This window comes from Aphelocoma coerulescens, unplaced genomic scaffold (assembly GCF_041296385.1).
Source record: "Aphelocoma coerulescens isolate FSJ_1873_10779 unplaced genomic scaffold, UR_Acoe_1.0 HiC_scaffold_87, whole genome shotgun sequence".
NCBI lineage: Eukaryota > Metazoa > Chordata > Aves > Passeriformes > Corvidae > Aphelocoma > Aphelocoma coerulescens.
The window spans coordinates 948804-1017610 of NW_027184071.1; the positions used below are offsets into that span (position 1 = coordinate 948804).

Consider the following 68807-nt stretch of genomic DNA (forward strand, 5'->3'; position numbering starts at 1 on the left):
TATTGACAGTAAAGAACCCTTGTGGGCCCACTTGAACAATTTCTGGTGTAACACAAATGTCAGCTGGTGAATGTACAACATCTTTTAACACAAACAATATACAGTCTCTCAGACTCTCACAACTCACGACGATTCTCTGGGGTGTCACTGAGTCCATTTGAGTTGCAGTGGTCGTGGTAACCATTTTCCTGGTGGCAGTTTCTTCATTCATTCCCCCATGTGGCCCTGCCAATCCACACAGTCCTGTCAGTGTTTTGGCTGCATCCCATCGGCGGCAGGCGATGTCATTTTCCCTGGGGAGACAGCTCAGGAACCCTGATTAACTGAAGCCAGAGCTCTGCAGTTTTGGGCCAAGTGCCCTGGTTTGCCACACCTGTGACAGACCCAATTAGCATTTCTATTGCCCTGAGATGCTGTTGCATCAGCAGCGGCTGCAATTTCTATTAAGTTTTTCCCCGTTTTTAAATTTGGCTGATGAATTGGCACCAATGTCGTGCAAGCACGAATCATTTGACTTAAGGTCGGTGGAGGTTCGAATGGAAGACCCAAAACCACTCTATTACAAGCATCATTGGCATTAATCTTTGCAATTTGCGTTAGAATATGCTCTCTTGTTTTCGGATCTTCCGCTTGTTTTTCCACTACCAGCCTCAGTTTATCCACAAAATCAATAAATGGCTCATTTTGCAGTTGCCGAATCTCAGTGTAATTCAATTGAGGTGCTAATTTAGGGGGCATCATTAAGAACGCTTGCTGTGCTGCTTGCTTTACAGCATTCAGGAGCGGCTCTGGTGTATTTTGAGCCTGGTTCTGGGGCTTGGCTAATAACCCCTCACTGGTAAGGTGATCCATAGAAACCCCCGCGTTGTTTGGATCCTGCAGTAAAATAAGGAGGATCTCTCCCAGTTGCTTCCTCCAACCTTCTTCCCACATTTGAAACTTGGATGGGGAAAGCAAGCAGGAGAAAATGCTTTTGAGGTCATGTGGCACAATCACTGTACCGGTGAGAGTTATCTTAAGAAGGTTCTTAAAATACTGATTCTCCCTCCCAAATGCTTTCTGGGCTTTGCAAAGCTCTTTCAGCCCTGCAGAATCAAAAGGTTTCCATGTGGGATTACTGCCAGTTCAATCATATGTTACAGGAACAGCAAAGGGATAGGAGGGGGCTGAGGAGACTCCCGGACCTGATTTCAAGATGGTTCCAGTTTCTACCCCGTGGGAACTGGAATGGGGGGCGTGTGGGAGCCAGGAAGTCCTCCACAGGGGGCGGGGTTGGAGGACCAGGAGGCGTGGTCACAGGGTGGGCGGGGATTCCCAACGCAGGGGGCAGTACCCAATGCATGGGAGGAACCCGATGACATCACATCTCGGGGAGGGGATAGGAAAGGGTTGGGGGTAAGAGGGCGAAAGGGCCTGGGGGAAGAACAAGGGGGGGAGGGGTGAACTGTGCCATGTGGTCAGCGCCATTGTTCAGACACGTGGAGTGGGGGGGGACAATGGCAAACAGCATTTAAAACAGTTTTCTGGGCTTACAACTGGGGAAGAGGGCAAGGGATACGGGGTTTGGGAAGAGGTCGAGGCAGCTTGACCAGAGCTACCCCAACAGGGTGGCTGAAAAGAGCGAGAGGGGTCAGAGAGAAGGTAGCAACTCTGTGCCTCTGGGCATATCACCCCATTCAGTTTTTCCAACGAAGGGGAAGTGGGATGAGGAACAGGAGGGGAGGAAGGAGGGATACAGGAAGAACTGCAAGGGGATTTGTGCTTTTCTTTTACTTTCTGATCCATTTTATGCAAGTCCCGAAGCACTAGAACTAGAGGAAAGAATTTTTCTCCAGAGGAGTCCCCTTTTCGCTTTAAATCAGTAATCTTATGCCCCACAGCCTGCCAGAAGGCAGGAGATTTTAAATTTGCTGGAGACACTTGAGGAAGGTAAAAGAAAAGCCAGCGAACAAACTGTTTTAACAGACCCTTTGAAAATTTGAAACCAGTAACTGAAAGGAATTTCACAACTTGGAGAAAAACCTCTCTTTGGGGCTGAGAGAGTTTGGATCCCATCTCTCTTTGGGCACTTCTTCTGCCCACCACCTGAAAAAAGAAAAAAGAAACAAAATATCAGGGACCAGGGATACTCGCACAAGTTTCAGAAATCAGCACAAATTTGTCTGGTCCCACAGTAAAAAGCACAGGTTGGGTTCTCTGAGGCACGCCTGCTCTCCAAAGTCAGTTCAGTGCAGAGTGAGTGGGAGTTAGCAGCCTTCTCTCAGGGCACTGCTCCTAAAACAGAGCAGACTGCTCCGAGAGGCGTTAGCAGTCCAAAGTCGCTTCTTATCGCTGTCCACTGACAGCCACGATGTCGCAGGGATCCACTCGTGTGAGCCCCGTGCTTGGTGCGCCAACCTAACGAAGTTCTTGCTGCTCGGGGCACGAGCTCTGGCGTGCCCCAGGTCAGAGACAGCCCAGCTGCGTTACTTCTGCCCGCCGCGGAAGCGACTTCAGCATCAGGAAAAGAGCTGCTGGCTGAGTTAGCTAGCTGGCTTCTCGGCAGAGGAAACATGGCAGGAGCCGATGGTATCAGCTCACGTTAGCTCGGAGACAAAAGAAGAGAGAGGCTGTTCTGGTCTGGCTCCTAATAGATTTCTTGTTAGAAGTTTCGCAACCCGAACGAGCTGAGAAGGGATGGAATGCGATGGGATCCTCCCTGAGGCTTGTCCGCAGTTTTATAGAGTTTGAAAACTGCGGGGAAAGGGGAAAACAACCAATGAGTTACAAGCCAGGGGGAGGAAACAATTTCACAAGAACCACTGGGGGAAACCGAGGCGGGAGTTATAACAGAGAACCAGTGAACAACCAAGGAACCGAGAATTTTCCCGAACCAGGGGAGGCAGCTTGTACCCGGGCACTGCCCAGGGGGGTGCGGCTTAGGCTTCTGAGCCGCCCATTGACCCATCCTCTGAGTCTGCCTCTTCGGGAAACTCGATCCAGTGGATGGGCTGGTGTAGTGGTTTGGTCCAAATACTCATTCCTGTTTACCTTGTGTGAGGTAAGAATGAGGAGAAACGCAAAGCAGGCACCAAACTTGAAAGAATATAAAGAAATTTATTAACAGACCTAAAAGAGGGAAAAAAAAAATAAAATCATACCACACCTTCAGAACACTTCTCCTCCCCCCCATCTTTCTCCCATCTCCCACTGACAATATAAAAAGACAACCCTTGGGATGTTCAGTCTGTTTACCACTTCCATAATTGTTCAGTCCGTTTAGGAAGAGGAGCCTCTCTTGCCCATGCTATGGAGAAATTAGCACAATGAGACAGCTGCCCGGGTTGGTTCTCTGCTCACATGTGAGTCCCTTCCCCCGACATGCAGCTTTTCCCACAACTGCTTTCGAGGGTCCACTCTTGAATTACTGGGGTACAAATTGAAGGTTGAGCCATTCAGAAACAAAAGTTCTCTTCAGCCATCTCTGGGAGCATTTCATCTCTAAGAACAGAGGCCCTAATCCTTCCCTGGGAGCAAAGGGTCCTCCTCATCTTCATCTCTAGGGCTATCTCTGGGAGCATCTCTAGGAACTGAGGTCTTCTCCTTTTCCATTTGGAGCAAAAGTCCTCATCACTTCCATCTCTCCCTGTTCAAACTTCTCCTCAAATTACAGCTGCTTCAGCATCTGCCTATCTCAGCGCAGGTGCTTTTGCTCACAAGTACAAGTTGAACACTCCACCCCCCCATGCCTTCATGAAATTACAACAGGTACTCTGATACATCATAGCTTTACAACAGAATATCAGCTTTAAGCATCTCGTCTTTCTTCTCCCTCAGGTTTTCAGCTCTTCACAGCACTAAAAGGGTTAATCTCACCTAGGCCTTGCAGCTGGAATTTCGCTTATCGCTGTTGGTCACACGATCTTTTGCCGGACAGCAGGGCAGCTTCAGCTGAATCTTGGCCGCACTGGAGAGGGGGAGCCGGGCTGCTCCGGCTGCCCATAGCAGGGCTGTGGGGGTGTTCCGCGGGTGGAACAGGGCCCACCGGCTCCAGGATGGCTGTGGCGCGGCCCGGCCTGGCCCGAGCAGGGCCTGGGCTGGGCCCGCTGGGCCCCCGCACAGGGCCCACAGCCTCCTGTCCCAGCAGCAGAAACGAGAGAGGGCTCTGCCTGGGGTGTGTCTATTCTTAAGTGTGGATCACAGAGGCCACAATTTTTAGTGGCTTCAAGAATTGTCCGTATTCAAACTGGCCAGCTGATAGGCTCTGTCAGGTCACAGAGGAAGCTGTAAGCACCCCTTTGCAAGAGCATCACTTCTGGGATTATGCTTTGCTAACCCATGACAGCTGGGATTGATTGGCATCACGCTGCCCCAGCCCCGCAGTGGGCTGGGTCACACCAACAATTTCAACTGTTTGTTTCCTTACCTGAGGAAAATCGGATGGATTTCCTGTCTTTTCTTCCAATTACCATTGTTTTCAAGAAGAGGATAAAAAGCTTGATGAGTTTTGTTTAATGGAAGCTGCGCTTAAGGGACCAACAAGAGCTGCAGAGATCCTTCTCATGTAATAATCCTTAGAGATAGTATAGATAGTTAGTATAGCAAAGTCCCTCTTCCAAACTGCCTGTCAAGCTGGTGGGAATCTTCAGAGAAGCAAAACGTGCTTTTGCTGATGTAGTTGCCCCTAACTAGGTCAGCCAATCAAATCAGCTGCCAAGGCAAGCTCTGCTGACTCTTGGAAAAGCTGTGGCTGCTTTGGGGTCTGAGTTTTTTGTTGGTATAGAAAAGTCATCTCTGCCTCTCTGCCAGGGCAGAAATTGCCACTGCAGAGTGGGCTCTGGGAGAGCATTTACAGATGTGAAAGAAGCAGGTGGAGCCTCATGTTTCCTTTTTCTCCAGGCTGAACTCCTGATAGCCACAGGAGGGAGACCAAAGCTGCAGCAGCCCAACCTATTCTCAGTTTTGCTGCGGCACTTCCTGAGCTGCTGCCTGCAGACAAAGGAGGAGCGGCTCTGGTCTGCCAAGGAGCTCCTGCAGGTAAAATGCAAAGGGGCTGCAGGTCAAACAGTGTCCGAGGATGGGCTCCTCCTCCACTGAAGCCCAAGGCATCAGATGAGCCCCCTTCCTCCTCATCTCCACTTCTGGTTCTTTTTAAATGATGATGGTGACAAATCCTAGGCTGGGCTGGGCTGGTAGGAACCTGTAAAGGCCATCTGGTCCAAACAGCCTGCAATGAGCAGTCCCTGCAATGAGGGACAACTTGAAAGAGATCAGGTTGCTCAGAGCCCCTTCCCACCTGACCTGGAATGTTTCCAGGGAAGGGACACTTACCAGCTCTCAGGACAACCTGTGCCACTGTTGCGCTATGTTCCTTAGACCGACTCGGAGTAAATCCCCTTTTCATTTAAAAATATTACCCCTGCCTTTGAAGCACTGAGCTTGGAAAGTCATGGTTCATTGTTCTTGGTTGGTTTTTTTTTCCTTTGGGCAGCATCCATTTGTAACATCAGCCAAGCCTGCGTCCAGCCTGGCACCACTCATTATTTCAGTGAAGAGGTGGAAAGAGAAGAAAAGACTGTGACAATCACATCAGGACTATTTTCTCCATGACCAGCTTAGATGAGGATTGTAGAGTAGGATTGCAGAGTAGGATTGTAGAGAAGGATGGCAAATAATTAAAGTTTCTGAAACCTCAACTCATTTGGAAGATTTCCTTCCTTTTTACCCTGTGAATGAGCTCAACATTTCCTTCTCAATTGTCCGTTGTTCCTTAAAGGTGGAAAGTGACACTTATGGCTTCTTTGGTATGGTTTGTCAGTGGGGCAGGCTCTTCTTCATTCATCCTCTCCAGACCACACTGCCTTTGCAATACGGCACACTGGCCGGTTTTTGCCCAGCCATTGTGCTTGTAGTTGAGGCAGAACGGGCAATGGCATTTGCAGGCAAAAGCAGAGGAGGAGTTGTGCAGCCAAGACATCCTGTGCAGATGTAGGTGTTGAGCTGTGACTCGAGAGCACTGGGGTTCCTGCCACTTGGATTTGTATCCCTAAGTGCAATCTCTTTGGCTCGGGGAGAGTCTTGCTCAGCTGAGAAAGCAGAAAGCTCAGCGAGGGTGCTCTGAAAGGTCTCGTCTGAGGCAGAGCTGTCAGCGAGCGTGAGGTGAGAGCGGCCCGGCCTTGCCCAGGCCGGAGCCCCAGCAGAGCCCACGCAGAGCCCAGAGCAGCCTGAGGCTGGGCAGAGGCAGGCTGGCAGGAGGCCCTTGGAGCTGCAAGAGGCAGCAGCCTGGCACTGGGTGCCTCTTCCTGGGAGCGGGCACATGGTCCCATCTCAGAGCCAAAGCGGCAGCTGGCTGCTGCCGAGGGAAGCGTAGCCGTGCTGGGCACAGCGCAGACTGGTGCCATTGGCCGTCTGGAGGCGGCCCAGGAGGAGAGAAAGGCAAAAGGCAGCCGAGGGCGGGTGCCCCGGCTGAGGATTGCTACTCTTCTGCCGGCTGCCCTGGAAGTCCTGGGAAAGGTTAGCAGTGTGTGCAGCAGCCTGGGCACAGCGGGAGGGAGCCGGGCTGCTCCGCAGGCTCGAGCACGGGGCAGCGTCCTTCAGGCACGGCACTTCTGCCAGGGGCACCGAGGCCAACGGGAGGCAGCGACAGCTCGTCAGGTCAGATCTGCAGGAGCCAGTGCCTCACACAGCTCGGGGAGGAAGCGCCTGCAATCCTGCAGTTCTGCACTGAGTCAGAGCAAAGGTGTGGAATGCAGAGCGTTCTGCAGAAATATTCGGGGCCACCAGGCCAGCCTGCTTTGTGCTCTCCAGGGCACAGCAAGCAGTGCACCATGCAGCTCTGAGTTGCTGGCAGAGAGGTGTTAAAAAGGAACTCACTTTTGGATACAATTAAATGGTAACAAAGTCGTCGAAGCAAAGGAAAACTGCTTATGAGTAACGATTCCGTTGAGCCGGGTGTGTGCCTCCCTCCCCGAGAGCTCAACACACCCCCCCTCTAAGAAAATGGCTGCTTTTTAGACCCTTTCCCAGCCGGGACGGTCCCTGTCCCCTTTCCCAGTGGGTGGGTACTAAGAAACTTAGGTGCTCTCCTGACCACCTTTTTTTCTGTCCCCTCCCCTCTCATCCTACTTCCTTTTTAGTCAGGTCTTCAACCCTGCCCCTCTCCCAGCTCCCAGCAACACCCAGCAATTTAACTAGAACAGCTCCAAACCATAAATCCAACATACATCCAACAATTTTCATTCTTTGACCTAAACCCCTTTTGGCTGCAGCAAAATATTACTTCCTCTCTCAGAGGGAATCGGGGATGTGCCTGAGGCTTGTGCTTGAGTAGTGAACTGATTTGGAAGGGAGCAGAAGGCTTTCAGTAGGCAATTTGTGTTTTCTTTATTACTTTGGGAAAGAAAGATGCAATGTGGCTTCACGCAGCAAAAGCACTTGCAGGGTGCAGTGACGAAATGTTGTGTTCAATTCCCAGGGAAGGAAGGTGTAAATGACCATCAGAGGAGAATTTGAGGAATGGGTGTTACGGGTTCAGGAGGACGCCCATGCCCAGAGAACTGAAGACCCAGTTAGAATTGCAAAGCAAATGAATTTTAGTAGTCACGTTAGCAAGAAATACATACCGGCGCCTGGCTGCTGGAAAAGCCACCGAGCAGGAGAAGGAGATAGAGCATGGCTCCTGAGTGGGAGGGGCAGAAGGGCAGGACTCCTTCAGGGCATCCCCTGGATAAAAATGGCGTGCGTCATGTCGTCCTCTCCCCTCCACCCCAGGAGCACACCTTATATCTCCTCCTCAGGAGTGGCCAGTTTCAACATCATTTCGTCCAGGGCCAACTTACGAGATGAGGTCACATTGGCCCATGATCATACTCCATGCCAACAATGGCTCCATTATGTATTGTTTCTCCTTTCCCAGGATGAGTTCCACCAGGTGACCAATACCTAGTTTCATTTCTAGAAGTTAGTCCCGCTAACTAACAATACAGTCGTCTTCTGCATTATCTTGTCGATGTGCAACACTGCGGACCAAACATGTCAGGCCTCAGATCTGTCTCCTATCCCTGACACATGGGGATGTTCCCCAAATGACCACCAGAGACCCTCAGGACACCCCTACTCTCACATCAAGAACTTCTGACAAGTGGTTTAAATATGTCAAATAGTTTGAAGTCATGTTTAGCCTGTGAGTTTCAGCAAAGTAATGAGTGTGTCTTAGTTCCATGGGTACAAACTAGTAAGTGAGATTGCTGGGTGTGCACGTGTTAGGGAAGTGATTCCCCATGCACCCAGCGCTGAAATCAAGTGACGCCTCCTTTCTAACGCTGAGCTGGCAGCAGGGATGGATCCCTGCTTGGTAACCTTTCATTGTGGTCACTTATATTGAACAGTAAAAAAGGTTGAAATGAAATATTTCAAGCCGTTTCCCCCTGGTTTCCCTTTCCTGGGGGCCAAAGCTCTGTGCCCCAGGTGGCCTGGGTGTGTGCAGAGAAATGCAGCCCCCACAAAGCCCTTGGTTTTCCCACAAGTCATCATCACTCCTTCCCAGGTGCGCCCAGCTCTGGCAGGAGAGAGAGAGCCCACGGCGCAGTGGGCACCGTGCCCTCCCAGCCGGGGCTCTCTGGCACAGAGCAGCAGCAGCGCCAGCACCTTTCAACCCGCTCCTGGCCTTGGCTTCAGCCGGGAGCCAGAAGCCTCTGGAAATCAGCACTGCCAGTTGCATTCCCAGCTTGGAGCAGCTCCTGCGGGTGGGCAAATCCTGCCCGTTCGACTGCTTCCATAGAGGACGAAAGGCAGAGGCAGAGATGTACCTACAGAGGGGACCAGGGCGTGTCCAATAAAAGTGCAAATGTGTGGGGAGATTTGTTAGGAATTATTACAGCTGTTATGCAATTAGTGCCTTCTCTCCTGGATCTGTGCAATGCTTTGGGCCATTTTCTTGGTCTAGTTTCCTTTGCTTTGGTCCCATCTCAGTGTTCACTTGGGGTACAGGCTGCAGGTGCTTGGGGCACTCTTTGAGTACTCTTGGAGCCCTTGAACAACAGGGTTTGGCCCACGAGGGGAGTTTGTGCTGCTTTGTGACAGAGGAGAACTTCCCAGGCTATTGTGTGTTTGCTGCAGGGAAGCTTGGGTTGCTTAGCATCAATTCCCAGACCAACGCAGAGCAGCTGCTTTGTGATGTCAGGGCATGGTTGCCACGTTGTGGTGCTGTCATCAGAAGGTTGCCTTGGTGCACAGAAGGTCTCAGTGTCAGAGCAGCTCTTGGGCTTGCTCAGAGCAGGAGCATCCTCCTGGTTGAGGCCTTGTCAGGGGGCAGCTGCACTCTGACAGGAGCCTTGTTTTTTCTTGTGTTAGAGCACAGTCTGCAAACTTGCACAGCAGGGCTAAAATCATGGAGGCATTTGCTGCTGCAGTTTGCACTGTGTATGGCATTGGTTATTCTGCCTATTACCTGACTAACCTGACACGTGAGTAGAGGTTTTCCCTGGGTGTAACCCAACCTGGCTTGTGTAGGGCTTCCTGCTCTTTCTTAGTAACTGAGTTGATTTTGAAACAAAAAGACCATTAGGATGCCACTGCTTTGGTAAAGCTCCTGTCAACACGTTCAGCTCAAAAGAGGGTGTCTGTAGCCAGGGAGGTGCGGGCAGCATTTGCAAGGGAACGTGCAGGGGTTCCCTTCCCTCCACGGGAGAGTCTGTGGCAGCCGAGTCTGTCATTTCCTCAGGGGGCTGGGTCAAGCAGGACAACTTTGAAAAGGCAGCCTGGGAGGTGTTCTCAGAAGGCCTTCAAAGAACTCTGCAGTTCTGCCTGGAATTCAGGGAAAGCTTCTTTGTTTCTAAATTTTGTCATGAAAAGATTTGACTGTCTAACTCGACCCTTTAATGAGTGCTAAAATAGTGATTCTTTTTGCAATGAAGTGCAAACTCCCAAACAGTGAGTGTCTGCTCCTGAACCCCAGAGCTGCTCCTGGGCTGTTTCCCAGTCAAACTATGACATCTCAGGGGGGTTTGGGGGAAGGTTTTCTGGGCAACGGTTTTCAGTAACTTAATGGAATTAATGCATGCAACTTATTTTTTAAAAAAAGAACCTGAAGGAGAGGATAAAAAAGGCAGCTTTAGCTGTTGGGCAGAAGAGAAATATTGGGTGTTGAAGAACAATTTGCATTTTCTTGATCAAGTTTGTATTCATTTACTGGCAAAAGAGGCCAAAGCCTAGGCACAACCAAGAATATTGTCCTGCTCTCTTGCTGGCTGTGTGGAAGAACTGTGTCTGCTGGAGGGCTGTTGTGAAAAGAAAACCCTCTCTGTTTGGGTGGACTTGTTCTGCGGGATTAACCAGCACAGACGGTTTTTTCACAGCATCTGGTTCATTTTCCCTTCCCACTGCAGGTCACATGATCCGTGTATTCGTCAGTCCTGATCCTGAGGTGAGTGAGACAGGAACTTTTGATGTTCCTGGTGTTTAAGAACTGTGTAGAAATCTGTGAGCTTGGCCTGTGGCAGTAGAGTAAGGAGGCTGAGCTGGGTGGGCAGAAAGAAAATCCATGTTCATGTCTGCAGCAGCAATAGCAAAGGCATCGCTGTGTAATAGCTGCTTTTGCATTTCAGAGCTGTCGCAGAACTAAAAGCCCAGCTTTGCAGAGAGAACGTTGCTTGCTGAGAGTAGCCAGGCTGCAATATCTAATTCAGAGCAATATGCAGTACTGTTGAATTAGCCCATTTTACTTTAGTTGGAGGCACTTGGAATCCCATTGCTATGCAAGGTTATGATTTCTCCTTAGTAGAGCTGGTTGTAGAGCTGAATAGAGATAAGGTTAGAAATGACATGTAACTGCCTGTCCCTCACACTCCTGCCTGTCCACAGAGCCCAGAACCAACCTCAGGCTCTCCTCTGGCTCCCTCTGCTCCTGGAGAAGAGGTTGAAGAGGCTGAAGAGGCTGAAGAGGCTGAAGAGGAGAAAAATGTCCAGAACTCTCCAGCTGTGGTCAGTCATGAATCTGAACGTCGTGAGCCGGTAAGTGGCAGTTCTGGTTGGGGCTGTCTTTAGAGGAAATCAGAGCTGCAAGTTTCTGAGCGGCCAGCACTTGCTGGTGGTGGCCGAGGATGCTGAGTGCTGGAGTCCTGCCAGGACCTAGCGATTCCCCCCAGCCAGTGAGAGCTGGAACACGGCCTTTGAGCTGTCATGTTCAGGCCCCAGCTTGCTGGGATTCCAAGAGGGGCAAACGTGAATCATGAAGGCTCCCCTGTCGCCAGAGGAGGGAGCGCTCCAAAGACACCGCTCTCAGCCTTGCCAGACACGTGGGGGACACGGTGGCCTGGAGAGCCATGTCCCACTGCACAGGCTGGCCAAGTAGCTGCTGGCACAAAAGCTGTTGATGTGAGCACACAAGTGCTTTGGGGTGGTTTGTCCACATGAGCTTCTTGGGTGGGCTGAGCTGGGAGTATTTCAGAGACACACTGGGGATGGGGAGCTGCTGCTTGAAGTCAGGGACTTTGGTGCCTTGGTTGCCAGGTTGTTCTCTGGCCTCTTCAGGCAGAGCAGTGAGGAGCAGAGCTGACAGGGGCTCTGAGTGCGCCTGTGTTTTTGCTTTTGATAAGCTGCAAAGAGATGGTTGTGTTGTCCCCGGACCTGTGTGGGGCCACTCTTCTCCCGTGTGGCAAAAGAAGCAAAGTGCGCAGTTGGGAGCCCTTCTTCCGTGGCAGAAGCCAGAGGCTGCCATGTTTCTGCAGATACTTTCTGTTGTGAAGTCTGTTTTTAAAACTGCATTTGAAAACTGCATTGGAGCCTAGAGTGGGGGCAAAGATGTTGCTCTGAAGTAGGTGGCACTTTCATCTTTTTGTTTGTTGGTTTGTTGGTTTTCTAGGAGGAGACTCCCTGTCTTTTCTTTCTCGGCAAACAAAGGTGCTTTTACTCAACCTTTCCTGGACTTTTCTAGCACTGGACGAGATTCTGCTAGAATTTTAGCTTGCAAGCTGGCGGTTCTGGAAGTTGCAGTATTTTTGCATGAGAACACGTAGTTTGGGGCAAGGAGATTGGTGCAGAAGGAGCTGTTCTGGTGTCCGGCCAGCCAGCAGGGCCTTGCACATCACTCTCAGGTTAACAGCGCCCGTGCCTTTTGGCAGCCCAGGGGAGCAGAATGTGTTGTATTCCAGGTATGGGAATTCAGCAGGAAATCCACACCCTTGCATTCCAGCTGGTCCTCTGAGGTCAGAGGGTCTGGGAGGGGCTCAGCTTCATTTCTGAAGTGCAGCCACTTTAACATCATCAGTCTGGTTGAGTCCAAGAGAAGAACTTGCCCCAGTACAGATGCACAAAGAGTGCAGTTCCCAGTGCAGTGCCCTGGGTCTGATCGCATTCTATAAGGCCCTTCCTGCTCCAGGTTCCCCAAGAGTGTGGTTTATTGAAGCAACAGGAGAGCAAGTTCAGGATTGCTGCTGATCAGGGCACTGGCTACCAAGTGTTGATGTGTGTAGTGAGGGAAAGCATAGCATAGGAAAAGAGAGATGATAACAGTGAGATCGATCTGTCTATCTATCTATCTATCTATCTATCTATTGATCTATCTATCGATCTGTTTATCTAAATGAAACTTCCTGGCTCTGCTCCAAGGCAATTGGAGGTGCAAAGCTCACCTAAAGACATCCTTTCAGGAGAGGAGGAGAGACATGTTCCATCAAGCGATCCCGAGCAGGCAGAGATGTTTCCCCCTCCAGAGATGGTTGTTTTTTCCCCTCAGAGGTGTTTTCCTCCCCCTGTTTATCCGTGAAAGTTTGGTCTGTCCTATGGGTGTGGAGCAATCCCATCCTCTAGGTGGGGTTTGGTGACTCTGGTCAAACATGCATTACAGGACACATGGTTTCCTTCACTGGCATCCTGAGGGGTGTCTAAGTTAATTTGTTAATTGGGCCTTCTGAGGGTCTCTGTTACTGCCGGTCAGAATTCTCAGTTGACAAAAGAGGGAGGACAAGAAACACCTTGGTTCCCCTCCATATACTGAGGTGGCCATAGAGGCCCTCTGACCTCCATTGGAGGCTCTTTGTTCGCATCCTCATCTCCTGAATAATCCAGGATTTGTAACAAGAGTGTAGATGTCAGAAAGGCAGGAATGGCAGTGCAGGCCTGAAGAGAACATGAACTCCAGAAGTGTCTCTCACAAGGAGCAAGCTCCCACAGGAAGCCACCTGCAGAGCCAGGGTGGGGCTGTGGCACAGGGCTGGGTGTCAGTCACTTCTGAAAGACAAGCAGGACACGGCAGAAGAGGAGCGAGGTCCTCAGCAGAGCCTTGAGAAATGCCCCACGTTCCCTGTCAGATGCCTAAGAGTCTGTTGGAGCTTCAGTCCCAGATGGAGCCTGACTGTAGTGCCAGTGTCACTTTGGAATCTGTGCCTCCCCGTGGGCAGAGAAGGACCCGGGAGAGCAGCAGCACATTGCTTTGGGAATGTGCGAGCCCATCAGTCTCTGAGTCCTGCCCCACAAATATTTTATGGGAAGTTGAAAGCCATCTTCTCTTGCTTTCTGCGCAGCTCCTTCTAGAGAAAGAGCATGAGCAGATTGCTCTATCAGAGATGCCTTGCCAGACTCGGCGAGAGCTGTTCCCAGCCCGAGAGCAGCTGCAGCAGCTCAGGCAGCAGGTGGAAGAGGCACAAGAGAATGGCCAGGTGAGCCTGCCTAGCCAGGTGACAGAGTGAAGGGCAGGAACAGGGACATAAAACGGAGCTCTTGGGACTGAGGAGGCCAGGAGTCCCACAGGCACTGAAAGCACAGAGCCTTGTCATCTGCAGAGACCAGTGCTGGGATGGGAGGGTTCCAATGGAAGCAGAGCTGGGTGGGGAAGCAGAAGGGAGGGGCTGAATGAATGTGATTTTGAGGCTGAAAGAGGAAAAAGCTGAGCCTGATGGCAGCTGCCAGTCACTTGCTCTGCATTTGTGTGTACAGAACATCAAGGCAGAGCCACAAGCAGAGCTGCCCGAAGCCAAGAGTGACATCAAGGCAGCAAAGAGGAGGAGCAAGGAGGACATCAGAAGCATCCAAGAGGAGAAGAATCTCCATCAGCACAGGAGCGATCTACAAGAGCAGGTGAGTGTAAGAGCTGAAGCCACTCCACTTGTGAGACATCCTCTCTCTGCTTCTTTGCAGAACATCGACAAAGAGCTGCAGGCAGAGCTGCAGGAAACTGAGGCTAGGATCAAGGCAAGGGAGAAGAGGCTGGATGAAGGACTGAAAATCATCCGAGAGGAAATTAATCTTCTACTCCAAAAGCATGAGGCTCTAGAAAAGCGAGTGAGTGAAACAGAGAGAGCCGCTGCAGTCACCAAACTGGTGGTTTCTGCCCTTCTTGCTTTTCCTCTGCAGAGCAGCAGGCGGGTGGGGTGATGTCTCTGAGTGCCATCCTGCTGTGGTCTCTATCACAGCCACTCTGAAGGACACGTCCTGGGCTGCTGAATCTCAGCTGCTGCCCTGGACAGTGCGACTAGTCCTTTGGCCTTTTGGCCAGCAGTCATCCAAATGGATTCCTGCTGGCCTGTTCCTGCTCTCCTTGTTTCTTGAGGTGTTTTTGCAGGTCAGCTTGGTGACCCTGATGGATCTTGAAACAAGCTGTCTGTATCCCTTGTGAACCTGTTCTTTCCCTTTCCTCACAGTCGCTGACCCACGGCTGACAGGGATAAGCTGTAGTGTCTGACTGCTTTGTTGTGTTTGACTTGAGGTGGAAGTGTTGACATCTCACCTGGCAGCCTGCAAAGACTTCCAGCAAGTGATTGGCCACAAAGAGCCCCAAGGCTGGCGTGGGGCACAGGAACTGTCCCAGCTGGACCTGCTGCAGCTTGAGCCCGTCCCGAAGATGGTGGAGGAAAAGAGGACTCCATGGGAGGAGGTAGAACATTAGAACAAGGAGATGCAAGTGTGTCCATAGCCCTTGGAGGGGGAAAAGAGTGCTTGGGAGGAAGTGGAATAGTCATTGCAGCAGTCATCCTTCAGAAAATCCATGAGAATGTTACAGGAATCTGGCCATGAACTCAAGTAAAATCAGCCTTTGGTTTTGACCCATCCGGTTTGAGAAGTGGACATGCAAAAAAATCCATTTTAAGAGCCCTGCATGTGGCTGACAGCATCTTCCTCTGGGCCTGCATTTGAAATGGGATCCCAGGGCAATCTCTGCGAGCCAGACTTTCTGACACAACCTCATTTCTTGTCTCAGATCTACACAGGCTCTCGCATGGAACCTGCTCCTGCAGCAGCAGCAGCAGCAGCATTGTCTAAAGGAGCCTTTGCACCCCAGCCTGAGAAGTGGAGCCCGGGCAGTTTGCTCAGCTCCAACAGCGACACAGCTTCTTCCCATCAACAGGAGATGGAGGATGACCTCCTGGAGCTACTGAGTACGTCTTGTGTATTTCTTGTGTGAGGGACAGTGTATTGTGTGCATGTGTCAGCATAGCTGTGCCAAATGTTGCTCCGCAGTTTGGTGTCACAGGGACATTTAGGACTCCTCACAGGAAGTGCTGTGCTCCGAGGCAGCGAGGGAGTGCTCTGGGTGTTCCTGCTGCCTCTGAGCACAGCTCAGACTGCCTTGGCTTTGCCTGAGCTTCCCTCTCTGCTGAAGGCAGAAGCAGGGATTGTTCCTGCATCAGCTGTGACCTAGCAAATGATCTAGGCAAGTCCTCTGTGCTAGTGGCCAAACTGAACGGAATATTTGGCTTCCTAAATTCTCCTTAGACTCCTGATTTCTCAGCATTCATCAGAGCAAAAGACCTTCGCAGAAATTGTTTGGTTTTGGGGTTTTGTCTTTTGGTGGGTTTGTAAGGATTTTGGTTGGTGGTTTGTTGTTTTGGGGTTTTTTTGTGTTTGGTTTGGTTTGAGCCTTTTTTTTTTTTTTTTGGTGAAGTTGTTTTTTCTCCATCCTGAAGGAGCTCTTCTTCCTCATGTGTCTTATTGGTGTAATTTTGATGACTGTTACTATTACCACTACTACATCTACAGTTGGTTTTTATGACAATGCAACATTTTTGCCAATGACCACTTCTTTGAAAAAACATCAAGTGACAGCACAAATTGAGAGCAAGAGGTGTTTTCCACATGTCCCCAAAGAAAAAGCAGATACTTTATAACAATCCCTATTTAATATCCTAGTTTCATGCTTATAAGGATGTGTCCAAGAGACACATTGATGTGGCGTGGTCAGGTAAAACTGCACTGCAGGCATTTCTCAGGAGTGAGCCTCCAGCCCATCCACTGTCTATCCCTCAGATCCGTGGCACTTTTTCATCCCTGATTCCCAATCATTCCCGTGACTGTTAGAATGCCACCCGTTGGCCCAAGCCCTGCACAGCTCACTCTCTAGGAAAACACATGAAGCCCTTTGTGATTCTGCAGCACAGCCCATTGAATCTGCTTCCTGCCCATAACAGCTGCCAGTGCTGTGCTCTCAGGTAAGACCTGGGGGGGGCTGAGAACAGAGCCCAGTTGACTCTGTGTCTACCATCACCTGTTGGGACAAGAAGGGCATTGATGTGCACCTCGGTGTGTCTGATCTCAAAGCCAATCCTCTTGTGTCCTGAAAGGGGGCAAGAGCTTGGAACAGGGCTCGGTCTGGCTGTGGCTTCTTCCCAGTGCTTGTCAGTGCTCATCCTTGGGCCTTCCCAGCCCTGCTGTGGTACCTGCCCTGCCCCTGACGGCCGCTGCGACTGCAGAGGCTGGAGCCTTCCTCAGCTGAGAGAGTCCTGCTGCTGCCCGGCCGCTGCAGCACGGAGCTGCCGGGAGGCAGCAGCCCCTCGTCTGGGCCGGCTTCTGCATGGCACGGCCTGGACTCACGAGAGGCTCAGCATCTCCTCTGGGCAGCTGTCCGTGCCACGCCGGCGCCCGAGGAGCACTGCTGTCCTTGCTGCCCGTGGCCGCTGTGCCGAGCTGGGAAGGCGGGGACGTGTGCGGAGCTGAGAGGGCGAGTCCAATGCCAGCGACTGATCCGCGCAGTCAGGGGGAAGACAAGCAGTGTGGTTCTTCACATGGGACACGGGCAAGGGCATCTTTGAACTCAGCCTGCCCATAACGGCTGAGCATCCTGATGCGGAAAGCCCCGTTGGTATTGGTCACAACGTGAGCTGCTCTGGTTTACAAAAAGAAAGGCATTCTTTTGGCAAGATGCCCTCCTCTCCTGCGAATGCATCTCTCTGTGCTTTGTTTCCTCTCAAGAGATCTCTTCAGAGGACTGTAGAAAATCAGTCTCAGTGCTGGCCATCTGTGCTGCAGAGCTGCCTGGCTTGTTGCTGTTGCTGTTGTGGTTCTTGTCGCTGTTGTTGTTGTTACCCAGATGACCACAAAAGGCTCAGAGCCCCAGAGAGTGGGGCTGCCTTTTGTATCTCCTGGAAGGTGGCATGTCTGCTTTCAAGTGAGCATCTTGCACTTTGTTTCCCTCAGGGAAAATGGTGAGCATGGAAAATCCGGTGATGAAATACACTGAACTGGAAAATATCGGCAGCGGGTGAGTCCAACCACAGTTTCTTCTACAAAACCATGGGCCAGCTGTTCTGCTGGTGGAATATCTATCAAGTGTCAAGTCAGGCAAGCTGCAAACATGTTCAGACACTGGGCTTAGATTGGCCCATCTCTCAGTGCTGGTCAGAATTTGTAAGTGTGGTCAGAAGGCATTGTCAAAGACATCTCCACGCTGCCACGGTCTTGCCTGCAGCAAGGAACAGGAGCTGGAAGATCTCCTGTCTCTCAAGTGTGGGACAGCTGTGTGTTAATTTCCTTAGCATTTTTGTATGTCTCAAAATCATCCGGCCACACTAATGAAAGGAGAATCTTGCTTGCCTGAAAGAGCAGCCTAGCCCCTGGTAGCTGTCAGATAACAGTTCTCAGGAACAGTTCTTTCCAAGAGGTTGCTGAAGGAAATACTCGGTGGTCAGGATTAGAACCACACAGTTTAGAAACGGAAACTCAAGATGAAAGAATAAGCTCTCTTTTTGAGCTGAGGCACTAAAGCCCAAAGCTTCAGGAACAGGCCCAGTGCCCATGCACTGGAGAGGAAAATGCATCATGTGCCCTCTGGCAGAGCCCTCATGCCTCCTGCAGGTTTTAGGCACTTAGAGCAGAGATCTCCTGTCCGGGCTGGCTTTCACGCCAAGATCTAAACAGCTTCTCCTTTCTTTGCTGCTGTTTTGTTTCTAGGGGTTTCGGAGAAGTTTGCAGAGCATTCGACAATGCCACAGGAGGAGAGGTAAATGTCAACAGTCCCTGCAGATTCTGCAGCTCTTGAGGGCTTTCCCCTCTGGTGTGAGTTGTGGCTGGAGCTTTGGGTCACCGGGAGAGCTGTGCTGCAAAGGCACAAGAAGCACAGACTGGTGCCAGCCTGCAAAATACATTTGGGACAGTCGTTGTCCTTCTCAGCTGCCAGAAGGAAGGCAAAGAGAGCAGTGGTTCCTTTTGGAGAAGGAAATGCTCACTCACTCTCAGTGGCTAAAACAAAGGTGGTGCCTTAGAGCATCTCACTGCTTTCTTGTGGCTACAGCTTCAGAGTCCTGAATTCTCATTTCTGGCTGCCAGCAAATACATCTGAACCTTACTGGTAGTTCCTTAGCAACCTGCAGTGCTGCACTTGGGAACTGCACGTAGGGAGGGATCTGCAAGGCGTCCCTAAGAGCCCTAAGCCCTGCTTATAGCCCAGGATGTATCCATAGAGTAGCAAGGCTTGGATTACTTCTCTGGATCCCAGGCAGAGCAGCAGAGAGTGTGGGCAGAGCTTTGTGGGTGATAGTTGAGACACCATTGTTACCAAGTGGACAAGGCAAAACGTCAGTGGCCATGTGTCCTGTTTCTGGCCCACAAGGGAGCGGAGAAATGGGCTGTTGGAATGTCAGTTCCTAATTACTCCAGTGTCTAATCACAAGGCACTTTGGCACAGCTCAGCTGTGTCATTCCAAAATCACTCGCTCCATGTGTGTTGTGGTCTCGTGCCACCAACTTCTCAAGGTACTGATTGTCATTGTCATTTTAGGTGGCCATAAAGAAAAGTAGTCTGCAAGGACTGAGGAGGAAGGAAGTAACTGTCAATGAACTCATGATCATGAAGATGAATAGGAATCCCAACCTGGTCAACTATTTAGACAGGTGAGTGGTCGTGGTCTTATCCCATGAATGTTTGTTTACCTACTGCAAGCATGAGAGGTCAAAAACCAACTTTGGTCTGTGGCAGAAAATAGAGCTGTTAATTACTGATCAATTATTATTTCTCTTCTCATCTCCAATGGATGGGAAGAGAGTGCATTTTGTCTGCATTAGTCTTCCCTGGCACACATCGTTTGACAATTCTTCAAAAGCCTGCACCAGTGCTATCTTACTAAGTCAATACCCTCTAAGTTCACTGCCACCACGTTGTCTTGGGGCTTGATTTTTCTCAAGAGTCTTAAATGCTGATGAACCATCCGAGAGAGGATTTCCCTTGGACTGCAGCCCCTCTTTTCCATTGCTGTGCATGCCAGGAAGACTAGATGCTTTTTTTCCATAAACACCATGTGTGACAGCTTTTTATCTGGGCTGTTAGTAAACTGTGTTTTTCACTTGCTGGCCATCTAAGACATCTCCTTTTTCACAGCTGTGCCTTTCTCCTTGACACAGCACAGACCGCAATCACTGCACAGCCTAGAGGGAACGTCTATTCCTTTGAGTCTGTCCTCGTTTCAAAGGGACCTGGAAACAAGAATCAATCGTTGTCTTTTCCAAACAGTGGCGTAGCCATGCACATTCATCTCCATGGCCTCATTTCCTTCTTTCAGCTACCTTGTGGATGATGAAGTCTGGCTGGTGATGGAGTACATGGATGGAGGCACTCTGACTGATGCCATCTATGAGATGTACATATCTGAAGATGAGATGGCAGCCGTCAGTCGGGAGGTCAGGGATCCCACCTGTGCTTCCGAGGGCTTGGGCAGGATTGTCTGGGAAACAGGGGCTGAGAACTGGAGGGATTCCATGTGCCAAACTTTGCTTCTGTGTGGCTGCTATGCTATGGGGAAGCGGGGGAACTGCGTGGCAGTGTGCCTGCACTCCCTGTACTCTGTTCTTGTACTCTTATCTCCTGCTGTTGCATTCTCACTCTGTCTCTTGTATTTGTAGTTGCTGTTCTCCACCTTGCCTCTCTGAATGCTTGCCTGGAGCCTGTCTGCACGGCATTCCTTGCCTGTAAAAGCAAAGGTGCTGGTAGCAGAATTGGAAACTAATGGTAAAAGGGACTCATTTCTCAGAGTCCTCAGCTGAAAAGGGTAATAGTGCACCCAAAATGCTGTTTGCTTCTGAAAGGCGACTCATGTGATACTTCCAAGTCTGTGCTGAGGCCAGCAAGAAAACCTTTGCCATGCAGCCTCCCACCCAAAAGTGAGCCGCTTCACAGCAAAGGGAGGGACTCTTTCTTTCTTGGCAAAGCCTTGCTTGTCCTCTGGATGAAGAAAGCACATCCACTGCAGCAGCAGTCATTCTGGCTGCTTTGCAGAGGACAGTCTAGAACAGCAATTCCCGTTGGCTCTCTCAAAAGCTGACGTGCCTTCCCTTAGAAAGGTAGTGTTGGAGCAGCAAGCTCTTCCTCTCAATGGCTCTGTGTTCTGCCATTGCACTCTATTCCCCTGGAAAGGGAATCTTTTAGAGCTGTTTCCTTTCTTGTGGGCTCAAATCACACCACTCATTTTTATCCTCCTGTCTCTGTTTTCTCTCTCAGTGCCTGCAAGGACTGGATTTTCTTCACTCAAACCATGTCATCCATCGAGATGTGAAGAGCAGCAACATCCTTCTCAGAACTGACGGCTCTGTCAAGCTGGGTTGGTATATTCTTGGCCAGGCAGAGCGTTCCAGGCATGTGGGGTTTGGGGCTGCTTTTGAGTGACTGCCAGTTCCCCCAAAGTGGTGCTGCTGGCAGTGCAGGGACCCCTGCAGCGAGCTGAAGGCACAGTTGCAACGTGCACAGAGGTATGGCGAGGAAAAAGCCGTCCAGAGTGGCACTGGTTTGGGTCTGTGTGTGTCCCTTCCAGAGGGAGGGAGCTACAATCTAAAGGTTCCAGGGAATAAAAGCCACTTCTGGGGGCAGGATTAAAAAATTTAAAAAGCAGCCACTTCCGTGTTTCCTTGGCTAAAGTCCTGAGGAAACAGAGCAGGGACGGATTTCCAGGAGATTCAACAGCGCTTTCTCAGACTTACAGTGGGGAGTTCTTTTGCTTGGTTTCCTAATTGTACAGAACTTTTTTGTTCTCCTCAGCTGATTTTGGCCTCTCTGCTCAGCTCACCCCTGAGCAGAATCTAAGGAGCTCAGTGGTCGGGACGCCTTGGTGGATGGCGCCTGAGGTTGTGCTAGGTCAACCATATGGCCCCAAAGTGGACATATGGTCTCTTGGAATTGTGGGATTCGAAATGGTGGAACGAGAAGCTCCTCACTGGAATGAAAGTCCTACCTCGGTAAGGAGCAAATACTCACTGATCCCTCTGTCTTTTTCACCTATCCTGTGTTCTGTCCTCCATCAGACAAAATCCCATTGCCGTCTGCTGGCACTGCTTCCACCAAGGTCCCCTTCTAAAAATGGCCCTGCAGCACATCAGCATCTGCTGTAGTTTTGGTTGCATCGGTGGGGGAACTCAGGCCCTACCACATGCAAACACTCTCCATTCTCAGGCAACACTTTCCTTTGGGTTTTAAGTTGTTCCAGCTCGTCTGTCTGTGTAGATGTCTCTAATAACACAAAACACACATCTCAGAGCTGGTGTTACATTTCCAGAAAAGAAGGAAAGAAACCCAAACCAACAAAGTTTCTAAAACAGTGGTTTTCTAGAGAAGAACTGCACTCCCTGTACGGTTTCTTGGCACTTGCCTAAAACCTGGGCATGAGGGTGTAAAGGCCACATAGTGTCTTCTGCTTCTTGTGCAGTGTTGCTGAAACACTTAGTGACCATATTTCTGTCATAGCCCAAGCCACGTTCTCCACGTGACCAAGCTGCAGCCTGGTGACACGGAGAGCCTGCCAAAACCTCCCATTTGTTACCTGGCACTTTCTGGGATGGGCACATCTTTAATGCATTGACTTGAGTATCCAGAAAAGCAGAGGGCTACCATAGGGATAGCATTTCTCCTTCTGCTGATTTGACCACGAAAAGTTTTTCTTTTGCCACATCAGAGAAGCTGGAACTTGCAGACTGCTGCGAGACAGAGCTGCAGGTGGCTCCTGTGTGCCCAAACAGGCATTTTCATCCCAATACGTTTCTGCATGCATCTTAACGTGTCTGTGTTGAATGCGAGGTTCCAAATGTTTCTTTCCTTACCTGAGCAATAACTCCCTTTTCTATAATAATACTTGAAAACAGTTAGAGCAAAGTCCCTCTTCCAAACTGCCTGTCAAGCTGGTGGGAATCTTCAGAGAAGCAAAACGTGCTTTTGCTGATGTAGTTGCCCCTAACTAGGTCAGCCAATCAAATCAGCTGCCGAGGCAAGCTCCGCTGGATGCTGGAAAAGCTGTGGCTGCTTTGGGGTTTGGGTTTTTTGTTGGTATAGGAAAGTCATCTCTGCCTCTCTGCCAAGGCAGAAATTGCCACTGCAGAGTTGAGCTTAAACAAGGGGCTCTGGGAGAGCATTTACAGACTTGAAACTGATGCCTGGAGTGGCTACCTAAAACCAGAGACTAGACAAGAATAAGAGAATCAAAATAGGTATTTATTTGAACGGCCTTCAAAGATACAGCCTGGGCAGTCAAAAGGCTACATCCAAGATGGACCCTGGGTCATGAGTTCTTCACAGTTTTGTAAGCTTGGTCCATTTCCATAGCAGGGTTAATTCTCCAATTATGAGCCCAGTAATGATGTAATTAGCCCAAGTTTGCCCCTCTTCAGAGGCTTTGAGTTCACACATTTTGGGCCCTGGGACAATCGGAGTGTCCTTGGAGAGCAAACCTAGAGAGGCTTTGTTATGTCTAACTAGCACGAGAGAACAGTAGCTAACAGGCCACACAAAACTTCCGAGCTACACACTAGGCAGTACAGGACTTGAAAAATAGAAAAGTTAAAACCTAAGGCATCAAAAGAAGCAGGTGGAGTCTTGTGTTTCCTTTTTCTCCAGGCTGAACTCCTGATAGCCACAGGAGGGACCCCACAGCTGCGGCAGCCCAACCTGTTCTCGGCTTCTCTGCGTCACTTCCTGAACTGCTGCCTGCAGACAAACGAGGAGCGGCGCTGGTCTGCCAAGGAGCTCCTGCAGGTAAAATGCAAAGGGGCTGCAGGTCAAACAGTGTCCGAGGATGGGCTCCTCCTCCACTGAAGCCCAAGGCATCAGATGAGCCCCCTTCCTCCTCATCTCCACTCTTGGTGCTTTCCAAATGAAAATGGTGAGGAATCCTGGGCTGGGCTGGCAGGGACCTGTAAAGGCCATCTGATCCATGTGGTGTGCAATGAGCAGGGATATCTTGAAAGAGATCAGGCTGCTCAGAGCCCCTTCCCACCTGACCTGGAATGTTTCCAGGGAAGGGACACTTACCAGCTCTCAGGACAACCTGTGCCACTGTTGCACTATGCTCCTTAGACCTACTCAGAGTAAATCCCCTTTTCATTTAAAAATATTACCCCTGCCTTTGAAGCACTGAGCTTGGAAAGTCATGGTTCATTGTTCTTGGTTGGTTTTTTTCCTTTGGGCAGCATCCATTTGTAACATCAGCCAAGCCTGCATCCAGCCTGGTGCCACTGATCCAGTCACTGAAGAAGTGGAAGGAGGAGGAGAAAAGATTGCAGTGGCAATCCATCCATTCAGGACTATTTTCTCCATGACCAGCTTAGATGAGGATTGTAGAGTAGGATTGTAGAGTAGGATTGCAGAGTAGGATTGCAGAGTAGGATTGTAGAGTAGGATTCTAAATAAATAAAGTTTCTGAAACCCCAACTCATCTGTAAGATTCCTTTCTTTCTCACCTTGTGATTTAGCTCAACTTTTCCTTCTCAATTGTCCGTTGTTTCTTAAAGGTGGAAAGAGACACTTATGGCTTCTTTGGTATGGTTTGTCAGTGGGGCAGGCTCTTCTTCATTCATCCTCTCCAGACCACACTGCCTTTGCAATACGGCACACTGGCCGGTTTTTGTCCAGCCATTGTGCTTGTAGTTGAGGCAGAAAGGGCAATGGCATTTGCAGGCAAAAGCAGAGGAGGAGTTGTGCAGCCAAGACATCCTGTGCAGATGTAGGTGTTGAGCTGTGACTCGAGAGCACTGGGGTTCCTGCCACTTGGATTTGTATCCCTAAGTGCAATCTCTTTGGCTCAGGGAGAGTCTTGCTCAGCTGAGAAAGCAGAAAGCTCAGCGAGGGTGCTCTGAAAGGTCTCGTCTGAGGCAGAGCTGTCAGCGAGCGTGAGGTGAGAGCGGCCCGGCCTTGCCCAGGCTGGAGCCCCAGCAGAGCCCACGCAGAGCCCAGAGCAGCCTGAGGCTGGGCAGAGGCAGGCTGGCAGGAGGCCCTTGGAGCTGCAAGAGGCAGCAGCCTGGCACTGGGTGCCTCTTCCTGGGAGCGGGCACATGGTCCCATCTCAGAGCCAAAGCGGCAGCTGGCTGCTGCCGAGGGAAGCGTAGCCGTGCTGGGCACAGCGCAGACTGGTGCCATTGGCCGTCTGGAGGCGGCCCAGGAGGAGAGAAAGGCAAAAGGCAGCCGAGGGCTGGTGCCCCGGCTGAGGATTGCTACTCTTCTGCCGGCTGCCCTGGAAGTCCTGGGAAAGGTTAGCAGTGTGTGCAGCAGCCTGGGCACAGCGGGAGGGAGCCGGGCTGCTCCGCAGGCTCGAGCACGGGGCAGCGTCCTTCAGGCACGGCACTTCTGCCAGGGGCACTGAGGCCAACGGGAGGCAGCGACAGCTCGTCAGGTCAGATCTGCAGGAGCCAGTGCCTCACACAGCTCGGGGAGGAAGCGCCTGCAATCCTGCAGTTCTGCACTGAGTCAGAGCAAAGGTGTGGAATGCAGAGCGTTCTGCAGAAATATTCGGGACCACCAGGCCAGCCTGCTTTGTGCTCTCCAGGGCACAGCAAGCAGTGCACCATGCAGCTCTGAGTTGCTGGCAGAGAGATGTTAAAAAGGAACTCACTTTTGGATACAATTAAATGGTAACAAAGTCATCGAAGCAAAGGAAAACTGCTTATGAGTAACGATTCCGTTGAGCCGGGTGTGTGCCTCCCTCCCCGAGAGCTCAACACACCCCCCCTCTAAGAAAATGGCTGCTTTTTAGACCCTTTCCCAGCCGGGACGGTCCCTGTCCCCTTTCCCAATGGGTGGGTACTAAGAAACTTAGGTGCTCTCCTGACCACCTTCTTTTCTGTCCCCTCCCCTCTCATCCTACTTCCTTTTTAGTCAGGTCTTCAACCCTGCCCCTCTCCCAGCTCCCAGCAACACCCAGCAATTTAACTAGAACAGCTCCAAACCATAAATCCAACATACATCCAACAATTTTCATTCTTTGACCTAAACCCCTTTTGGCTGCAGCAAAATATTACTTCCTCTCTCAGAGGGAATCGGGGATGTGCCTGAGGCTTGTGCTTGAGTAGTGAACTGATTTGGAAGGGAGCAGAAGGCTTTCAGTAGGCAATTTGTGTTTTCTTTATTACTTTGGGAAAGAAAGATGCAATGTGGCTTCACGCAGCAAAAGCACTTGCAGGGTGCAGTGACGAAATGTTGTGTTCAATTCCCAGGGAAGGAAGGTGTAAATGACCATCAGAGGAGAATTTGAGGAATGGGTGTTACGGGTTCAGGAGGACGCCCATGCCCAGAGAACTCAAGACACAGTCAGAATTGCAGAGCAAATGAATTTTAGTAGTCACGTTAGCAAGAAATACATACCGGCGCCTGGCTGCTGGAAAAGCCACCGAGCAGGAGAAGGAGATAGAGCATGGTTCCTGAGTGGGAGGGGCAGAAGGGCAGGACTCCTTCAGGGCATCCCCTGGATAAAAATGGCGTGCGTCATGTCGTCCTCTCCCCTCCACCCCAGGAGCACACCTTATATCTCCTCCTCAGGAGTGGCCAGTTTCAACATCATTTCGTCCAGGGCCAGCTTACGAGATGAGGTCACATTGGCCCATGATCATACTCCATGCCAACAATGGCTCCATTATGTATTGTTTCTCCTTTCCCAGGATGAGTTCCACCAGGTGACCGATACCTAGTTTCATTTCTAGAAGTTAGTCCCGCTAACTAACAATACAGTCGTCTTCTGCATTATCTTGTCGATGTGCAACACTGCGGACCAAACATGTCAGGCCTCAGATCTGTCTCCTATCCCTGACACATGGGGATGTTCCCCAAATGACCACCAGAGACCCTCAGGACACCCCTACTCTCACATCAAGAACTTCTGACAAGTGGTTTAAATATGTCAAATAGTTTGAAGTCATGTTTAGCCTGTGAGTTTCAGCAAAGTAATGAGTGTGTCTTAGTTCCATGGGTACAAACTAGTAAGTGAGATTGCTGGGTGTGCACGTGTTAGGGAAGTGATTCCCCATGCACCCAGCGCTGAAATCAAGTGACGCCTCCTTTCTAACGCTGAGCTGGCAGCAGGGATGGATCCCTGCTTGGTAACCTTTCATTGTGGTCACTTATATTGAACAGTAAAAAAGGTTGAAATGAAATATTTCAAGCCGTTTCCCCCTGGTTTCCCTTTCCTGGGGGCCAAAGCTCTGTGCCCCAGGTGGCCTGGGTGTCTGCAGAGAAATGCAGCCCCCACAAAGCCCTTGGTTTTCCCACAAGTCATCATCACTCCTTCCCAGGTGCGCCCAGCTCTGGCAGGAGAGAGAGAGCCCACGGCGCAGTGGGCACCGTGCCCTCCCAGCCGGGGCTCTCTGGCACAGAGCAGCAGCAGCGCCAGCACCTTTCAACCCGCTCCTGGCCTTGGCTTCAGCCGGGAGCCAGAAGCCTCTGGAAATCAGCACTGCCAGTTGCATTCCCAGCTTGGAGCAGCTCCTGCGGGTGGGCAAATCCTGCCCGTTCGACTGCTTCCATAGAGGACGAAAGGCAGAGGCAGAGATGTACCTACAGAGGGGACCAGGGCGTGTCCAATAAAAGTGCAAATGTGTGGGGAGATTTGTTAGGAATTATTACAGCTGTCATGCAACTAGTGCCTTCTCTCCTGGATCTGTGCAATGCTTTGGGCCATTTTCTTGGTCTAGTTTCCTTTGCTTTGGTCCCATCTCAGTGTTCACTTGGGGTACAGGCTGTAGGTGCTTGGGGCACTCTTTGAGTTACTCTTGGAGCCCTTGAACAACAGGGTTTGGCCCACGAGGGGACTTTGTGCTGCTTTGTGACAGAGGAGAACTTCCCAGGCTATTGTGTGTTTGCTGCAGGGAAGCTTGGGTTGCTTAGCATCAATTCCCAGACCAACGCAGAGCAGCTGCTTTGTGATGTCAGGGCATGGTTGCCACGTTGTGGTGCTGTCATCAGAAGGTTGCCTTGGTGCACAGAAGGTCTCAGTGTCAGAGCAGCTCTTGGGCTTGCTCAGAGCAGGAGCATCCTCCTGGTTGAGGCCTTGTCAGGGGGCAGCTGCACTCTGACAGGAGCCTTGTTTTTTCTTGTGTTAGAGCACAGTCTGCAAACTTGCACAGCAGGGCTAAAATCATGGAGGCATTTGCTGCTGCAGTTTGCACTGTGTATGGCATTGGTTATTCTGCCTATTACCTGACTAACCTGACACGTGAGTAGAGGTTTTCCCTGGGTGTAACCCAACCTGGCTTGTGTAGGGCTTCCTGCTCTTTCTTAGTAACTGAGTTGATTTTGAAACAAAAAGACCATTAGGATGCCACTGCTTTGGTAAAGCTCCTGTCAACACGTTCAGCTCAAAAGAGGGTGTCTGTAGCCAGGGAGGTGCGGGCAGCATTTGCAAGGGAACGTGCAGGGGTTCCCTTCCCTCCACGGGAGAGTCTGTGGCAGCCGAGTCTGTCATTTCCTCAGGGGGCTGGGTCAAGCAGGACAACTTTGAAAAGGCAGCCTGGGAGGTGTTCTCAGAAGGCCTTCAAAGAACTCTGCAGTTCTGCCTGGAATTCAGGGAAAGCTTCTTTGTTTCTAAATTTTGTCATGAAAAGATTTGACTGTCTAACTCGACCCTTTAATGAGTGCTAAAATAGCGATTCTTTTTGCAATGAAGTGCAAACTCCCAAACAGTGAGTGTCTGCTCCTGAACCCCAGAGCTGCTCCTGGGCTGTTTCCCAGTCAAACTATGACATCTCAGGGGGGTTTGGGGGAAGGTTTTCTGGGCAACGGTTTTCAGTAACTTAATGGAATTAATGCATGCAACTTATTTTTTAAAAAAAGAACCTGAAGGAGAGGATAAAAAAGGCAGCTTTAGCTGTTGGGCAGAAGAGAAATATTGGGTGTTGAAGAACAATTTGCATTTTCTTGATCAAGTTTGTATTCATTTACTGGCAAAAGAGGCCAAAGCCTAGGCACAACCAAGAATATTGTCCTGCTCTCTTGCTGGCTGTGTGGAAGAACTGTGTCTGCTGGAGGGCTGTTGTGAAAAGAAAACCCTCTCTGTTTGGGTGGACTTGTTCTGCGGGATTAACCAGCACAGACGGTTTTTTCACAGCATCTGGTTCATTTTCCCTTCCCACTGCAGGTCACATGATCCGTGTATTCGTCAGTCCTGATCCTGAGGTGAGTGAGACAGGAACTTTTGATGTTCCTGGTGTTTAAGAACTGTGTAGAAATCTGTGAGCTTGGCCTGTGGCAGTAGAGTAAGGAGGCTGAGCTGGGTGGGCAGAAAGAAAATCCATGTTCATGTCTGCAGCAGCAATAGCAAAGGCATCGCTGTGTAATAGCTGCTTTTGCATTTCAGAGCTGTCGCAGAACTAAAAGCCCAGCTTTGCAGAGAGAACGTTGCTTGCTGAGAGTAGCCAGGCTGCAATATCTAATTCAGAGCAATATGCAGTACTGTTGAATTAGCCCATTTTACTTTAGTTGGAGGCACTTGGAATCCCATTGCTATGCAAGGTTATGATTTCTCCTTAGTAGAGCTGGTTGTAGAGCTGAATAGAGATAAGGTTAGAAATGACATGTAACTGCCTGTCCCTCACACTCCTGCCTGTCCACAGAGCCCAGAACCAACCTCAGGCTCTCCTCTGGCTCCCTCTGCTCCTGGAGAAGAGGTTGAAGAGGCTGAAGAGGCTGAAGAGGCTGAAGAGGAGAAAAATGTCCAGAACTCTCCAGCTGTGGTCAGTCATGAATCTGAACGTCGTGAGCCGGTAAGTGGCAGTTCTGGTTGGGGCTGTCTTTAGAGGAAATCAGAGCTGCAAGTTTCTGAGCGGCCAGCACTTGCTGGTGGTGGCCGAGGATGCTGAGTGCTGGAGTCCTGCCAGGACCTAGCGATTCCCCCCAGCCAGTGAGAGCTGGAACACGGCCTTTGAGCTGTCATGTTCAGGCCCCAGCTTGCTGGGATTCCAAGAGGGGCAAACGTGAATCATGAAGGCTCCCCTGTCGCCAGAGGAGGGAGCGCTCCAAAGACACCGCTCTCAGCCTTGCCAGACACGTGGGGGACACGGTGGCCTGGAGAGCCATGTCCCACTGCACAGGCTGGCCAAGTAGCTGCTGGCACAAAAGCTGTTGATGTGAGCACACAAGTGCTTTGGGGTGGTTTGTCCACATGAGCTTCTTGGGTGGGCTGAGCTGGGAGTATTTCAGAGACACACTGGGGATGGGGAGCTGCTGCTTGAAGTCAGGGACTTTGGTGCCTTGGTTGCCAGGTTGTTCTCTGGCCTCTTCAGGCAGAGCAGTGAGGAGCAGAGCTGACAGGGGCTCTGAGTGCGCCTGTGTTTTTGCTTTTGATAAGCTGCAAAGAGGTGGTTGTGTTGTGCACGGACCTGTGTGGGGCCACTCTTCTCCCGTGTGGCAAAAGAAGCAAAGTGCGCAGTTGGGAGCCCTTCTTCCGTGGCAGAAGCCAGAGGCTGCCATGTTTCTGCAGATACTTTCTGTTGTGAAGTCTGTTTTTAAAACTGCATTTGAAAACTGCATTGGAGCCTAGAGTGGGGGCAAAGATGTTGCTCTGAAGTAGGTGGCACTTTCATCTTTTTGTTTGTTGGTTTGTTGGTTTTCTAGGAGGAGACTCCCTGTCTTTTCTTTCTCGGCAAACAAAGGTGCTTTTACTCAACCTTTCCTGGACTTTTCTAGCACTGGACGAGATTCTGCTAGAATTTTAGCTTGCAAGCTGGCGGTTCTGGAAGTTGCAGTATTTTTGCATGAGAACACGTAGTTTGGGGCAAGGAGATTGGTGCAGAAGGAGCTGTTCTGGTGTCCGGCCAGCCAGCAGGGCCTTGCACATCACTCTCAGGTTAACAGCGCCCGTGCCTTTTGGCAGCCCAGGGGAGCAGAATGTGTTGTATTCCAGGTATGGGAATTCAGCAGGAAATCCACACCCTTGCATTCCAGCTGGTCCTCAGAGGTCAGAGGGTCTGGGAGGGGCTCAGCTTCATTTCTGAAGTGCAGCCACTTTAACATCATCAGTCTGGTTGAGTCCAAGAGAAGAACTTGCCCCAGTACAGATGCACAAAGAGTGCAGTTCCCAGTGCAGTGCCCTGGGTCTGATCGCATTCTATAAGGCCCTTCCTGCTCCAGGTTCCCCAAGAGTGTGGTTTATTGAAGCAACAGGAGAGCAAGTTCAGGATTGCTGCTGATCAGGGCACTGGCTACAGAGTGTTGATGTGTGTAGTGAGGGAAAGCATAGCATAGGAAAAGAGAGATGATAACAGTGAGATCGATCTGTCTATCTATCCATCTATCTATCTATCTATTGATCTATCTATCGATCTGTTTATCTAAATGAAACTTCCTGGCTCTGCTCCAAGGCAATTGGAGGTGCAAAGCTCACCTAAAGACATCCTTTCAGGAGAGGAGGAGAGACATGTTCCATCAAGCGATCCCGAGCAGGCAGAGATGTTTCCCCCTCCAGAGATGGTTGTTTTTTCCCCTCAGAGGTGTTTTCCTCCCCCTGTTTATCCGTGAAAGTTTGGTCTGTCCTATGGGTGTGGAGCAATCCCATCCTCTAGGTGGGGTTTGGTGACTCTGGTCAAACATGCATTACAGGACACATGGTTTCCATCACTGGCATCCTGAAGGGTGTCTAAGTTAATTTGTTAATTGGGCCTTCTGAGGGTCTCTGTTACTGCCGGTCAGAATTCTCAGTTGACAAAAGAGGGAGGACAAGAAACACCTTGGTTCCCCTCCATATACTGAGGTGGCCATAGAGGCCCTCTGACCTCCATTGGAGGCTCTTTGTTCGCATCCTCATCTCCTGAATAATCCAGGATTTGTAACAAGAGTGTAGATGTCAGAAAGGCAGGAATGGCAGTGCAGGCCTGAAGAGAACATGAACTCCAGAAGTGTCTCTCACAAGGAGCAAGCTCCCACAGGAAGCCACCTGCAGAGCCAGGGTGGGGCTGTGGCACAGGGCTGGGTGTCAGTCACTTCTGAAAGACAAGCAGGACACGGCAGAAGAGGAGCGAGGTCCTCAGCAGAGCCTTGAGAAATGCCCCACGTTCCCTGTCAGATGCCTAAGAGTCTGTTGGAGCTTCAGTCCCAGATGGAGCCTGACTGTAGTGCCAGTGTCACTTTGGAATCTGTGCCTCCCCGTGGGCAGAGAAGGACCCGGGAGAGCAGCAGCACATTGCTTTGGGAATGTGCGAGCCCATCAGTCTCTGAGTCCTGCCCCACAAATATTTTATGGGAAGTTGAAAGCCATCTTCTCTTGCTTTCTGCGCAGCTCCTTCTAGAGAAAGAGCATGAGCAGATTGCTCTATCAGAGATGCCTTGCCAGACTCGGCGAGAGCTGTTCCCAGCCCGAGAGCAGCTGCAGCAGCTCAGGCAGCAGGTGGAAGAGGCACAAGAGAATGGCCAGGTGAGCCTGCCTAGCCAGGTGACAGAGTGAAGGGCAGGAACAGGGACATAAAACGGAGCTCTTGGGACTGAGGAGGCCAGGAGTCCCACAGGCACTGAAAGCACAGAGCCTTGTCATCTGCAGAGACCAGTGCTGGGATGGGAGGGTTCCAATGGAAGCAGAGCTGGGTGGGGAAGCAGAAGGGAGGGGCTGAATGAATGTGATTTTGAGGCTGAAAGAGGAAAAAGCTGAGCCTGATGGCAGCTGCCAGTCACTTGCTCTGCATTTGTGTGTACAGAACATCAAGGCAGAGCCACAAGCAGAGCTGCCCGAAGCCAAGAGTGACATCAAGGCAGCAAAGAGGAGGAGCAAGGAGGACATCAGAAGCATCCAAGAGGAGAAGAATCTCCATCAGCACAGGAGCGATCTACAAGAGCAGGTGAGTGTAAGAGCTGAAGCCACTCCACTTGTGAGACATCCTCTCTCTGCTTCTTTGCAGAACATCGACAAAGAGCTGCAGGCAGAGCTGCAGGAAACTGAGGCTAGGATCAAGGCAAGGGAGAAGAGGCTGGATGAAGGACTGAAAATCATCCGAGAGGAAATTAATCTTCTACTCCAAAAGCATGAGGCTCTAGAAAAGCGAGTGAGTGAAACAGAGAGAGCCGCTGCAGTCACCAAACTGGTGGTTTCTGCCCTTCTTGCTTTTCCTCTGCAGAGCAGCAGGCGGGTGGGGTGATGTCTCTGAGTGCCATCCTGCTGTGGTCTCTATCACAGCCACTCTGAAGGACACGTCCTGGGCTGCTGAATCTCAGCTGCTGCCCTGGACAGTGCGACTAGTCCTTTGGCCTTTTGGCCAGCAGTCATCCAAATGGATTCCTGCTGGCCTGTTCCTGCTCTCCTTGTTTCTTGAGGTGTTTTTGCAGGTCAGCTTGGTGACCCTGATGGATCTTGAAACAAGCTGTCTGTATCCCTTGTGAACCTGTTCTTTCCCTTTCCTCACAGTCGCTGACCCACGGCTGACAGGGATAAGCTGTAGTGTCTGACTGCTTTGTTGTGTTTGACTTGAGGTGGAAGTGTTGACATCTCACCTGGCAGCCTGCAAAGACTTCCAGCAAGTGATTGGCCACAAAGAGCCCCAAGGCTGGCGTGGGGCACAGGAACTGTCCCAGCTGGACCTGCTGCAGCTTGAGCCCGTCCCGAAGATGGTGGAGGAAAAGAGGACTCCATGGGAGGAGGTAGAACATTAGAACAAGGAGATGCAAGTGTGTCCATAGCCCTTGGAGGGGGAAAAGAGTGCTTGGGAGGAAGTGGAATAGTCATTGCAGCAGTCATCCTTCAGAAAATCCATGAGAATGTTACAGGAATCTGGCCATGAACTCAAGTAAAATCAGCCTTTGGTTTTGACCCATCCGGTTTGAGAAGTGGACATGCAAAAAAATCCATTTTAAGAGCCCTGCATGTGGCTGACAGCATCTTCCTCTGGGCCTGCATTTGAAATGGGATCCCAGGGCAATCTCTGCGAGCCAGACTTTCTGACACAACCTCATTTCTTGTCTCAGATCTACACAGGCTCTCGCATGGAACCTGCTCCTGCAGCAGCAGCAGCAGCAGCATTGTCTAAAGGAGCCTTTGCACCCCAGCCTGAGAAGTGGAGCCCGGGCAGTTTGCTCAGCTCCAACAGCGACACAGCTTCTTCCCATCAACAGGAGATGGAGGATGACCTCCTGGAGCTACTGAGTACGTCTTGTGTATTTCTTGTGTGAGGGACAGTGTATTGTGTGCATGTGTCAGCATAGCTGTGCCAAATGTTGCTCCGCAGTTTGGTGTCACAGGGACATTTAGGACTCCTCACAGGAAGTGCTGTGCTCCGAGGCAGCGAGGGAGTGCTCTGGGTGTTCCTGCTGCCTCTGAGCACAGCTCAGACTGCCTTGGCTTTGCCTGAGCTTCCCTCTCTGCTGAAGGCAGAAGCAGGGATTGTTCCTGCATCAGCTGTGACCTAGCAAATGATCTAGGCAAGTCCTCTGTGCTAGTGGCCAAACTGAACGGAATATTTGGCTTCCTAAATTCTCCTTAGACTCCTGATTTCTCAGCATTCATCAGAGCAAAAGACCTTCGCAGAAATTGTTTGGTTTTGGGGTTTTGTCTTTTGGTGGGTTTGTAAGGATTTTGGTTGGTGGTTTGTTGTTTTGGGGTTTTTTTGTGTTTGGTTTGGTTTGAGCCTTTTTTTTTTTTTTTTGGTGAAGTTGTTTTTTCTCCATCCTGAAGGAGCTCTTCTTCCTCATGTGTCTTATTGGTGTAATTTTGATGACTGTTACTATTACCACTACTACATCTACAGTTGGTTTTTATGACAATGCAACATTTTTGCCAATGACCACTTCTTTGAAAAAACATCAAGTGACAGCACAAATTGAGAGCAAGAGGTGTTTTCCACATGTCCCCAAAGAAAAAGCAGATACTTTATAACAATCCCTATTTAATATCCTAGTTTCATGCTTATAAGGATGTGTCCAAGAGACACATTGATGTGGCGTGGTCAGGTAAAACTGCACTGCAGGCATTTCTCAGGAGTGAGCCTCCAGCCCATCCACTGTCTATCCCTCAGATCCGTGGCACTTTTTCATCCCTGATTCCCAATCATTCCCGTGACTGTTAGAATGCCACCCGTTGGCCCAAGCCCTGCACAGCTCACTCTCTAGGAAAACACATGAAGCCCTTTGTGATTCTGCAGCACAGCCCATTGAATCTGCTTCCTGCCCATAACAGCTGCCAGTGCTGTGCTCTCAGGTAAGACCTGGGGGGGGCTGAGAACAGAGCCCAGTTGACTCTGTGTCTACCATCACCTGTTGGGACAAGAAGGGCATTGATGTGCACCTCGGTGTGTCTGATCTCAAAGCCAATCCTCTTGTGTCCTGAAAGGGGGCAAGAGCTTGGAACAGGGCTCGGTCTGGCTGTGGCTTCTTCCCAGTGCTTGTCAGTGCTCATCCTTGGGCCTTCCCAGCCCTGCTGTGGTACCTGCCCTGCCCCTGACGGCCGCTGCGACTGCAGAGGCTGGAGCCTTCCTCAGCTGAGAGAGTCCTGCTGCTGCCCGGCCGCTGCAGCACGGAGCTGCCGGGAGGCAGCAGCCCCTCGTCTGGGCCGGCTTCTGCATGGCACGGCCTGGACTCACGAGAGGCTCAGCATCTCCTCTGGGCAGCTGTCCGTGCCACGCCGGCGCCCGAGGAGCACTGCTGTCCTTGCTGCCCGTGGCCGCTGTGCCGAGCTGGGAAGGCGGGGACGTGTGCGGAGCTGAGAGGGCGAGTCCAATGCCAGCGACTGATCCGCGCAGTCAGGGGGAAGACAAGCAGTGTGGTTCTTCACATGGGACACGGGCAAGGGCATCTTTGAACTCAGCCTGCCCATAACGGCTGAGCATCCTGATGCGGAAAGCCCCGTTGGTATTGGTCACAACGTGAGCTGCTCTGGTTTACAAAAAGAAAGGCATTCTTTTGGCAAGATGCCCTCCTCTCCTGCGAATGCATCTCTCTGTGCTTTGTTTCCTCTCAAGAGATCTCTTCAGAGGACTGTAGAAAATCAGTCTCAGTGCTGGCCATCTGTGCTGCAGAGCTGCCTGGCTTGTTGCTGTTGCTGTTGTGGTTCTTGTCGCTGTTGTTGTTGTTACCCAGATGACCACAAAAGGCTCAGAGCCCCAGAGAGTGGGGCTGCCTTTTGTATCTCCTGGAAGGTGGCATGTCTGCTTTCAAGTGAGCATCTTGCACTTTGTTTCCCTCAGGGAAAATGGTGAGCATGGAAAATCCGGTGATGAAATACACTGAACTGGAAAATATCGGCAGCGGGTGAGTCCAACCACAGTTTCTTCTACAAAACCATGGGCCAGCTGTTCTGCTGGTGGAATATCTATCAAGTGTCAAGTCAGGCAAGCTGCAAACATGTTCAGACACTGGGCTTAGATTGGCCCATCTCTCAGTGCTGGTCAGAATTTGTAAGTGTGGTCAGAAGGCATTGTCAAAGACATCTCCACGCTGCCACGGTCTTGCCTGCAGCAAGGAACAGGAGCTGGAAGATCTCCTGTCTCTCAAGTGTGGGACAGCTGTGTGTTAATTTCCTTAGCATTTTTGTATGTCTCAAAATCATCCGGCCACACTAATGAAAGGAGAATCTTGCTTGCCTGAAAGAGCAGCCTAGCCCCTGGTAGCTGTCAGATAACAGTTCTCAGGAACAGTTCTTTCCAAGAGGTTGCTGAAGGAAATACTCGGTGGTCAGGATTAGAACCACACAGTTTAGAAACGGAAACTCAAGATGAAAGAATAAGCTCTCTTTTTGAGCTGAGGCACTAAAGCCCAAAGCTTCAGGAACAGGCCCAGTGCCCATGCACTGGAGAGGAAAATGCATCATGTGCCCTCTGGCAGAGCCCTCATGCCTCCTGCAGGTTTTAGGCACTTAGAGCAGAGATCTCCTGTCCGGGCTGGCTTTCACGCCAAGATCTAAACAGCTTCTCCTTTCTTTGCTGCTGTTTTGTTTCTAGGGGTTTCGGAGAAGTTTGCAGAGCATTCGACAATGCCACAGGAGGAGAGGTAAATGTCAACAGTCCCTGCAGATTCTGCAGCTCTTGAGGGCTTTCCCCTCTGGTGTGAGTTGTGGCTGGAGCTTTGGGTCACCGGGAGAGCTGTGCTGCAAAGGCACAAGAAGCACAGACTGGTGCCAGCCTGCAAAATACATTTGGGACAGTCGTTGTCCTTCTCAGCTGCCAGAAGGAAGGCAAAGAGAGCAGTGGTTCCTTTTGGAGAAGGAAATGCTCACTCACTCTCAGTGGCTAAAACAAAGGTGGTGCCTTAGAGCATCTCACTGCTTTCTTGTGGCTACAGCTTCAGAGTCCTGAATTCTCATTTCTGGCTGCCAGCAAATACATCTGAACCTTACTGGTAGTTCCTTAGCAACCTGCAGTGCTGCACTTGGGAACTGCACGTAGGGAGGGATCTGCAAGGCGTCCCTAAGAGCCCTAAGCCCTGCTTATAGCCCAGGATGTATCCATAGAGTAGCAAGGCTTGGATTACTTCTCTGGATCCCAGGCAGAGCAGCAGAGGGTGTGGGCAGAGCTTTGTGGGTGATAGTTGAGACACCATTGTTACCAAGTGGACAAGGCAAAACGTCAGTGGCCATGTGTCCTGTTTCTGGCCCACAAGGGAGCGGAGAAATGGGCTGTTGGAATGTCAGTTCCTAATTACTCCAGTGTCTAATCACAAGGCACTTTGGCACAGCTCAGCTGTGTCATTCCAAAATCACTCGCTCCATGTGTGTTGTGGTCTCGTGCCACCAACTTCTCAAGGTACTGATTGTCATTGTCATTTTAGGTGGCCATAAAGAAAAGTAGTCTGCAAGGACTGAGGAGGAAGGAAGTAACTGTCAATGAACTCATGATCATGAAGATGAATAGGAATCCCAACCTGGTCAACTATTTAGACAGGTGAGTGGTCGTGGTCTTATCCCATGAATGTTTGTTTACCTACTGCAAGCATGAGAGGTCAAAAACCAACTTTGGTCTGTGGCAGAAAATAGAGCTGTTAATTACTGATCAATTATTATTTCTCTTCTCATCTCCAATGGATGGGAAGAGAGTGCATTTTGTCTGCATTAGTCTTCCCTGGCACACATCGTTTGACAATTCTTCAAAAGCCTGCACCAGTGCTATCTTACTAAGTCAATACCCTCTAAGTTCACTGCCACCACGTTGTCTTGGGGCTTGATTTTTCTCAAGAGTCTTAAATGCTGATGAACCATCCGAGAGAGGATTTCCCTTGGACTGCAGCCCCTCTTTTCCATTGCTGTGCATGCCAGGAAGACTAGATGCTTTTTTTCCATAAACACCATGTGTGACAGCTTTTTATCTGGGCTGTTAGTAAACTGTGTTTTTCACTTGCTGGCCATCTAAGACATCTCCTTTTTCACAGCTGTGCCTTTCTCCTTGACACAGCACAGACCGCAATCACTGCACAGCCTAGAGGGAACGTCTATTCCTTTGAGTCTGTCCTCGTTTCAAAGGGACCTGGAAACAAGAATCAATCGTTGTCTTTTCCAAACAGTGGCGTAGCCATGCACATTCATCTCCATGGCCTCATTTCCTTCTTTCAGCTACCTTGTGGATGATGAAGTCTGGCTGGTGATGGAGTACATGGATGGAGGCACTCTGACTGATGCCATCTATGAGATGTACATATCTGAAGATGAGATGGCAGCCGTCAGTCGGGAGGTCAGGGATCCCACCTGTGCTTCCGAGGGCTTGGGCAGGATTGTCTGGGAAACAGGGGCTGAGAACTGGAGGGATTCCATGTGCCAAACTTTGCTTCTGTGTGGCTGCTATGCTATGGGGAAGCGGGGGAACTGCGTGGCAGTGTGCCTGCACTCCCTGTACTCTGTTCTTGTACTCTTATCTCCTGCTGTTGCATTCTCACTCTGTCTCTTGTATTTGTAGTTGCTGTTCTCCACCTTGCCTCTCTGAATGCTTGCCTGGAGCCTGTCTGCACGGCATTCCTTGCCTGTAAAAGCAAAGGTGCTGGTAGCAGAATTGGAAACTAATGGTAAAAGGGACTCATTTCTCAGAGTCCTCAGCTGAAAAGGGTAATAGTGCACCCAAAATGCTGTTTGCTTCTGAAAGGCGACTCATGTGATACTTCCAAGTCTGTGCTGAGGCCAGCAAGAAAACCTTTGCCATGCAGCCTCCCACCCAAAAGTGAGCCGCTTCACAGCAAAGGGAGGGACTCTTTCTTTCTTGGCAAAGCCTTGCTTGTCCTCTGGATGAAGAAAGCACATCCACTGCAGCAGCAGTCATTCTGGCTGCTTTGCAGAGGACAGTCTAGAACAGCAATTCCCGTTGGCTCTCTCAAAAGCTGACGTGCCTTCCCTTAGAAAGGTAGTGTTGGAGCAGCAAGCTCTTCCTCTCAATGGCTCTGTGTTCTGCCATTGCACTCTATTCCCCTGGAAAGGGAATCTTTTAGAGCTGTTTCCTTTCTTGTGGGCTCAAATCACACCACTCATTTTTATCCTCCTGTCTCTGTTTTCTCTCTCAGTGCCTGCAAGGACTGGATTTTCTTCACTCAAACCATGTCATCCATCGAGATGTGAAGAGCAGCAACATCCTTCTCAGAACTGACGGCTCTGTCAAGCTGGGTTGGTATATTCTTGGCCAGGCAGAGCGTTCCAGGCATGTGGGGTTTGGGGCTGCTTTTGAGTGACTGCCAGTTCCCCCAAAGTGGTGCTGCTGGCAGTGCAGGGACCCCTGCAGCGAGCTGAAGGCACAGTTGCAACGTGCACAGAGGTATGGCGAGGAAAAAGCCGTCCAGAGTGGCACTGGTTTGGGTCTGTGTGTGTCCCTTCCAGAGGGAGGGAGCTACAATCTAAAGGTTCCAGGGAATAAAAGCCACTTCTGGGGGCAGGATTAAAAAATTTAAAAAGCAGCCACTTCCGTGTTTCCTTGGCTAAAGTCCTGAGGAAACAGAGCAGGGACGGATTTCCAGGAGATTCAACAGCGCTTTCTCAGACTTACAGTGGGGAGTTCTTTTGCTTGGTTTCCTAATTGTACAGAACTTTTTTGTTCTCCTCAGCTGATTTTGGCCTCTCTGCTCAGCTCACCCCTGAGCAGAATCTAAGGAGCTCAGTGGTCGGGACGCCTTGGTGGATGGCGCCTGAGGTTGTGCTAGGTCAACCATATGGCCCCAAAGTGGACATATGGTCTCTTGGAATTGTGGGATTCGAAATGGTGGAACGAGAAGCTCCTCACTGGAATGAAAGTCCTACCTCGGTAAGGAGCAAATACTCACTGATCCCTCTGTCTTTTTCACCTATCCTGTGTTCTGTCCTCCATCAGACAAAATCCCATTGCCGTCTGCTGGCACTGCTTCCACCAAGGTCCCCTTCTAAAAATGGCCCTGCAGCACATCAGCATCTGCTGTAGTTTTGGTTGCATCGGTGGGGGAACTCAGGCCCTACCACATGCAAACACTCTCCATTCTCAGGCAACACTTTCCTTTGGGTTTTAAGTTGTTCCAGCTCGTCTGTCTGTGTAGATGTCTCTAATAACACAAAACACACATCTCAGAGCTGGTGTTACATTTCCAGAAAAGAAGGAAAGAAACCCAAACCAACAAAGTTTCTAAAACAGTGGTTTTCTAGAGAAGAACTGCACTCCCTGTACGGTTTCTTGGCACTTGCCTAAAACCTGGGCATGAGGGTGTAAAGGCCACATAGTGTCTTCTGCTTCTTGTGCAGTGTTGCTGAAACACTTAGTGACCATATTTCTGTCATAGCCCAAGCCACGTTCTCCACGTGACCAAGCTGCAGCCTGGTGACACGGAGAGCCTGCCAAAACCTCCCATTTGTTACCTGGCACTTTCTGGGATGGGCACATCTTTAATGCATTGACTTGAGTATCCAGAAAAGCAGAGGGCTACCATAGGGATAGCATTTCTCCTTCTGCTGATTTGACCACGAAAAGTTTTTCTTTTGCCACATCAGAGAAGCTGGAACTTGCAGACTGCTGCGAGACAGAGCTGCAGGTGGCTCCTGTGTGCCCAAACAGGCATTTTCATCCCAATACGTTTCTGCATGCATCTTAACGTGTCTGTGTTGAATGCGAGGTTCCAAATGTTTCTTTCCTTACCTGAGCAATAACTCCCTTTTCTATAATAATACTTGAAAACAGTTAGAGCAAAGTCCCTCTTCCAAACTGCCTGTCAAGCTGGTGGGAATCTTCAGAGAAGCAAAACGTGCTTTTGCTGATGTAGTTGCCCCTAACTAGGTCAGCCAATCAAATCAGCTGCCGAGGCAAGCTCCGCTGGATGCTGGAAAAGCTGTGGCTGCTTTGGGGTTTGGGTTTTTTGTTGGTATAGGAAAGTCATCTCTGCCTCTCTGCCAAGGCAGAAATTGCCACTGCAGAGTTGAGCTTAAACAAGGGGCTCTGGGAGAGCATTTACAGACTTGAAACTGATGCCTGGAGTGGCTACCTAAAACCAGAGACTAGACAAGAATAAGAGAATCAAAATAGGTATTTATTTGAACGGCCTTCAAAGATACAGCCTGGGCAGTCAAAAGGCTACATCCAAGATGGACCCTGGGTCATGAGTTCTTCACAGTTTTGTAAGCTTGGTCCATTTCCATAGCAGGGTTAATTCTCCAATTATGAGCCCAGTAATGATGTAATTAGCCCAAGTTTGCCCCTCTTCAGAGGCTTTGAGTTCACACATTTTGGGCCCTGGGACAATCGGAGTGTCCTTGGAGAGCAAACCTAGAGAGGCTTTGTTATGTCTAACTAGCACGAGAGAACAGTAGCTAACAGGCCACACAAAACTTCCGAGCTACACACTAGGCAGTACAGGACTTGAAAAATAGAAAAGTTAAAACCTAAGGCATCAAAAGAAGCAGGTGGAGTCTTGTGTTTCCTTTTTCTCCAGGCTGAACTCCTGATAGCCACAGGAGGGACCCCACAGCTGCGGCAGCCCAACCTGTTCTCGGCTTCTCTGCGTCACTTCCTGAACTGCTGCCTGCAGACAAACGAGGAGCGGCGCTGGTCTGCCAAGGAGCTCCTGCAGGTAAAATGCAAAGGGGCTGCAGGTCAAACAGTGTCCGAGGATGGGCTCCTCCTCCACTGAAGCCCAAGGCATCAGATGAGCCCCCTTCCTCCTCATCTCCACTCTTGGTGCTTTCCAAATGAAAATGGTGAGGAATCCTGGGCTGGGCTGGCAGGGACCTGTAAAGGCCATCTGATCCATGTGGTGTGCAATGAGCAGGGATATCTTGAAAGAGATCAGGCTGCTCAGAGCCCCTTCCCACCTGACCTGGAATGTTTCCAGGGAAGGGACACTTACCAGCTCTCAGGACAACCTGTGCCACTGTTGCACTATGCTCCTTAGACCTACTCAGAGTAAATCCCCTTTTCATTTAAAAATATTACCCCTGCCTTTGAAGCACTGAGCTTGGAAAGTCATGGTTCATTGTTCTTGGTTGGTTTTTTTCCTTTGGGCAGCATCCATTTGTAACATCAGCCAAGCCTGCATCCAGCCTGGTGCCACTGATCCAGTCACTGAAGAAGTGGAAGGAGGAGGAGAAAAGATTGCAGTGGCAATCCATCCATTCAGGACTATTTTCTCCATGACCAGCTTAGATGAGGATTGTAGAGTAGGATTGTAGAGTAGGATTGCAGAGTAGGATTGCAGAGTAGGATTGTAGAGTAGGATTCTAAATAAATAAAGTTTCTGAAACCCCAACTCATCTGTAAGATTCCTTTCTTTCTCACCTTGTGATTTAGCTCAACTTTTCCTTCTCAATTGTCCGTTGTTTCTTAAAGGTGGAAAGAGACACTTATGGCTTCTTTGGTATGGTTTGTCAGTGGGGCAGGCTCTTCTTCATTCATCCTCTCCAGACCACACTGCCTTTGCAATACGGCACACTGGCCGGTTTTTGTCCAGCCATTGTGCTTGTAGTTGAGGCAGAAAGGGCAATGGCATTTGCAGGCAAAAGCAGAGGAGGAGTTGTGCAGCCAAGACATCCTGTGCAGATGTAGGTGTTGAGCTGTGACTCGAGAGCACTGGGGTTCCTGCCACTTGGATTTGTATCCCTAAGTGCAATCTCTTTGGCTCAGGGAGAGTCTTGCTCAGCTGAGAAAGCAGAAAGCTCAGCGAGGGTGCTCTGAAAGGTCTCGTCTGAGGCAGAGCTGTCAGCGAGCGTGAGGTGAGAGCGGCCCGGCCTTGCCCAGGCTGGAGCCCCAGCAGAGCCCACGCAGAGCCCAGAGCAGCCTGAGGCTGGGCAGAGGCAGGCTGGCAGGAGGCCCTTGGAGCTGCAAGAGGCAGCAGCCTGGCACTGGGTGCCTCTTCCTGGGAGCGGGCACATGGTCCCATCTCAGAGCCAAAGCGGCAGCTGGCTGCTGCCGAGGGAAGCGTAGCCGTGCTGGGCACAGCGCAGACTGGTGCCATTGGCCGTCTGGAGGCGGCCCAGGAGGAGAGAAAGGCAAAAGGCAGCCGAGGGCTGGTGCCCCGGCTGAGGATTGCTACTCTTCTGCCGGCTGCCCTGGAAGTCCTGGGAAAGGTTAGCAGTGTGTGCAGCAGCCTGGGCACAGCGGGAGGGAGCCGGGCTGCTCCGCAGGCTCGAGCACGGGGCAGCGTCCTTCAGGCACGGCACTTCTGCCAGGGGCACTGAGGCCAACGGGAGGCAGCGACAGCTCGTCAGGTCAGATCTGCAGGAGCCAGTGCCTCACACAGCTCGGGGAGGAAGCGCCTGCAATCCTGCAGTTCTGCACTGAGTCAGAGCAAAGGTGTGGAATGCAGAGCGTTCTGCAGAAATATTCGGGACCACCAGGCCAGCCTGCTTTGTGCTCTCCAGGGCACAGCAAGCAGTGCACCATGCAGCTCTGAGTTGCTGGCAGAGAGATGTTAAAAAGGAACTCACTTTTGGATACAATTAAATGGTAACAAAGTCATCGAAGCAAAGGAAAACTGCTTATGAGTAACGATTCCGTTGAGCCGGGTGTGTGCCTCCCTCCCCGAGAGCTCAACACACCCCCCCTCTAAGAAAATGGCTGCTTTTTAGACCCTTTCCCAGCCGGGACGGTCCCTGTCCCCTTTCCCAATGGGTGGGTACTAAGAAACTTAGGTGCTCTCCTGACCACCTTCTTTTCTGTCCCCTCCCCTCTCATCCTACTTCCTTTTTAGTCAGGTCTTCAACCCTGCCCCTCTCCCAGCTCCCAGCAACACCCAGCAATTTAACTAGAACAGCTCCAAACCATAAATCCAACATACATCCAACAATTTTCATTCTTTGACCTAAACCCCTTTTGGCTGCAGCAAAATATTACTTCCTCTCTCAGAGGGAATCGGGGATGTGCCTGAGGCTTGTGCTTGAGTAGTGAACTGATTTGGAAGGGAGCAGAAGGCTTTCAGTAGGCAATTTGTGTTTTCTTTATTACTTTGGGAAAGAAAGATGCAATGTGGCTTCACGCAGCAAAAGCACTTGCAGGGTGCAGTGACGAAATGTTGTGTTCAATTCCCAGGGAAGGAAGGTGTAAATGACCATCAGAGGAGAATTTGAGGAATGGGTGTTACGGGTTCAGGAGGACGCCCATGCCCAGAGAACTCAAGACACAGTCAGAATTGCAGAGCAAATGAATTTTAGTAGTCACGTTAGCAAGAAATACATACCGGCGCCTGGCTGCTGGAAAAGCCACCGAGCAGGAGAAGGAGATAGAGCATGGTTCCTGAGTGGGAGGGGCAGAAGGGCAGGACTCCTTCAGGGCATCCCCTGGATAAAAATGGCGTGCGTCATGTCGTCCTCTCCCCTCCACCCCAGGAGCACACCTTATATCTCCTCCTCAGGAGTGGCCAGTTTCAACATCATTTCGTCCAGGGCCAGCTTACGAGATGAGGTCACATTGGCCCATGATCATACTCCATGCCAACAATGGCTCCATTATGTATTGTTTCTCCTTTCCCAGGATGAGTTCCACCAGGTGACCGATACCTAGTTTCATTTCTAGAAGTTAGTCCCGCTAACTAACAATACAGTCGTCTTCTGCATTATCTTGTCGATGTGCAACACTGCGGACCAAACATGTCAGGCCTCAGATCTGTCTCCTATCCCTGACACATGGGGATGTTCCCCAAATGACCACCAGAGACCCTCAGGACACCCCTACTCTCACATCAAGAACTTCTGACAAGTGGTTTAAATATGTCAAATAGTTTGAAGTCATGTTTAGCCTGTGAGTTTCAGCAAAGTAATGAGTGTGTCTTAGTTCCATGGGTACAAACTAGTAAGTGAGATTGCTGGGTGTGCACGTGTTAGGGAAGTGATTCCCCATGCACCCAGCGCTGAAATCAAGTGACGCCTCCTTTCTAACGCTGAGCTGGCAGCAGGGATGGATCCCTGCTTGGTAACCTTTCATTGTGGTCACTTATATTGAACAGTAAAAAAGGTTGAAATGAAATATTTCAAGCCGTTTCCCCCTGGTTTCCCTTTCCTGGGGGCCAAAGCTCTGTGCCCCAGGTGGCCTGGGTGTCTGCAGAGAAATGCAGCCCCCACAAAGCCCTTGGTTTTCCCACAAGTCATCATCACTCCTTCCCAGGTGCGCCCAGCTCTGGCAGGAGAGAGAGAGCCCACGGCGCAGTGGGCACCGTGCCCTCCCAGCCGGGGCTCTCTGGCACAGAGCAGCAGCAGCGCCAGCACCTTTCAACCCGCTCCTGGCCTTGGCTTCAGCCGGGAGCCAGAAGCCTCTGGAAATCAGCACTGCCAGTTGCATTCCCAGCTTGGAGCAGCTCCTGCGGGTGGGCAAATCCTGCCCGTTCGACTGCTTCCATAGAGGACGAAAGGCAGAGGCAGAGATGTACCTACAGAGGGGACCAGGGCGTGTCCAATAAAAGTGCAAATGTGTGGGGAGATTTGTTAGGAATTATTACAGCTGTCATGCAACTAGTGCCTTCTCTCCTGGATCTGTGCAATGCTTTGGGCCATTTTCTTGGTCTAGTTTCCTTTGCTTTGGTCCCATCTCAGTGTTCACTTGGGGTACAGGCTGTAGGTGCTTGGGGCACTCTTTGAGTTACTCTTGGAGCCCTTGAACAACAGGGTTTGGCCCACGAGGGGACTTTGTGCTGCTTTGTGACAGAGGAGAACTTCCCAGGCTATTGTGTGTTTGCTGCAGGGAAGCTTGGGTTGCTTAGCATCAATTCCCAGACCAACGCAGAGCAGCTGCTTTGTGATGTCAGGGCATGGTTGCCACGTTGTGGTGCTGTCATCAGAAGGTTGCCTTGGTGCACAGAAGGTCTCAGTGTCAGAGCAGCTCTTGGGCTTGCTCAGAGCAGGAGCATCCTCCTGGTTGAGGCCTTGTCAGGGGGCAGCTGCACTCTGACAGGAGCCTTGTTTTTTCTTGTGTTAGAGCACAGTCTGCAAACTTGCACAGCAGGGCTAAAATCATGGAGGCATTTGCTGCTGCAGTTTGCACTGTGTATGGCATTGGTTATTCTGCCTATTACCTGACTAACCTGACACGTGAGTAGAGGTTTTCCCTGGGTGTAACCCAACCTGGCTTGTGTAGGGCTTCCTGCTCTTTCTTAGTAACTGAGTTGATTTTGAAACAAAAAGACCATTAGGATGCCACTGCTTTGGTAAAGCTCCTGTCAACACGTTCAGCTCAAAAGAGGGTGTCTGTAGCCAGGGAGGTGCGGGCAGCATTTGCAAGGGAACGTGCAGGGGTTCCCTTCCCTCCACGGGAGAGTCTGTGGCAGCCGAGTCTGTCATTTCCTCAGGGGGCTGGGTCAAGCAGGACAACTTTGAAAAGGCAGCCTGGGAGGTGTTCTCAGAAGGCCTTCAAAGAACTCTGCAGTTCTGCCTGGAATTCAGGGAAAGCTTCTTTGTTTCTAAATTTTGTCATGAAAAGATTTGACTGTCTAACTCGACCCTTTAATGAGTGCTAAAATAGCGATTCTTTTTGCAATGAAGTGCAAACTCCCAAACAGTGAGTGTCTGCTCCTGAACCCCAGAGCTGCTCCTGGGCTGTTTCCCAGTCAAACTATGACATCTCAGGGGGGTTTGGGGGAAGGTTTTCTGGGCAACGGTTTTCAGTAACTTAATGGAATTAATGCATGCAACTTATTTTTTAAAAAAAGAACCTGAAGGAGAGGATAAAAAAGGCAGCTTTAGCTGTTGGGCAGAAGAGAAATATTGGGTGTTGAAGAACAATTTGCATTTTCTTGATCAAGTTTGTATTCATTTACTGGCAAAAGAGGCCAAAGCCTAGGCACAACCAAGAATATTGTCCTGCTCTCTTGCTGGCTGTGTGGAAGAACTGTGTCTGCTGGAGGGCTGTTGTGAAAAGAAAACCCTCTCTGTTTGGGTGGACTTGTTCTGCGGGATTAACCAGCACAGACGGTTTTTTCACAGCATCTGGTTCATTTTCCCTTCCCACTGCAGGTCACATGATCCGTGTATTCGTCAGTCCTGATCCTGAGGTGAGTGAGACAGGAACTTTTGATGTTCCTGGTGTTTAAGAACTGTGTAGAAATCTGTGAGCTTGGCCTGTGGCAGTAGAGTAAGGAGGCTGAGCTGGGTGGGCAGAAAGAAAATCCATGTTCATGTCTGCAGCAGCAATAGCAAAGGCATCGCTGTGTAATAGCTGCTTTTGCATTTCAGAGCTGTCGCAGAACTAAAAGCCCAGCTTTGCAGAGAGAACGTTGCTTGCTGAGAGTAGCCAGGCTGCAATATCTAATTCAGAGCAATATGCAGTACTGTTGAATTAGCCCATTTTACTTTAGTTGGAGGCACTTGGAATCCCATTGCTATGCAAGGTTATGATTTCTCCTTAGTAGAGCTGGTTGTAGAGCTGAATAGAGATAAGGTTAGAAATGACATGTAACTGCCTGTCCCTCACACTCCTGCCTGTCCACAGAGCCCAGAACCAACCTCAGGCTCTCCTCTGGCTCCCTCTGCTCCTGGAGAAGAGGTTGAAGAGGCTGAAGAGGCTGAAGAGGCTGAAGAGGAGAAAAATGTCCAGAACTCTCCAGCTGTGGTCAGTCATGAATCTGAACGTCGTGAGCCGGTAAGTGGCAGTTCTGGTTGGGGCTGTCTTTAGAGGAAATCAGAGCTGCAAGTTTCTGAGCGGCCAGCACTTGCTGGTGGTGGCCGAGGATGCTGAGTGCTGGAGTCCTGCCAGGACCTAGCGATTCCCCCCAGCCAGTGAGAGCTGGAACACGGCCTTTGAGCTGTCATGTTCAGGCCCCAGCTTGCTGGGATTCCAAGAGGGGCAAACGTGAATCATGAAGGCTCCCCTGTCGCCAGAGGAGGGAGCGCTCCAAAGACACCGCTCTCAGCCTTGCCAGACACGTGGGGGACACGGTGGCCTGGAGAGCCATGTCCCACTGCACAGGCTGGCCAAGTAGCTGCTGGCACAAAAGCTGTTGATGTGAGCACACAAGTGCTTTGGGGTGGTTTGTCCACATGAGCTTCTTGGGTGGGCTGAGCTGGGAGTATTTCAGAGACACACTGGGGATGGGGAGCTGCTGCTTGAAGTCAGGGACTTTGGTGCCTTGGTTGCCAGGTTGTTCTCTGGCCTCTTCAGGCAGAGCAGTGAGGAGCAGAGCTGACAGGGGCTCTGAGTGCGCCTGTGTTTTTGCTTTTGATAAGCTGCAAAGAGGTGGTTGTGTTGTGCACGGACCTGTGTGGGGCCACTCTTCTCCCGTGTGGCAAAAGAAGCAAAGTGCGCAGTTGGGAGCCCTTCTTCCGTGGCAGAAGCCAGAGGCTGCCATGTTTCTGCAGATACTTTCTGTTGTGAAGTCTGTTTTTAAAACTGCATTTGAAAACTGCATTGGAGCCTAGAGTGGGGGCAAAGATGTTGCTCTGAAGTAGGTGGCACTTTCATCTTTTTGTTTGTTGGTTTGTTGGTTTTCTAGGAGGAGACTCCCTGTCTTTTCTTTCTCGGCAAACAAAGGTGCTTTTACTCAACCTTTCCTGGACTTTTCTAGCACTGGACGAGATTCTGCTAGAATTTTAGCTTGCAAGCTGGCGGTTCTGGAAGTTGCAGTATTTTTGCATGAGAACACGTAGTTTGGGGCAAGGAGATTGGTGCAGAAGGAGCTGTTCTGGTGTCCGGCCAGCCAGCAGGGCCTTGCACATCACTCTCAGGTTAACAGCGCCCGTGCCTTTTGGCAGCCCAGGGGAGCAGAATGTGTTGTATTCCAGGTATGGGAATTCAGCAGGAAATCCACACCCTTGCATTCCAGCTGGTCCTCAGAGGTCAGAGGGTCTGGGAGGGGCTCAGCTTCATTTCTGAAGTGCAGCCACTTTAACATCATCAGTCTGGTTGAGTCCAAGAGAAGAACTTGCCCCAGTACAGATGCACAAAGAGTGCAGTTCCCAGTGCAGTGCCCTGGGTCTGATCGCATTCTATAAGGCCCTTCCTGCTCCAGGTTCCCCAAGAGTGTGGTTTATTGAAGCAACAGGAGAGCAAGTTCAGGATTGCTGCTGATCAGGGCACTGGCTACAGAGTGTTGATGTGTGTAGTGAGGGAAAGCATAGCATAGGAAAAGAGAGATGATAACAGTGAGATCGATCTGTCTATCTATCCATCTATCTATCTATCTATTGATCTATCTATCGATCTGTTTATCTAAATGAAACTTCCTGGCTCTGCTCCAAGGCAATTGGAGGTGCAAAGCTCACCTAAAGACATCCTTTCAGGAGAGGAGGAGAGACATGTTCCATCAAGCGATCCCGAGCAGGCAGAGATGTTTCCCCCTCCAGAGATGGTTGTTTTTTCCCCTCAGAGGTGTTTTCCTCCCCCTGTTTATCCGTGAAAGTTTGGTCTGTCCTATGGGTGTGGAGCAATCCCATCCTCTAGGTGGGGTTTGGTGACTCTGGTCAAACATGCATTACAGGACACATGGTTTCCATCACTGGCATCCTGAAGGGTGTCTAAGTTAATTTGTTAATTGGGCCTTCTGAGGGTCTCTGTTACTGCCGGTCAGAATTCTCAGTTGACAAAAGAGGGAGGACAAGAAACACCTTGGTTCCCCTCCATATACTGAGGTGGCCATAGAGGCCCTCTGACCTCCATTGGAGGCTCTTTGTTCGCATCCTCATCTCCTGAATAATCCAGGATTTGTAACAAGAGTGTAGATGTCAGAAAGGCAGGAATGGCAGTGCAGGCCTGAAGAGAACATGAACTCCAGAAGTGTCTCTCACAAGGAGCAAGCTCCCACAGGAAGCCACCTGCAGAGCCAGGGTGGGGCTGTGGCACAGGGCTGGGTGTCAGTCACTTCTGAAAGACAAGCAGGACACGGCAGAAGAGGAGCGAGGTCCTCAGCAGAGCCTTGAGAAATGCCCCACGTTCCCTGTCAGATGCCTAAGAGTCTGTTGGAGCTTCAGTCCCAGATGGAGCCTGACTGTAGTGCCAGTGTCACTTTGGAATCTGTGCCTCCCCGTGGGCAGAGAAGGACCCGGGAGAGCAGCAGCACATTGCTTTGGGAATGTGCGAGCCCATCAGTCTCTGAGTCCTGCCCCACAAATATTTTATGGGAAGTTGAAAGCCATCTTCTCTTGCTTTCTGCGCAGCTCCTTCTAGAGAAAGAGCATGAGCAGATTGCTCTATCAGAGATGCCTTGCCAGACTCGGCGAGAGCTGTTCCCAGCCCGAGAGCAGCTGCAGCAGCTCAGGCAGCAGGTGGAAGAGGCACAAGAGAATGGCCAGGTGAGCCTGCCTAGCCAGGTGACAGAGTGAAGGGCAGGAACAGGGACATAAAACGGAGCTCTTGGGACTGAGGAGGCCAGGAGTCCCACAGGCACTGAAAGCACAGAGCCTTGTCATCTGCAGAGACCAGTGCTGGGACGGGAGGGTTCCAATGGAAGCAGAGCTGGGTAGGGAAGCAGAAGGGAGGGGCTGAATGAATGTGATTTTGAGGCTGAAAGAGGAAAAAGCTGAGCCTGATGGCAGCTGCCAGTCACTTGCTCTGCATTTGTGTGTACAGAACATCAAGGCAGAGCCACAAGCAGAGCTGCCCGAAGCCAAGAGTGACATCAAGGCAGCAAAGAGGAGGAGCAAGGAGGACATCAGAAGCATCCAAGAGGAGAAGAATCTCCATCAGCACAGGAGCGATCTACAAGAGCAGGTGAGTGTAAGAGCTGAAGCCACTCCACTTGTGAGACATCCTCTCTCTGCTTCTTTGCAGAACATCGACAAAGAGCTGCAGGCAGAGCTGCAGGAAACTGAGGCTAGGATCAAGGCAAGGGAGAAGAGGCTGGATGAAGGACTGAAAATCATCCGAGAGGAAATTAATCTTCTACTCCAAAAGCATGAGGCTCTAGAAAAGCGAGTGAGTGAAACAGAGAGAGCCGCTGCAGTCACCAAACTGGTGGTTTCTGCCCTTCTTGCTTTTCCTCTGCAGAGCAGCAGGCGGGTGGGGTGATGTCTCTGAGTGCCATCCTGCTGTGGTCTCTATCACAGCCACTCTGAAGGACACGTCCTGGGCTGCTGAATCTCAGCTGCTGCCCTGGACAGTGCGACTAGTCCTTTGGCCTTTTGGCCAGCAGTCATCCAAATGGATTCCTGCTGGCCTGTTCCTGCTCTCCTTGTTTCTTGAGGTGTTTTTGCAGGTCAGCTTGGTGACCCTGATGGATCTTGAAACAAGCTGTCTGTATCCCTTGTGAACCTGTTCTTTCCCTTTCCTCACAGTCGCTGACCCACGGCTGACAGGGATAAGCTGTAGTGTCTGACTGCTTTGTTGTGTTTGACTTGAGGTGGAAGTGTTGACATCTCACCTGGCAGCCTGCAAAGACTTCCAGCAAGTGATTGGCCACAAAGAGCCCCAAGGCTGGCGTGGGGCACAGGAACTGTCCCAGCCGGACCTGCTGCAGCTTGAGCCCGTCCCGAAGATGGTGGAGGAAAAGAGGACTCCATGGGAGGAGGTAGAACATTAGAACAAGGAGATGCAAGTGTGTCCATAGCCCTTGGAGGGGGAAAAGAGTGCTTGGGAGGAAGTGGAATAGTCATTGCAGCAGTCATCCTTCAGAAAATCCATGAGAATGTTACAGGAATCTGGCCATGAACTCAAGTAAAATCAGCCTTTGGTTTTGACCCATCCGGTTTGAGAAGTGGACATGCAAAAAAATCCATTTTAAGAGCCCTGCATGTGGCTGACAGCATCTTCCTCTGGGCCTGCATTTGAAATGGGATCCCAGGGCAATCTCTGCCAGCCAGACTTTCTGACACAACCTCATTTCTTGTCTCAGATCTACACAGGCTCTCGCATGGAACCTGCTCCTGCAGCAGCAGCAGCAGCAGCATTGTCTAAAGGAGCCTTTGCACCCCAGCCTGAGAAGTGGAGCCCGGGCAGTTTGCTCAGCTCCAACAGCGACACAGCTTCTTCCCATCAACAGGAGATGGAGGATGACCTCCTGGAGCTACTGAGTACGTCTTGTGTATTTCTTGTGTGAGGGACAGTGTATTGTGTGCATGTGTCAGCATAGCTGTGCCAAATGTTGCTCCGCAGTTTGGTGTCACAGGGACATTTAGGACTCCTCACAGGAAGTGCTGTGCTCCGAGGCAGCGAGGGAGTGCTCTGGGTGTTCCTGCTGCCTCTGAGCACAGCTCAGACTGCCTTGGCTTTGCCTGAGCTTCCCTCTCTGCTGAAGGCAGAAGCAGGGATTGTTCCTGCATCAGCTGTGACCTAGCAAATGATCTAGGCAAGTCCTCTGTGCTAGTGGCCAAACTGAACGGAATATTTGGCTTCCTAAATTCTCCTTAGACTCCTGATTTCTCAGCATTCATCAGAGCAAAAGACCTTCGCAGAAATTGTTTGGTTTTGGGGTTTTGTCTTTTGGTGGGTTTGTAAGGATTTTGGTTGGTGGTTTGTTGTTTTGGGGTTTTTTTGTGTTTGGTTTGGTTTGAGCCTTTTTTTTTTTTTTTTGGTGAAGTTGTTTTTTCTCCATCCTGAAGGAGCTCTTCTTCCTCATGTGTCTTATTGGTGTAATTTTGATGACTGTTACTATTACCACTACTACATCTACAGTTGGTTTTTATGACAATGCAACATTTTTGCCAATGACCACTTCTTTGAAAAAACATCAAGTGACAGCACAAATTGAGAGCAAGAGGTGTTTTCCACATGTCCCCAAAGAAAAAGCAGATACTTTATAACAATCCCTATTTAATATCCTAGTTTCATGCTTATAAGGATGTGTCCAAGAGACACATTGATGTGGCGTGGTCAGGTAAAACTGCACTGCAGGCATTTCTCAGGAGTGAGCCTCCAGCCCATCCACTGTCTATCCCTCAGATCCGTGGCACTTTTTCATCCCTGATTCCCAATCATTCCCGTGACTGTTAGAATGCCACCCGTTGGCCCAAGCCCTGCACAGCTCACTCTCTAGGAAAACACATGAAGCCCTTTGTGATTCTGCAGCACAGCCCATTGAATCTGCTTCCTGCCCATAACAGCTGCCAGTGCTGTGCTCTCAGGTAAGACCTGGGGGGGGCTGAGAACAGAGCCCAGTTGACTCTGTGTCTACCATCACCTGTTGGGACAAGAAGGGCATTGATGTGCACCTCGGTGTGTCTGATCTCAAAGCCAATCCTCTTGTGTCCTGAAAGGGGGCAAGAGCTTGGAACAGGGCTCGGTCTGGCTGTGGCTTCTTCCCAGTGCTTGTCAGTGCTCATCCTTGGGCCTTCCCAGCCCTGCTGTGGTACCTGCCCTGCCCCTGACGGCCGCTGCGACTGCAGAGGCTGGAGCCTTCCTCAGCTGAGAGAGTCCTGCTGCTGCCCGGCCGCTGCAGCGCGGAGCTGCCGGGAGGCAGCAGCCCCTCGTCTGGGCCGGCTTCTGCATGGCACGGCCTGGACTCACGAGAGGCTCAGCATCTCCTCTGGGCAGCTGTCCGTGCCACGCCGGCGCCCGAGGAGCACTGCTGTCCTTGCTGCCCGTGGCCGCTGTGCCGAGCTGGGAAGGCGGGGACGTGTGCGGAGCTGAGAGGGCGAGTCCAATGCCAGCGACTGATCCGCGCAGTCAGGGGGAAGACAAGCAGTGTGGTTCTTCACATGGGACACGGGCAAGGGCATCTTTGAACTCAGCCTGCCCATAACGGCTGAGCATCCTGATGCGGAAAGCCCCGTTGGTATTGGTCACAACGTGAGCTGCTCTGGTTTACAAAAAGAAAGGCATTCTTTTGGCAAGATGCCCTCCTCTCCTGCGAATGCATCTCTCTGTGCTTTGTTTCCTCTCAAGAGATCTCTTCAGAGGACTGTAGAAAATCAGTCTCAGTGCTGGCCATCTGTGCTGCAGAGCTGCCTGGCTTGTTGCTGTTGCTGTTGTGGTTCTTGTCGCTGTTGTTGTTGTTACCCAGATGACCACAAAAGGCTCAGAGCCCCAGAGAGTGGGGCTGCCTTTTGTATCTCCTGGAAGGTGGCATGTCTGCTTTCAAGTGAGCATCTTGCACTTTGTTTCCCTCAGGGAAAATGGTGAGCATGGAAAATCCGGTGATGAAATACACTGAACTGGAAAATATCGGCAGCGGGTGAGTCCAACCACAGTTTCTTCTACAAAACCATGGGCCAGCTGTTCTGCTGGTGGAATATCTATCAAGTGTCAAGTCAGGCAAGCTGCAAACATGTTCAGACACTGGGCTTAGATTGGCCCATCTCTCAGTGCTGGTCAGAATTTGTAAGTGTGGTCAGAAGGCATTGTCAAAGACATCTCCACGCTGCCACGGTCTTGCCTGCAGCAAGGAACAGGAGCTGGAAGATCTCCTGTCTCTCAAGTGTGGGACAGCTGTGTGTTAATTTCCTTAGCATTTTTGTATGTCTCAAAATCATCCGGCCACACTAATGAAAGGAGAATCTTGCTTGCCTGAAAGAGCAGCCTAGCCCCTGGTAGCTGTCAGATAACAGTTCTCAGGAACAGTTCTTTCCAAGAGGTTGCTGAAGGAAATACTCGGTGGTCAGGATTAGAACCACACAGTTTAGAAACGGAAACTCAAGATGAAAGAATAAGCTCTCTTTTTGAGCTGAGGCACTAAAGCCCAAAGCTTCAGGAACAGGCCCAGTGCCCATGCACTGGAGAGGAAAATGCATCATGTGCCCTCTGGCAGAGCCCTCATGCCTCCTGCAGGTTTTAGGCACTTAGAGCAGAGATCTCCTGTCCGGGCTGGCTTTCACGCCAAGATCTAAACAGCTTCTCCTTTCTTTGCTGCTGTTTTGTTTCTAGGGGTTTCGGAGAAGTTTGCAGAGCATTCGACAATGCCACAGGAGGAGAGGTAAATGTCAACAGTCCCTGCAGATTCTGCAGCTCTTGAGGGCTTTCCCCTCTGGTGTGAGTTGTGGCTGGAGCTTTGGGTCACCGGGAGAGCTGTGCTGCAAAGGCACAAGAAGCACAGACTGGTGCCAGCCTGCAAAATACATTTGGGACAGTCGTTGTCCTTCTCAGCTGCCAGAAGGAAGGCAAAGAGAGCAGTGGTTCCTTTTGGAGAAGGAAATGCTCACTCACTCTCAGTGGCTAAAACAAAGGTGGTGCCTTAGAGCATCTCACTGCTTTCTTGTGGCTACAGCTTCAGAGTCCTGAATTCTCATTTCTGGCTGCCAGCAAATACATCTGAACCTTACTGGTAGTTCCTTAGCAACCTGCAGTGCTGCACTTGGGAACTGCACGTAGGGAGGGATCTGCAAGGCGTCCCTAAGAGCCCTAAGCCCTGCTTATAGCCCAGGATGTATCCATAGAGTAGCAAGGCTTGGATTACTTCTCTGGATCCCAGGCAGAGCAGCAGAGGGTGTGGGCAGAGCTTTGTGGGTGATAGTTGAGACACCATTGTTACCAAGTGGACAAGGCAAAACGTCAGTGGCCATGTGTCCTGTTTCTGGCCCACAAGGGAGCGGAGAAATGGGCTGTTGGAATGTCAGTTCCTAATTACTCCAGTGTCTAATCACAAGGCACTTTGGCACAGCTCAGCTGTGTCATTCCAAAATCACTCGCTCCATGTGTGTTGTGGTCTCGTGCCACCAACTTCTCAAGGTACTGATTGTCATTGTCATTTTAGGTGGCCATAAAGAAAAGTAGTCTGCAAGGACTGAGGAGGAAGGAAGTAACTGTCAATGAACTCATGATCATGAAGATGAATAGGAATCCCAACCTGGTCAACTATTTAGACAGGTGAGTGGTCGTGGTCTTATCCCATGAATGTTTGTTTACCTACTGCAAGCATGAGAGGTCAAAAACCAACTTTGGTCTGTGGCAGAAAATAGAGCTGTTAATTACTGATCAATTATTATTTCTCTTCTCATCTCCAATGGATGGGAAGAGAGTGCATTTTGTCTGCATTAGTCTTCCCTGGCACACATCGTTTGACAATTCTTCAAAAGCCTGCACCAGTGCTATCTTACTAAGTCAATACCCTCTAAGTTCACTGCCACCACGTTGTCTTGGGGCTTGATTTTTCTCAAGAGTCTTAAATGCTGATGAACCATCCGAGAGAGGATTTCCCTTGGACTGCAGCCCCTCTTTTCCATTGCTGTGCATGCCAGGAAGACTAGATGCTTTTTTTCCATAAACACCATGTGTGACAGCTTTTTATCTGGGCTGTTAGTAAACTGTGTTTTTCACTTGCTGGCCATCTAAGACATCTCCTTTTTCACAGCTGTGCCTTTCTCCTTGACACAGCACAGACCGCAATCACTGCACAGCCTAGAGGGAACGTCTATTCCTTTGAGTCTGTCCTCGTTTCAAAGGGACCTGGAAACAAGAATCAATCGTTGTCTTTTCCAAACAGTGGCGTAGCCATGCACGTTCATCTCCATGGCCTCATTTCCTTCTTTCAGCTACCTTGTGGATGATGAAGTCTGGCTGGTGATGGAGTACATGGATGGAGGCACTCTGACTGATGCCATCTATGAGATGTACATATCTGAAGATGAGATGGCAGCCGTCAGTCGGGAGGTCAGGGATCCCACCTGTGCTTCCGAGGGCTTGGGCAGGATTGTCTGGGAAACAGGGGCTGAGAACTGGAGGGATTCCATGTGCCAAACTTTGCTTCTGTGTGGCTGCTATGCTATGGGGAAGCGGGGGAACTGCGTGGCAGTGTGCCTGCACTCCCTGTACTCTGTTCTTGTACTCTTATCTCCTGCTGTTGCATTCTCACTCTGTCTCTTGTATTTGTAGTTGCTGTTCTCCACCTTGCCTCTCTGAATGCTTGCCTGGAGCCTGTCTGCACGGCATTCCTTGCCTGTAAAAGCAAAGGTGCTGGTAGCAGAATTGGAAACTAATGGTAAAAGGGACTCATTTCTCAGAGTCCTCAGCTGAAAAGGGTAATAGTGCACCCAAAATGCTGTTTGCTTCTGAAAGGCGACTCATGTGATACTTCCAAGTCTGTGCTGAGGCCAGCAAGAAAACCTTTGCCATGCAGCCTCCCACCCAAAAGTGAGCCGCTTCACAGCAAAGGGAGGGACTCTTTCTTTCTTGGCAAAGCCTTGCTTGTCCTCTGGATGAAGAAAGCACATCCACTGCAGCAGCAGTCATTCTGGCTGCTTTGCAGAGGACAGTCTAGAACAGCAATTCCCGTTGGCTCTCTCAAAAGCTGACGTGCCTTCCCTTAGAAAGGTAGTGTTGGAGCAGCAAGCTCTTCCTCTCAATGGCTCTGTGTTCTGCCATTGCACTCTATTCCCCTGGAAAGGGAATCTTTTAGAGCTGTTTCCTTTCTTGTGGGCTCAAATCACACCACTCATTTTTATCCTCCTGTCTCTGTTTTCTCTCTCAGTGCCTGCAAGGACTGGATTTTCTTCACTCAAACCATGTCATCCATCGAGATGTGAAGAGCAGCAACATCCTTCTCAGAACTGACGGCTCTGTCAAGCTGGGTTGGTATATTCTTGGCCAGGCAGAGCGTTCCGGGCATGTGGGGTTTGGGGCTGCTTTTGAGTGACTGCCAGTTCCCCCAAAGTGGTGCTGCTGGCAGTGCAGGGACCCCTGCAGCGAGCTGAAGGCACAGTTGCAACGTGCACAGAGGTATGGCGAGGAAAAAGCCGTCCAGAGTGGCACTGGTTTGGGTCTGTGTGTGTCCCTTCCAGAGGGAGGGAGCTACAATCTAAAGGTTCCAGGGAATAAAAGCCACTTCTGGGGGCAGGATTAAAAAATTTAAAAAGCAGCCACTTCCGTGTTTCCTTGGCTAAAGTCCTGAGGAAACAGAGCAGGGACGGATTTCCAGGAGATTCAACAGCGCTTTCTCAGACTTACAGTGGGGAGTTCTTTTGCTTGGTTTCCTAATTGTACAGAACTTTTTTGTTCTCCTCAGCTGATTTTGGCCTCTCTGCTCAGCTCACCCCTGAGCAGAATCTAAGGAGCTCAGTGGTCGGGACGCCTTGGTGGATGGCGCCTGAGGTTGTGCTAGGTCAACCATATGGCCCCAAAGTGGACATATGGTCTCTTGGAATTGTGGGATTCGAAATGGTGGAACGAGAAGCTCCTCACTGGAATGAAAGTCCTACCTCGGTAAGGAGCAAATACTCACTGATCCCTCTGTCTTTTTCACCTATCCTGTGTTCTGTCCTCCATCAGACAAAATCCCATTGCCGTCTGCTGGCACTGCTTCCACCAAGGTCCCCTTCTAAAAATGGCCCTGCAGCACATCAGCATCTGCTGTAGTTTTGGTTGCATCGGTGGGGGAACTCAGGCCCTACCACATGCAAACACTCTCCATTCTCAGGCAACACTTTCCTTTGGGTTTTAAGTTGTTCCAGCTCGTCTGTCTGTGTAGATGTCTCTAATAACACAAAACACACATCTCAGAGCTGGTGTTACATTTCCAGAAAAGAAGGAAAGAAACCCAAACCAACAAAGTTTCTAAAACAGTGGTTTTCTAGAGAAGAACTGCACTCCCTGTACGGTTTCTGGGCACTTGCCTAAAACCTGGGCATGAGGGTGTAAAGGCCACATAGTGTCTTCTGCTTCTTGTGCAGTGTTGCTGAAACACTTAGTGACCATATTTCTGTCATAGCCCAAGCCACGTTCTCCACGTGACCAAGCTGCAGCCTGGTGACACGGAGAGCCTGCCAAAACCTCCCATTTGTTACCTGGCACTTTCTGGGATGGGCACATCTTTAATGCATTGACTTGAGTATCCAGAAAAGCAGAGGGCTACCATAGGGATAGCATTTCTCCTTCTGCTGATTTGACCACGAAAAGTTTTTCTTTTGCCACATCAGAGAAGCTGGAACTTGCAGACTGCTGCGAGACAGAGCTGCAGGTGGCTCCTGTGTGCCCAAACAGGCATTCTCATCCCAATACGTTTCTGCATGCATCTTAACGTGTCTGTGTTGAATGCGAGGTTCCAAATGTTTCTTTCCTTACCTGAGCAATAACTCCCTTTTCTATAATAATACTTGAAAACAGTTAGAGCAAAGTCCCTCTTCCAAACTGCCTGTCAAGCTGGTGGGAATCTTCAGAGAAGCAAAACGTGCTTTTGCTGATGTAGTTGCCCCTAACTAGGTCAGCCAATCAAATCAGCTGCCGAGGCAAGCTCCGCTGGATGCTGGAAAAGCTGTGGCTGCTTTGGGGTTTGGGTTTTTTGTTGGTATAGGAAAGTCATCTCTGCCTCTCTGCCAAGGCAGAAATTGCCACTGCAGAGTTGAGCTTAAACAAGGGGCTCTGGGAGAGCATTTACAGACTTGAAACTGATGCCTGGAGTGGCTACCTAAAACCAGAGACTAGACAAGAATAAGAGAATCAAAATAGGTATTTATTTGAACGGCCTTCAAAGATACAGCCTGGGCAGTCAAAAGGCTACATCCAAGATGGACCCTGGGTCATGAGTTCTTCACAGTTTTGTAAGCTTGGTCCATTTCCATAGCAGGGTTAATTCTCCAATTATGAGCCCAGTAATGATGTAATTAGCCCAAGTTTGCCCCTCTTCAGAGGCTTTGAGTTCACACATTTTGGGCCCTGGGACAATCGGAGTGTCCTTGGAGAGCAAACCTAGAGAGGCTTTGTTATGTCTAACTAGCACGAGAGAACAGTAGCTAACAGGCCACACAAAACTTCCGAGCTACACACTAGGCAGTACAGGACTTGAAAAATAGAAAAGTTAAAACCTAAGGCATCAAAAGAAGCAGGTGGAGTCTTGTGTTTCCTTTTTCTCCAGGCTGAACTCCTGATAGCCACAGGAGGGACCCCACAGCTGCGGCAGCCCAACCTGTTCTCGGCTTCTCTGCGTCACTTCCTGAACTGCTGCCTGCAGACAAACGAGGAGCGGCGCTGGTCTGCCAAGGAGCTCCTGCAGGTAAAATGCAAAGGGGCTGCAGGTCAAACAGTGTCCGAGGATGGGCTCCTCCTCCACTGAAGCCCAAGGCATCAGATGAGCCCCCTTCCTCCTCATCTCCACTCTTGGTGCTTTCCAAATGAAAATGGTGAGGAATCCTGGGCTGGGCTGGCAGGGACCTGTAAAGGCCATCTGATCCATGTGGTGTGCAATGAGCAGGGATATCTTGAAAGAGATCAGGCTGCTCAGAGCCCCTTCCCACCTGACCTGGAATGTTTCCAGGGAAGGGACACTTACCAGCTCTCAGGACAACCTGTGCCACTGTTGCACTATGCTCCTTAGACCTACTCAGAGTAAATCCCCTTTTCATTTAAAAATATTACCCCTGCCTTTGAAGCACTGAGCTTGGAAAGTCATGGTTCATTGTTCTTGGTTGGTTTTTTTCCTTTGGGCAGCATCCATTTGTAACATCAGCCAAGCCTGCATCCAGCCTGGTGCCACTGATCCAGTCACTGAAGAAGTGGAAGGAGGAGGAGAAAAGATTGCAGTGGCAATCCATCCATTCAGGACTATTTTCTCCATGACCAGCTTAGATGAGGATTGTAGAGTAGGATTGTAGAGTAGGATTGCAGAGTAGGATTGCAGAGTAGGATTGTAGAGTAGGATTCTAAATAAATAAAGTTTCTGAAACCCCAACTCATCTGTAAGATTCCTTTCTTTCTCACCTTGTGATTTAGCTCAACTTTTCCTTCTCAATTGTCCGTTGTTTCTTAAAGGTGGAAAGAGACACTTATGGCTTCTTTGGTATGGTTTGTCAGTGGGGCAGGCTCTTCTTCATTCATTTTCTCCAGACCACACTGCCTTTGCAATACGGCACACTGGCCGGTTTTTGTCCAGCCATTGTGCTTGTAGTTGAGGCAGAAAGGGCAATGGCATTTGCAGGCAAAAGCAGAGGAGGAGTTGTGCAGCCAAGACATCCTGTGCAGATGTAGGTGTTGAGCTGTGACTCGAGAGCACTGGGGTTCCTGCCACTTGGATTTGTATCCCTAAGTGCAATCTCTTTGGCTCAGGGAGAGTCTTGCTCAGCTGAGAAAGCAGAAAGCTCAGCGAGGGTGCTCTGAAAGGTCTCGTCTGAGGCAGAGCTGTCAGCGAGCGTGAGGTGAGAGCGGCCCGGCCTTGCCCAGGCTGGAGCCCCAGCAGAGCCCACGCAGAGCCCAGAGCAGCCTGAGGCTGGGCAGAGGCAGGCTGGCAGGAGGCCCTTGGAGCTGCAAGAGGCAGCAGCCTGGCACTGGGTGCCTCTTCCTGGGAGCGGGCACATGGTCCCATCTCAGAGCCAAAGCGGCAGCTGGCTGCTGCCGAGGGAAGCGTAGCCGTGCTGGGCACAGCGCAGACTGGTGCCATTGGCCGTCTGGAGGCGGCCCAGGAGGAGAGAAAGGCAAAAGGCAGCCGAGGGCTGGTGCCCCGGCTGAGGATTGCTACTCTTCTGCCGGCTGCCCTGGAAGTCCTGGGAAAGGTTAGCAGTGTGTGCAGCAGCCTGGGCACAGCGGGAGGGAGCCGGGCTGCTCCGCAGGCTCGAGCACGGGGCAGCGTCCTTCAGGCACGGCACTTCTGCCAGGGGCACTGAGGCCAACGGGAGGCAGCGACAGCTCGTCAGGTCAGATCTGCAGGAGCCAGTGCCTCACACAGCTCGGGGAGGAAGCGCCTGCAATCCTGCAGTTCTGCACTGAGTCAGAGCAAAGGTGTGGAATGCAGAGCGTTCTGCAGAAATATTCGGGACCACCAGGCCAGCCTGCTTTGTGCTCTCCAGGGCACAGCAAGCAGTGCACCATGCAGCTCTGAGTTGCTGGCAGAGAGATGTTAAAAAGGAACTCACTTTTGGATACAATTAAATGGTAACAAAGTCATCGAAGCAAAGGAAAACTGCTTATGAGTAACGATTCCGTTGAGCCGGGTGTGTGCCTCCCTCCCCGAGAGCTCAACACACCCCCCCTCTAAGAAAATGGCTGCTTTTTAGACCCTTTCCCAGCCGGGACGGTCCCTGTCCCCTTTCCCAGTGGGTGGGTACTAAGAAACTTAGGTGCTCTCCTGACCACCTTCTTTTCTGTCCCCTCCCCTCTCATCCTACTTCCTTTTTAGTCAGGTCTTCAACCCTGCCCCTCTCCCAGCTCCCAGCAACACCCAGCAATTTAACTAGAACAGCTCCAAACCATAAATCCAACATACATCCAACAATTTTCATTCTTTGACCTAAACCCCTTTTGGCTGCAGCAAAATATTACTTCCTCTCTCAGAGGGAATCGGGGATGTGCCTGAGGCTTGTGCTTGAGTAGTGAACTGATTTGGAAGGGAGCAGAAGGCTTTCAGTAGGCAATTTGTGTTTTCTTTATTACTTTGGGAAAGAAAGATGCAATGTGGCTTCACGCAGCAAAAGCACTTGCAGGGTGCAGTGACGAAATGTTGTGTTCAATTCCCAGGGAAGGAAGGTGTAAATGACCATCAGAGGAGAATTTGAGGAATGGGTGTTACGGGTTCAGGAGGACGCCCATGCCCAGAGAACTCAAGACACAGTCAGAATTGCAGAGCAAATGAATTTTAGTAGTCACGTTAGCAAGAAATACATACCGGCGCCTGGCTGCTGGAAAAGCCACCGAGCAGGAGAAGGAGATAGAGCATGGTTCCTGAGTGGGAGGGGCAGAAGGGCAGGACTCCTTCAGGGCATCCCCTGGATAAAAATGGCGTGCGTCATGTCGTCCTCTCCCCTCCACCCCAGGAGCACACCTTATATCTCCTCCTCAGGAGTGGCCAGTTTCAACATCATTTCGTCCAGGGCCAGCTTACGAGATGAGGTCACATTGGCCCATGATCATACTCCATGCCAACAATGGCTCCATTATGTATTGTTTCTCCTTTCCCAGGATGAGTTCCACCAGGTGACCGATACCTAGTTTCATTTCTAGAAGTTAGTCCCGCTAACTAACAATACAGTCGTCTTCTGCATTATCTTGTCGATGTGCAACACTGCGGACCAAACATGTCAGGCCTCAGATCTGTCTCCTATCCCTGACACATGGGGATGTTCCCCAAATGACCACCAGAGACCCTCAGGACACCCCTACTCTCACATCAAGAACTTCTGACAAGTGGTTTAAATATGTCAAATAGTTTGAAGTCATGTTTAGCCTGTGAGTTTCAGCAAAGTAATGAGTGTGTCTTAGTTCCATGGGTACAAACTAGTAAGTGAGATTGCTGGGTGTGCACGTGTTAGGGAAGTGATTCCCCATGCACCCAGCGCTGAAATCAAGTGACGCCTCCTTTCTAACGCTGAGCTGGCAGCAGGGATGGATCCCTGCTTGGTAACCTTTCATTGTGGTCACTTATATTGAACAGTAAAAAAGGTTGAAATGAAATATTTCAAGCCGTTTCCCCCTGGTTTCCCCTTCCTGGGGGCCAAAGCTCTGTGCCCCAGGTGGCCTGGGTGTCTGCAGAGAAATGCAGCCCCCACAAAGCCCTTGGTTTTCCCACAAGTCATCATCACTCCTTCCCAGGTGCGCCCAGCTCTGGCAGGAGAGAGAGAGCCCACGGCGCAGTGGGCACCGTGCCCTCCCAGCCGGGGCTCTCTGGCACAGAGCAGCAGCAGCGCCAGCACCTTTCAACCCGCTCCTGGCCTTGGCTTCAGCCGGGAGCCAGAAGCCTCTGGAAATCAGCACTGCCAGTTGCATTCCCAGCTTGGAGCAGCTCCTGCGGGTGGGCAAATCCTGCCCGTTCGACTGCTTCCATAGAGGACGAAAGGCAGAGGCAGAGATGTACCTACAGAGGGGACCAGGGCGTGTCCAATAAAAGTGCAAATGTGTGGGGAGATTTGTTAGGAATTATTACAGCTGTCATGCAATTAGTGCCTTCTCTCCTGGATCTGTGCAATGCTTTGGGCCATTTTCTTGGTCTAGTTTCCTTTGCTTTGGTCCCATCTCAGTGTTCACTTGGGGTACAGGCTGTAGGTGCTTGGGGCACTCTTTGAGTTACTCTTGGAGCCCTTGAACAACAGGGTTTGGCCCACGAGGGGACTTTGTGCTGCTTTGTGACAGAGGAGAACTTCCCAGGCTATTGTGTGTTTGCTGCAGGGAAGCTTGGGTTGCTTAGCATCAATTCCCAGACCAACGCAGAGCAGCTGCTTTGTGATGTCAGGGCATGGTTGCCACGTTGTGGTGCTGTCATCAGAAGGTTGCCTTGGTGCACAGAAGGTCTCAGTGTCAGAGCAGCTCTTGGGCTTGCTCAGAGCAGGAGCATCCTCCTGGTTGAGGCCTTGTCAGGGGGCAGCTGCACTCTGACAGGAGCCTTGTTTTTTCTTGTGTTAGAGCACAGTCTGCAAACTTGCACAGCAGGGCTAAAATCATGGAGGCATTTGCTGCTGCAGTTTGCACTGTGTATGGCATTGGTTATTCTGCCTATTACCTGACTAACCTGACACGTGAGTAGAGGTTTTCCCTGGGTGTAACCCAACCTGGCTTGTGTAGGGCTTCCTGCTCTTTCTTAGTAACTGAGTTGATTTTGAAACAAAAAGACCATTAGGATGCCACTGCTTTGGTAAAGCTCCTGTCAACACGTTCAGCTCAAAAGAGGGTGTCTGTAGCCAGGGAGGTGCGGGCAGCATTTGCAAGGGAACGTGCAGGGGTTCCCTTCCCTCCACGGGAGAGTCTGTGGCAGCCGAGTCTGTCATTTCCTCAGGGGGCTGGGTCAAGCAGGACAACTTTGAAAAGGCAGCCTGGGAGGTGTTCTCAGAAGGCCTTCAAAGAACTCTGCAGTTGTGCCTGGAATTCAGGGAAAGCTTCTTTGTTTCTAAATTTTGTCATGAAAAGATTTGACTGTCTAACTCGACCCTTTAATGAGTGCTAAAATAGCGATTCTTTTTGCAATGAAGTGCAAACTCCCAAACAGTGAGTGTCTGCTCCTGAACCCCAGAGCTGCTCCTGGGCTGTTTCCCAGTCAAACTATGACATCTCAGGGGGGTTTGGGGGAAGGTTTTCTGGGCAACGGTTTTCAGTAACTTAATGGAATTAATGCATGCAACTTATTTTTTAAAAAAAGAACCTGAAGGAGAGGATAAAAAAGGCAGCTTTAGCTGTTGGGCAGAAGAGAAATATTGGGTGTTGAAGAACAATTTGCATTTTCTTGATCAAGTTTGTATTCATTTACTGGCAAAAGAGGCCAAAGCCTAGGCACAACCAAGAATATTGTCCTGCTCTCTTGCTGGCTGTGTGGAAGAACTGTGTCTGCTGGAGGGCTGTTGTGAAAAGAAAACCCTCTCTGTTTGGGTGGACTTGTTCTGCGGGATTAACCAGCACAGACGGTTTTTTCACAGCATCTGGTTCATTTTCCCTTCCCACTGCAGGTCACATGATCCGTGTATTCGTCAGTCCTGATCCTGAGGTGAGTGAGACAGGAACTTTTGATGTTCCTGGTGTTTAAGAACTGTGTAGAAATCTGTGAGCTTGGCCTGTGGCAGTAGAGTAAGGAGGCTGAGCTGGGTGGGCAGAAAGAAAATCCATGTTCATGTCTGCAGCAGCAATAGCAAAGGCATCGCTGTGTAATAGCTGCTTTTGCATTTCAGAGCTGTCGCAGAACTAAAAGCCCAGCTTTGCAGAGAGAACGTTGCTTGCTGAGAGTAGCCAGGCTGCAATATCTAATTCAGAGCAATATGCAGTACTGTTGAATTAGCCCATTTTACTTTAGTTGGAGGCACTTGGAATCCCATTGCTATGCAAGGTGATGATTTCTCCTTAGTAGAGCTGGTTGTAGAGCTGAATAGAGATAAGGTTAGAAATGACAGGTAACTGCCTGTCCCTCACACTCCTGCCTGTCCACAGAGCCCAGAACCAACCTCAGGCTCTCCTCTGGCTCCCTCTACTCCTGGAGAATTGGGCAAATGGGTGACAAATGTCCGGAAATCTCCAGCTGGCATCAGATGTGAACCTGAACGTCGTGAGCCGGTAAGTGGCAGTTCTGGTTGGGGCTGTCTTTAGAGGAAATCAGAGTTGCAAGTTTCTGAGCGGCCAGCACTTGCTGGTGGTGGCCGAGGATGCTGAGTGCTGGAGTCCTGCCAGGACCTAGCGATTCCCCCCAGCCAGTGAGAGCTGGAACACGGCCTTTGAGCTGTCATGTTTAGGCCCCAGCTTGCTGGGATTCCAAGAGGGGCAAACGTGAATCATGAAGGCTCCCCTGTCGCCAGAGGAGGGAGCGCTCCAAAGACACCGCTCTCAGCCTTGCCAGACACGTGGGGGACACGGTGGCCTGGAGAGCCGTGTCCCACTGCACAGGCTGGCCAAGTAGCTGCTGGCACAAAAGCTGTTGATGTGAGCACACAAGTGCTTTGGGGTGGTTTGTCCACATGAGCTTCTTGGGTGGGCCGAGCTGGGAGTATTTCAGAGACACACTGGGGATGGGGAGCTGCTGCTTGAAGTCAGGGACTTTGGTGCCTTGGTTGCCAGGTTGTTCTTTGGCCTCTTCAGGCAGAGCAGTGAGGAGCAGAGCTGACAGGGGCTCTGAGTGTGCCTGTGTTTTTGCTTTTGATAAGCTACAAAGAGATGGTTGTATGATAGAAACAAATTTGCTTCTCTTTTGTCTAGCAGGACAGGTGTAAAATCCTACCACATCCAGAGAGCGAGGCGTGGAAATGACTTGAAGGAGCAAGTCAAGTAAAGTAAATTCGGTGCTGGAAGAGTGAAGTTCTGTCACTCTAAATCAGCGTGATGCCTGGAGGGTTTTATACCAGGTTTGCACCTAAGCTGATGCTAAAGAAGTACATAAGGTCCAACATAGACCTAAGGTTTGCACAGCAGAGTTTAGGCTGACAGCTAAGGGAGCATAAATTCAATGGTCTTTCCAACCCAAAAGGCTAATGAGAAATGTTGGTATTTCTGCTCTCCTTCATTGTTTACACTATAGAAACATATTTTCTGAGATTTTGCAATTGCAGCTAAAAATCATGGCCAGGTTAAGTTATGTAAGTAGTTGTTGTGCCTTTAGAATTGCGCAGGTCAATATCAGTGTAGCTGCTTCTGGTCATACAAAAAGCTCTTTCAAGATACATCTTAAAGAGAAATGGGTTTTTCCTTTTCATTCTTAAGTGCAAAGCCTTCTCCAGGACGTACAGCAAACAGGTTATCTAGATTGCCTTTTCACAGTGACAGAACACTCCCCCTTTAATCTGCCTGGATTGCACAATTCTCATCTGTATTAAGGAATTTCATTTAGTCTCTGCTGTAAGTAAGTGATTTCTGTGCAAGAGGGTTGATCAAGGATAAACCCAAATTAACAAGAGTGGTATTTGTTAGGGCTCATCACACACTTTGAACAAGCCATACCATCAAGCCCAAAGCTAATATGGCTCCTTGTTAAATATTTCTGATGGATTGCACATCCTTGTGTGAAGAGGGAATTGGGATTTAAAGCCAGTATTTATGCATATATAAGCATTGTGCATGAACATTGCATGTTCAGAATGAAAACCAAATATCACCTGTACAGGGTAAACACTGCAATAACACAAACACGCTTCTCCCATCAGGTTCACAGGCAGCTTAACCAATTCTGTGCTTGCACATAGCCTGTTCTGGCATCTGGTGTCATTCTGAACCGGGGAAAGTCACACATAGATACTGTAGGACCATGAAAATCTCTCCAAATACAAACCAGTCTCCAGGTGACACGAGTGACTACAGCAACCTCCAATAACGTAGCAGGGAACCCAGATTTGTTGTGTTCTCTTTGTCATTATGGGTTTATAATTCACAGACTCCGAGAAGGGCTTGAGTTGGAAGGGACCTTAAAGACACTCTAGATCCAGCCCCTCTGCCATGGGCAGGGACACATTCCACTAGCCCAGGTGGCTCAGACCACATCCAAGCTTTGGCAAATACCCAAGGACACCTTTTCTGTTTTTCAAGGTCAGATTTCCATGCTCCTATTCACAGATGGCTCCAGTCTCATGCAGAGGATTGCTGGGTTGGTCACTCTCATCTCCACAACCCAGCAATGGTCCTATTTTGGATGGCCCCAGGGACCAGCTACTGCCTTTGTTCCTTCCGCTTTCCTTTCCAGGATCAGTGATTTACCGCTACTTCCTCCATGTCTGAGACAACTGGAAGAGATAAGGCACTGCGGATGCAGCTTCTGACAGAGAGCTGATAACACTCAGCTGAGTATTTTATTCTCCTGCCACTACGCTGTCAGGCTGCCTACACAGAGTTCCTCCTGCTTGGAAAGGGGCTGGTGTGAGCAGCAGGAATTGATGCTGGCTGGAACACTTCAAAGAACTGGACAAAAGCAGCCTTCTCTGGAAGGCCACCAGCTGCCCTTTGCCAGCAGCACAAGGTGTGAAGGCCCCTTTGAAGGCCATCCCTGCACAAGGACAGCCTGGCCTTCCAGTACCTCTGCCAGTACCCAGAACACCTTTCAGGCTTTGGGGCCGGCCCTGTCCCTCGCTCTGGAGAAGCAGGTTGCTGTTAGAGCTCACATATCCACAGTTTCTGGCTGGATTACCACGTTTTACCACAGACAGCCCTTCCGACAACAGTACACAGAGGCTCAATCTGCAATACAAGGGCATTTTTTTCCAACTTCTCCCTTGGACCAGTGTGCAGCAAGCACACCTGGGCCTCATTCAACTCTCTGTGTGGGCCAGGTGTCAGCTTCTGTTGGGAATTTAAAGCTTTTACCCTACTTTCCACAGCAAATCATGAAGCAAACTCAGCTGCACCAAAGCCCAAATTTCACTTTAAAAATTACAATTTTCATTTTCCTCTATTCAAGCCATGAAGAAAACAAACTTTACTTGAGTGAGCTGGAGGCACAGCGTCCTCCCAGATCATTCACGAGCAGAACAATACTCCAGGGGAAGACTGGCAAAGCCAGAGTTTCCTGATACTTAGGAAGCTTTGCAAAACCTTCCCACCTGTGGTGGTACTGCACCCTGCTGAATTCCTGGAGCCCTCACTCACCTCAGGTAGAGTTTGGACAGGAAGGGGCAGGAGGAGGGAAGACTTTGCAAACCCTGTCACGAGGCCAGGGCTGTTTTCATTTATGGTGACACGTTGCAGTACATAATCTTTTATTTAATGGGAGGGAGGGAGGTGCTGAAGGGCAAAAATTCTCAAGTAACAAGGACATCTTCCACTTAAACAGCAAGGTAAATGAAGGGGAAAGTGCAATCCTATCTTTCCTGGAAGGGATTTTATACACATTATTGTTG

General features: G+C 50.4%; 3 protein-coding genes across 3 annotated transcripts; all 3 read left to right on the top strand.

Moving 5' to 3' along the window:
- The first annotated feature begins 7711 nt into the window (after positions 1–7711).
- Positions 7712–23801, top strand: LOC138102563 (serine/threonine-protein kinase PAK 3-like). The gene is given in 13 exon segments (XM_069000278.1): positions 7712–7716; positions 9194–9318; positions 9321–9443; positions 10365–10402; positions 10840–10989; positions 13500–13634; positions 13912–14256; positions 18965–19077; positions 19743–19860; positions 20678–20777; positions 21212–21408; positions 23057–23194; positions 23629–23801. Coding segments are annotated over 13 exon segments (1716 nt in total). The 3' UTR covers positions 23758–23801.
- A 2591-nt stretch (positions 23802–26392) lies between these two features.
- Positions 26393–41996, top strand: LOC138102564 (serine/threonine-protein kinase PAK 3-like). Its single transcript, XM_069000279.1, is given in 13 exon segments — positions 26393–26396; positions 27409–27513; positions 27516–27638; positions 28560–28597; positions 29035–29184; positions 31695–31829; positions 32107–32451; positions 37160–37272; positions 37938–38055; positions 38873–38972; positions 39407–39603; positions 41252–41389; positions 41824–41996. Coding segments are annotated over 13 exon segments (1695 nt in total). The 3' UTR covers positions 41953–41996.
- Positions 41997–45757: 3761 nt separating this feature from the next.
- Positions 45758–60191, top strand: LOC138102565 (serine/threonine-protein kinase PAK 3-like). The gene is made up of 14 exons (XM_069000280.1): positions 45758–45833; positions 47279–47379; positions 49890–50024; positions 50302–50646; positions 51071–51238; positions 51563–51740; positions 53776–53839; positions 54529–54577; positions 55355–55467; positions 56133–56250; positions 57068–57167; positions 57602–57798; positions 59447–59584; positions 60019–60191. The coding sequence occupies exons 1-14, from the start codon at positions 45758–45760 to the stop codon at positions 60145–60147; spliced, it is 1911 nt and encodes a 636-aa protein (XP_068856381.1). The 3' UTR covers positions 60148–60191.
- The last annotated feature ends 8616 nt before the right edge of the window (positions 60192–68807 follow it).

What these genes read in the sequence shown, in the direction of transcription:
- LOC138102565 (XM_069000280.1), top strand. Translation starts at nt 45,758, where the DNA reads ATGGAGGCATTTGCTGCTGCAGTTTGCACTGTGTATGGCATTGGTTAT. An exon ending in AGGCACAAGAGAATGGCCAG is followed by an intron (nt 50,025 to 50,301) that starts GTGAGCCTGCCT and finishes TTGTGTGTACAG; the next exon opens with AACATCAAGGCAGAGCCACA. An exon ending in ATGAGGCTCTAGAAAAGCGA is followed by an intron (nt 50,647 to 51,070) that starts GTGAGTGAAACA and finishes GTTTGACTTGAG; the next exon opens with GTGGAAGTGTTGACATCTCA.